This window comes from Gadus macrocephalus, chromosome 1 (genome assembly GCF_031168955.1).
Source record: "Gadus macrocephalus chromosome 1, ASM3116895v1".
NCBI classification, from domain to species: Eukaryota; Metazoa; Chordata; class Actinopteri; order Gadiformes; family Gadidae; genus Gadus; species Gadus macrocephalus.
In genome coordinates, this window is record NC_082382.1 from 1,814,008 (window position 1) to 1,886,096 (window position 72,089).

Consider the following 72,089-nt stretch of genomic DNA (forward strand, 5'->3'; position numbering starts at 1 on the left):
ACGTTCAACCGCCACTCTGTAGCACAATCTTTAACATTCAAAATAACACAGCCATCGACCCATGATATTACATACTCCAAGCCGTATTCGCCAACGTGGGTGAATGAATCCCCGGCACTCCGGTCTCTCAAGCCTAAAACAGGCCTCGTTCTTTTGAGTGGAGCATTAAGCAGTACCGCATCTCCACAACTATTGACATAGTTAGACACAGGCGTACTAAAGTCGGACATACCATCAGGCATCTGGTTTTCAATGTCCTCATTGCTCGACACAGAGTCGTCCATGGCGGGAGAAGACAGTGGTGACGGGGTACGAGGGTCCCTATACAACCAAATAGCACTATCTGATCGGTGGGTTTCTTCTGATGAGCAGTCCATGTTGAATGAAAAGAACACTGCAGACAACTTGATGAATGAGGGGACCCTACAGCAACCGTCGCCCCCTTTTTAAACTATGTTTATGACCCGTCATAAAAACATAAACAGGAAGTGCCCCTGTGAATAGGGACACCCCCCTACACCCCCACCCCCTCCCCAACAGGAAGTGCCCCTGTGAATAGGGATACCCCCCTCCACCCCCACCCACTCCCCAACCGGAAGTGAGTTCTGATAGGAATGGACCCCAAGGGCACATAGTATACACTACTCACACACACCTCAAACGCACACACCTCATCGAGAGGAGGATACAGCTTAAGACTGTATCACACAGGGACTCATCTTCTTCTGAAGCAGACCTTCCACGGAGGCGAAGCTCTGGACGAACCATCAGCGCTGATTAGGGACTTAGACATATTCGATCTCTCACGCTTTATGACTCTGTATAACCGTTGCCACTTTACTTAATAAATCCAAGGTCCTCGTGCCGACAGACTTTATTACCTCTCCGTCTCATTTCATCTGGTCCAGTAACTAGACAGACCGTTTTTCCCCTCAATTTGGTGACCCCGACGTGATCTTTCGTTTAATTGAACCGCAACTGGGAAACGAGAGACGGAGAGCGGCACGACCTCGGGACCCCGGAGCACCGGACCGATTCCTGCAGTCTCACCTCGCGATCGCCCAACAAAAGGTAGGCAGAACCTGTTGATAAAATCCAAACTCTGCATAGTTATATAGGAACCACATTAGGAGGTGAGACTGTGAGAGCGGTTCGCTACGGGATATCTCGTGGGGACGAATAGGACTGCATCCCAGCATTTCCCCATAAACCCGATTGACCCTGAACGCGTGACACATCGAATATCGGCTCGTTGCATGGTGAAGGAATACCCACGAGACCATAGGGCCTATAAGAATCGGGCATAGTGATACAAGACTACCGATGGCCAAGTAATGGAGGTGTAATAAATACACCTATGTCTTAAGGGGGTTAGAGTCCCTCGGGTGGGGTTAGAGTCCCCACCTATGTCTTAAGGGGGTTAGAGTCCCTCGGGTGGGGTTAGAGTCCCCACCTATGTCTTAAGGGGGTTAGAGTCCCTCGGGTGGGGTTAGAGTCCCCACCTATGTCTTAAAGGGGGTTAGAGTCCCTCGGGGGGGGGGGGGGGGGTTAGAGTCCCCTTCTTTGTTTGTGTATTAAATAATTCTATGTGGTAAGAAGGTTAGAGTCCTTTATCAGGGTTAGAGTCCCTTTGCAGAGGAAACGGTATGCCTGGGGCATGAGTGACACACAGAGAGAATAAGATAAACTAGGCTCGTTGCGTGGTGAAAGAACACCCTCGAGGCCTAAGGCTCGCCGCCCTTGATAAGTGAATCTGAGGTGCCCGAAGAAGCACAACGATTTCTTGGCCATATATTCATTGCATATGCGGGGACTGACGGACAGACACCTGAACTGATGCAGACTAGGGATAGCAGAGACCTCCCACCCCCACCTTCACGACCAGAGAGACAGTGTGTGTGTGCGTCTGCGGGAGACAGAATGAAAAGTCTGTCGATATGTTTCTGTGTGTGCGTCTGCGGGAGACAGAATGAAAAGTCTGTCGATATGTTTCTGTGTGTGCGTCTGCGAGAGACAGAACGAGAGGTCTGTTGATATGTTTCTGTGTGTGCGTTTAGAGGAGACAGAGTGAGAAAGGCTGTGTGCGTCTCTGTGCGGGTGTACGCAAGAGGTGATGTTTCTGTGTGTGCGTTAGGAGGAGACAGAATGAGAAAGGTCTGTTTAGGTGTGTGTGTGTGTGTGTGTGTTTGTGTGAGAGGGAGAGAGAGAGATAGCAAGGAGAGATAGCAAGGAGAGCTAAAGTCGGAGGACGATCGAGAGGGACCATTTTCCCTCTAGACAGTTGGAGGTAGAGATAGAGTGCGTGTTTTTCTAACAATGAACGGTTGTTTCAGGACCACGAGAAGGGACTCTGTATGGTTTTCAGGCCCAGAGTGTAATCCCCTTTCCCATATGTGTAGTCCTCCCATTTGAGGTCCCCGTCCACCATATTTGAAGTCCTCTACTCCACCTCATGTTGTAGTTCCCCTCCCTAGAATTGTATGGAAGTTAGAACCTGTGAGGGTGTTTTGGTTCGGCCTGACGAGGCCTGTACCAATTTCGGTGGTCAGCTTCGTAGTTTTGTGTATATAGAAATTTGAAAAGGGGGAGCAGTATTAAGTTATATATAATAAAGTGAAAAGTTATTTGTGAATGAAGGGACAGAAGGATCTTTTTGTGTGTGAGAGATAGTTATTAGGCCTTGTTCCATGATGGAGAGTTGAGGATGTTGCATTCCAGGCTTATCTGTTAACGGTCCTAGCTGCTGCTTGACCCTAAGGGGAGTGAGGAAGGGTGAGAGAGAGAGAACACATTCCCCCCCCCATTTGTCGAGCTACACCATTCAGGCAGTACAGAGAGACACACTAACACACAGTACAGAGAAAGGAAATAGAGTGTGTTCAACTGAAAGCGTGTGGTGGCCATACGCCATAAAATACCACATATCCAAGGAATGCAGGTAGAGCTCTGTTGAGTTTTCAGGCTTTGATAAATTTGTAGTTCCCTGTCTGCCATGTTTGAAGTTCCTTGTAGTCTCTGTCCATAGGTTTCACCTGAACAACCCCTCTGCTGGCCGAGAAAAGGAACTACCCATGGTTTCTCTCACACCCAGCCCCCAGAGCACGCTCGCTTTCGAGGCGTTATGGCCGCACCCAACGAGGGAGGGAGACACGCAGAGAGAGAGAGAAGCCACATTCCACCCTTATCTGTTGTCTTGCACCAAACAGCACCCCGTACTGAGGAGGGAGAGAGAGCGTGTTCTCCTGAAGGAGGGAGAGAGTCACAGGGAGACACGCAGTGGATATTCACATTATGGCTAATTTGTTTTTCTTTAAGTTTAGTTTTAGTTTTGTTTTTTATTCAGGATGATGAACATCCTGACACAGTTATCATTCAGGATGATGAACATCAAAGTTCATGAGGAGGTTATAAGGACAATAACGTTGATACTTTAATAGGACAACAGTGATGATAATCTAATGCAATTGGACTAAAGAAGGTGTTGCTATTAACAAAGTGATTCATATTATTTTCACACAGGAAAGAATAATTGAATAAATATGGATATGATAAAGAAGGAGAATAATAATAAAATAAAATAAAGTAATCTTGATAAACTGTACAAGTAGGACTACACCTATTAAAATATGGGGTGTATCTCTTTGGTCAAGGATGACAGGTGTTTTAGAACCAGCTGCTGTAATATCGCAAGCCGCCCAGCAGGGCGCACTTCAAAACCAATATCCACAATTGGCATTTTCTCTCCCAGTACAACAGCCTCAGAGCCAACTGTCACCAACTCCACCTGTTACACATGTACACATCCATAATTATGGGAACTCCACAAATAAAAATAGACAGAATCAGGGGCCCCGAGGACAGTTTAGAAACAATCAACAACCAGGATCCCAAGGACAACGCAGAGGTCCTTTAATATGTTTTGGGTGCAACCAGGAAGGACATACTAAGAGAAATTGTTTTACTAACCCTTTTCCATCCCAGCAAACACAGGGTAACAGCGACCAGGGACAGGCAGGTCCCTTTATGGGTCAGGGATACTAGGGGTGCCCAGAGAATCCACAGGGGGAGGGTCAGCTTGTAGCAATCACAAAACAAGCTGATGAGGAACCAATACTGCAGGTTCTGATAAATTATAGAGGCACGCCAATGATGGCCCACACTGGAGCCACTTACACTCGCGTAGGTCCAAATTATGCCTCTCACCTCACCCTGGCAGGAAAATTCACCAAAACTTTAGGATTCTCGGAACACACGCAGTTAATACCTATGACAGCTCCAAGTCATAGGTATAGCTCCATTCTTATTTTAAGTTGTATATGTGAGTGAGTGAGTGAGCGAGTGAGTGAGAAAGAGTTACATTGAGTTGAGTTAGAGGGGTCAGATGAAGTGATTTGTGAAGAGTGAGACAGAGAAGAGGAAGAGTGTGTGGATTGGCAATGAGAAGTGGCGATGAGATTGGAGAAGGCTTTCCGGTTAGAATTTTCTTTGGGAGAATGATATCTTTCGATGGCCTTTTTAAGATTAATAAATCTAGTTTTGGAGAGTGTCCAAAAAACGAATAAACCAGAAAGGAAAGGAAAGGATTACTGAAAGTGAAAATGGTTATGGAGATTTGTGAAAGCAAAGGAAGTAGATAAAGAGAGGTAAAGAGAGTTAGAGAGAAGGAACGTAAAAAAAAAAAAAAAAACCCGCAGGTGGGGGCTGGACAGAGAGACAACAGAGAGAAAGAGATTGAATTTGCATTGTGCCTAATAGATTATTTGTGCGTTTGGATGTACTCTGTAATTGGTTCCTGTATGTAACCCATGTCCACTGTTTTAGAAAAAACCTAGAACCACCGCTGGGATTGGTGATTCTATGGCTCTTGGAGACTCTGCATCGTGTCGGAACACCATGTGGTATAGATCATTACATCTTGGTACACAGAGCACTGGTGAGACAACGGGTTGGATCAGAGAGAGAAGGTGTTTGGAGAAGGGAGAGGAATGTAAAGAAAGCAAAAAGGGCGGACGCGGACCGACGCAGAGGTAATAAATCAGCGGAGAGGAGGCTGGGGGTCGGTTTAGCTCAGTAAGTAGAGGGTGTCTTGTAACCGCAAGGTTGTTAGTTCGATCCCCAGCTCCTCCTAGCTGAGTGTTGATGTGTCCCTGAGTAAGTTACATGGTGATCACAGGATTTAGGAATAATTATCTAGACTCCAAAACATGAGCAATTAGCGTTAAAAATTGTCTGCACACCACACTCCACAGGAGTCAATGGGTTCAATGGCGCCAGGGTAAAGTGACTCATCAAAGGAGGAGCAGACCCAACCCATGGACTCTGCGTGGATAGGTGGATGTTATTTTGGTGCTTGGACCTGACGAGGTCTAGGTGCCAAGATAACAACACAAATAAAATATTTCCTTTAGAAATTATGTTAAGTAATAGATACATTTATTAAAAGTGATCTTATAATTTAGAAAAAACAATCGGCAATACTTAAAAATTAGACCGAATAAGTATGATAAAACGTTATCCAAATTTCTAATTTAGGTTATCCACAATGACATGTCATTCAAAATAAATAAGTAAAATAAAATAAGAAAGGATGCGTATGTGAGCCTGTTCTCGTGTGTGTGTCAGGGCTGCCGAGGTAGGGGAGAATCCTCTCCTACTCCGAGTGATGGAGTACACAAGGGGATACACAAGCACACTTCAGATAAAACAATATGGTTAATTAGTAAATAGAAACAATGTATCAATTCAGTGTTGAAATAAACTAGTTAAGATCAACATAGAGGGTTTAGGTTTGGTATAGTAGTGAATCAGAATATGGAGAACATTAAATGCAAGCAATAGGTAGAATAAAAGGTTTAATTAGGTCGTCCAATTTGAATAGATAGTGAAGGGCAATCGGGTAGGATTATGAGGAGAATTGTGATTTTGAGTAACGGTTAAGACAAAAGTGAGTCGCCCAATATTGAAAATGCAAGTTTTAATATTGTGATTTTTGTTTTCTTTCACATCTCCCTAGTAAAGGACAGTAGGTGGGTTGACGCCACATCTGCTGGGAAGGGGTCCTACATGCTATGTTGTCAATTTGGATTCGGAAGTAGTGGGTTTACCTTTCAAATGCCACTACTGCTGCTGCAACACTTTAATAACTTTAACTCTGATAAATTACCTTTTGTCTTATAGTCCCCCTGATGTGTATCCATTACGCACGCTTGGCTGCATAGGGCAGATGGGGCTGAAGACTCTGTCTCCATCCCTCCACTTTGCGATCTATACCACCATATAGGTGGGGATTGATTGTATCCCAGGTATGGCATCCTGCAGCGAGCCAGTATGGAAGGCTGGTTAGCCAACGACGGGTAAGATCCCACCTTGACACCCGGGACGACCTAAGGCAGGCACAGTCACGATTACTTGGCAGAGTCGCTGTGGGCACTGGCTCACTTGATCATGAAGTGACGAGCTGCAACAATCATAGGAAGTGCCGGGTGGGGTGGAGGGTGGAGGAGGAACAGGAGTCAGATATGTCAGCTGTGGCAGCAGAGGTGGTCTTGGAACGGGGCATGTCGCGTTTTATTTTATTTTACCTTTGTGGTATAGAAGGCCACTAACGCATGTAAGTTTTTTCGGTTTAGTGCATGACTTTGGAACAGCGTGGTTTCAGGCGGCTGATGGTAAACTCACCCATATTGGGCTTTGGTTTTGGACATACTGGTTTAGATTTCCCTTCCCAAAAGATTGGTTTCAGTTTGCTGATGCTTAAGGTTAGACGTTTCGACGTTGGTTGCACCAACGGCGTTCTTAGATTTGCTTATCATTTAATGCGCATGGTTTTGACCATTGCCCAAGAGGGGAGGTATTGAGGAGAATTAAAAAAAAAAAATATATACATATATATATATATATATATTAAGAAAACAACGTTTTATTTATTTATTTTTTTCACCATACTTGCAAACAATGATTGACATCCAGCTAAATGAGTGTGAAATATAAAACAAAACAGAACAGTGTTCAACAGATGGGCAGAAGCAGTCCCATCAAAAGACCAAAGTGCGGCTACAGTAATAAAGTTTCGGACTAGAGAAGTCATGACTAGGTTTGGAATTCCGTCAGAAATAAGCTCAGACAAAACGTTTATTCGGAGAACACTCAAACAAGTGATTCAACATTTGCATGTCAAATAAAGACTAGATTACGCCCCAATCCTCAACCACAAGGTATGGTGGAAAGAGTGAATGGGACGCTCAAGACAAAAATTAACAACATTTGTCCAAGCACTAAATTGAATTGATGCACTACCACTGGCACTAATGAGTTATCGCATGAAAACTAACAGAACGACACATCTAACCCTGCATGAAATGCTTAAGGGTCGACCCATGCATTCACCTAACATTCAAGGGTCCCAAAAGGGACTTCCATTAGAGTAATTAGAAATAGAATTAAGGAAAATATGTTTGAACATCTAACTGTTGTACATAAGTTTGTAATTCCAGCAAGAGAAACACAAAGTTCCAGGGCCAGAGGAAGAGCCAGATGCAGACACACCCGGAGCCGACCAACTACCCAAGGATGATGCAATCAGATTTCGGCCGGGTTACAGTCCCTCAGATTAGAGTTGGCAGAGAGCTCCGGCATTAATGACCCCTTCACAGGATGGATGGAGAGCCCAATGAGCGATGGGCGCTACAGGTGCAGCAGGTGCCATCCAAGCTTACCTGGGGATCGAGTATACACCGGAGAGTTTGGACGAGGGACCACCAGAGGGGCCCGACCTGATCCGGCTGGAGAACATGGTGGGCTGCCCCATTCCCGTCCCCGCCAACGGCACCACCCCCCTCCCACCTGATGCACCCACGTCGCCCTGACCAGGGATCTGCGTTCCGGTACCAGGGGCTGCGGCCCGTTCCCTTAAGGCTTGAGGGCGCCCCTGGCTGTATTCGCTTCTGTACGCTTCACTGTTTTTAGCCACTCCCATATCTATGCCCGCGTCTACGCGACCGACGCCGGGAACGCAAATGTTGTTGTTTATATCGCTGTCCCACTAGATGGAGCTCGGGGATACACACGGGCGAGATTCCAGGGGCCTTGATTGCCCGTTTATCAGATGAGGTCCTGAGCGCAGTTGAATAAAAGGGTCTAATGCTCAGGTGGCGCCTTGCGTCCACCTGCCTGTGATGACGCTCAGGACTATTCCGTGGTTTCAGTTGTTCCCGTGCCCCGGGCCTACCCTGAATACCCCATGCGTGTGATTGCTTATTGTTACACGACCAGTTAACTCCTCCTCACATCCTTAGTGTGCGGTCATCTAGGGATGGGTTGAGGGGGATTGCCATTCGTTGTTTACCTCATATCTTTCTGATATTATTATTATTATTTAGGGACACGTTTCAGGGTTGCATTTCTTTCCTGTGGTTGTTATTGTGTAGTGTTTGTGTGATTGTTGCATTTTTGTTTATATCGTTATTGTTTACTGTTAGTTTTATTGTTGCATTTTGTTGTTGTCGTTATGGTTTGGTGTTGGTTTTGTTGTGTATCATCTGCTGCCAGTATTGTTGGTATTGTCTGCTCGCGATGTAAGGCCGGGGTGGATGCCACCCCCTAGGTGGGGTGTGTATGGCATACCCATGTCTGACGCATGGGTAGCGTTTCTCCCACGTGGTTCCCCATACACCCGGTCCAGCGAGTTGTTTTAGTCCCATGCTCATGGTTGTTTGTTTTTATGATCATTTTGCCTTCTTTCTGTTATTTCTAATGGTGTTATAATGGTAGTCCCGCGCTGGAGTCCTATCCCTCGTACCCCTAATGAGTAAAAGTCGTCTTGCGACGACTTGAGGGGGATATGTTGGGAAAAATAACCTGATGAGCACATCACATGGCAGGCACATTAATATATAGTCGACTCTTGCTCTAAACCCAACGAACACATAACACAAACATGATAATATAGTCAGGTCAAGGCCAGAGCCGAAGGCCCCATTTCCCAGGCAAATGGTAGACACTCAGACAATGCACCAGTCATCCTCAAGAATGGGAGAGCCACATTAAATCATCACACAGGAGACACTTCGGGGGGGGCACTCCCCCGTTTTAATTTATCACACAGGAGACATTTTGAGAGCTCTCCCCCGTTAGGAGGAACACAAGAAGATCCAGGGCCTGGGAGCCAAGGTCCAGCAAAAACACACAGAACCACACACACCTCAAACGCACACACCTCATCGAGAGGAGGATACAGCTTAAGACTGTATCACACAGGGACTCATCTTCTTCTGAAGCAGACCTTCCACGGAGGCGAAGCTCTGGACGAACCATCAGCGCTGATTAGGGACTTTGACATATTCGATCTCTCACGCTTTATGACTCTGTATAACCGTTGCCACTTTACTTAATAAATCCAAGGTCCTCGTGCCGACAGACTTTATTACCTCTCCGTCTCATTTCATCTGGTCCAGTAACTAGACAGACCGTTTTTCCCCTCACTACCCCTTTGGATCCATCTGTGTAGAGGAGAAGAGGGTTGTTTCAATCTTTACCCGTCTCCAGTCTACAAAAGCTCCTGGACCAGACAGGCTGAAGGGAAGGATATTGAAGGAGTGTGCAACCCAGCTGGGTGGTGTGATGACACAACTCCTTGGGCTTTTTCTGGATGCCAGCTTTGTTCCTAGGGCATGGAAGGAGACTACCATCATTCCTGTTCCTAAAAAGACTCATGCCAAAGCCCTGAACGATTTCCGACCTGTGGCACTCACCTCTATCCTCTGCAAATGTATGGAGAGTTGTTGCAGAGGAACTCACCACCATGGTTGGAGAAAGTCCGGATCTGTTGCAGTTTTCCTACAAACCAAGACGGAGTGTGGAGGATGCCAGTCTAGGTCTCCTGGACAATGTGACAATGCACCTTGACTCCCAACAGTCCTTTGTCAGGATTCTATTCATGGATTTTTCATCAGCCTTCAATGCAGTAAATATCAACACACTTCCACATCGCCTTCAGCAGCTACAAGTCAACCCAACACTGACACTCTGGATTAAGGCGTTCTTAATGAACAGACCCCAGCATGTGAGAGTGCATGGTGTAACATCTACCAACACCATTTTAAATACAGGAGTCCCACAGTGATCTGTCTTGTTACCAATTATCTTATACACAAATGAGATCACCTGCATGATCAATAAACTAAAACTATTTAAATATGCTGATGACATGGCGTTGGTGGCCCACCTGACAGACGAGCACACCCTGTCCACTTAAGGAGAGCTCACTGCAACTAAACATTGTCATGGCAATTTCTCTATCAGATATTGCGTCTAAGCAGATGAGATATTTAGATGCAAAAAGCACACAATACTTGCAGGCAATTGCTGGTTATATATATTTGTAATAAAAGTATGAACAAAGATACATCACAACATGCATCAACAAACAACATAACAGGCATACAATACAATAATCTGAGGCCTCAGATGGGAGCTTCTCTTTGCTTGTTACTTCATACTCAAGGTACGCTGGGGAGAAGTCCCCGGAGTGTTTGAATCAATGAGTTCTTATTCACTTCGGTTGGCTTCTAGAGGGGGTGTGTCCCCCAATAAACCAAAAAGCCTTTGTGTACCAGATGGTTATCTTTACAACTGAAGCTGCCCTGGATGCCATTGGAGGGGGTAGCGGCCGTGCCATCTAACCCTCTGGCTTCGTTGACGCTAGCCAGGGGGTCGACGAACAGGCCCATACATCAAAGGATTGCATGGAAGATGATTTACAACACACGAAAAGATAGGAACAGGCAGGCAATAAAACGAATCACACGACCCTAGAAGGTTCACACTTTAGATGACCCATAAGGAGAGGAGAAGGCAGGCAATATATGCATCACACAAAATAGTAACCAAACTTAAGTTCATAGATAGACCAAAAACGTAACAACATGTAGATTTTCCATCACAACATCAGCAAGACCAAAGAACTGTGTTGATAGGTGCTGGGCACCCGAAACCCCACATCCACTCTCCACACCTTTAAGACTGGAGGGGCAAGTGGTTGAACAGGTTAAACATTTCAAGTTCCTTGGCACCCAGATTGACCACCGCCTGTCCTTCACCCAGCATGCAGATGTCAGAAAGGACATTTTATTCACGGTTTATCCGATCTAATCTGTCATCTCCTTCAACATTACATCTAGGTACAGCTTCCTAACAAGCAGATGCAAGGGAAAACTGGCTAGGATAATTAAGCAGGCAAGCAAGATAACCATCATCCAAAAAAACAGCTTTCAGACCTGCACACTAAGGCAGTGGAGAGGAAGACCAATCCCTCCCATTCCCTCCCGTCCCCTCTCCTGGATCCGTCCCGTCCCCTCTCCTGGATCCCTCCCGTCCCCTCTCCTGGATCCCTCCCGTCCCCTCTCCTGGATCCCTCCCGTCCCCTCTCCTGGATCCCTCCCGTCCCCTCTCCTGGATCCCTACCGTCCCCTCTCCTAGATCCCTCCCGTCCCCTCCCACCTCCTCCACGGCTGCTTTGAGCTGCTTCCGTCCGGCAGTAGATACGGAGTGCCTCTTGCCAAAACATCTCTATACAAAATCCTTCATACCCAAGGCAATACACACACACACACAACATTCTTCGTACACAAGCACCACATACACACAATTACTGTGCGTTCACACAAAACGCGACGGGGCGACAGGATCCCATACAAAGTGAACGTATAGACGCGTATCGGGCGAAGTTTTCGCGAGAGAAAACCGGCGACAAGTTTTGATTTGTCGTGCGACACTTTCGCCGTGCACAGGCGAGCGCGTTCACGAGGATTTGTGGGGCGACAAATTCGCTCGAGTTGAAATATTTAAACTTTGACGCGAATTTCGCGTGATGACAGCCAAACAGCGTTCAACAACGTGGCCACTGAGTCACATGTGTAACGTAACAGCCAATCAGCGTTCAACCGTCAAACTCAGTGAAGTGCAGTCCGGGGTGAACTGCAACATGGAGGAGAAAGTGAATGTTGCCGTTTGCGACTCCCGGAGCTCTATATATAATATAATACTATATAATATAATATTTGTATATATAATATCACGGCCAAAAGCTCTGTGCGCCTCCGGATGGCCATAGCGCGGAGAGCTCTCATAGGGATTGGGCTTCTCGGGGTTTGTTTACCGGCGTTGTTATGTTTCCGGTCTTGTGTGTGTTCCAACGGTTTATTAGGTAGGCCCATCTAATAAATCTCTGTCTATTCAATACTTCATTCACTGCCTCTTCCGTGGTCATTACAATATTATGAATATACTGCGTCGGGTCCTCCGACGTCTCTCCCTCTTCCACAAAAGGTAAAGACATGCAATGCGACAGATTATGATTTGTGGCACGACAAAACTTCGGCGATAACGCGAACGGGCGACAAATGTAGCGTTTGGTGTGAACGCACCGTTGGGGAGAACAGATTGCCTTCAATCAAAGACAATTTTCTAATATGGCAACATGGACAAATAAAGCTTTTTGAACTTTAATATTTTTATAGATAAACGTTTGTGAAGGTGTATGCTGAAGCCTTATTTTACCTACACTTTACAAAACCAATAATAAATATATCAATAGTTGTAACGTGAGCGTTTGACTGAACCCAAGTGCACAGACTGACGACGAGCGTGGAACAGTGTCAATAGTTTATTCGGATACAGGATCGGCAGGCAGGATAGTCAGACAGGCAGGGATCAGGAACCGGCAGAATAGTCGGACAGGCGGGGATCAGGAACCGGCAGAATAGTCAGACAGGCGGATATCAGGAACCGGCAGAATAGTCAGACAGGCGGATATCAGGAACCGGCAGAAGAGTCAGACAGGCGGATATCAGGAACCGGGAGAATAGTCAGACAGGCGGGGATCAGGAACCGGCAGAAGAGTCAGACAGGCAGGGATCAGAGAACAGGCAGGATCGGTGGTAGGTCAGGATTTGAATCGCGGGAAAGCACTGTGAAACACAAGAGACAATCTGGCAGGGAATGTTTGGGAGGAAAGGACTGATATAGGGGAAACACAGGTGAGGGTGGTTGGGTTAATTGGGAGTGATCAGGGTGGCAGGCAGGTGAATGAGAAAACCAGGGGCGGATCATGACAATAGTGTGAAATGGGTTTTTCCGTTTGAGTCAGTTGGTGTACAGGTGTGCAATGAAGAATAGTGCAATGGCTATAATAATAGTGTATACAGTGTTATAGAGCATGGCATAGTTAATAGAGCATTCCCATTCAAATAAGTGCAGAAAAGTGCGGAAATTTACCGCAAGGATATTTATGCCACAAATGTAAATACAACTTTAAAAATACTTTTGAAAACTACAGTGCTTGCTAAATGTTTTAAGTTTGTTTTCCGCAAGAATATCAACAGTGACCTGCCGATACACTGGCTAAGGAAATGTGTTCTATAGTTTATTTTATTTTTTATGAAATTATTATAGAAAATAGAGAAAATATTTCTCTATTTCCCTTACTTTTTCCTCTCTTTATAAATTGTCCTCTCTTTTCCCTTTTCTGTCCCTTGGGCCCATTTTAATCCAGTGGTATTTCGGATCACGGATTGGATCAATTCTTGGAAATGGGTTTTCAAAGCAAAAGAGGGATTCCAAACTAAAATCTGATCATGTAATCCGATTTTACATTTGATCAGATCAAACCTGCCCTTTGAGTTTTTCAAAACTTTGAACTCGGTTTGGGATCTATTTGATCAAAAAAACAACAGGATTATCCTGATCCCATCGGAAGGGTGCAATCAGTTGGAAAATTTGGCAGATGGATCACAGTGATCCAATCGAATGTTCCCTTATAAGGTGTTCGGGTCTGTGGGACCGGTTTTCAGTTTTTAGCTTAATAAAAGTGATGCAAATAATTATTTTTGTGAACTAAGAATCATTGGCTTTGGCTCATTTTCTGTGAGGAACATAAATGAGAAAAAAAAATTCAATGACCCCCCCCCTGTATACCCCCCCTTCACATTTATATGACACACAGGGTGTTCGGGTCCAGTGGACCCGGAGCTAGTTTAAGTGTGGAAAACTTAGGTTCTGTGCACCCTCATTTTCCCTTCCTCCTCTGTGTGTGTGTGTGTGTGTGTGTGTGTGTGTGTGTGTGTGTGGGTGTGTGTGTGTGTGTGTGTGTGTGAGAGAGAGAGAAGGAGAGAGTAAAGCAGGTGAATGGGCCTTTGGTGTGAGCACCCACAGTGTGCACCCACTGTTCCCGCACAAGGTTGAAATTGGAGCACCCAACACTATCTACACCCATATTCCCACACATTTCACCCTCTGTCTTGCGGGAACCAAGCTTGGGGACCTTACACTATAAAAAAGCTCTGTCGGCGTGGTTCCATACCACGACTGATCAAGATGGCAAAGCGATTCTCTGTTCAGACTGCCTTACAGTTGATATTTGAAGAGACAGAGGGTTTTGATGGTGATGCAGAGGAAATAGTTTCAGAAAGTGACGATAACATTTCTGAAAATTCAGAGTCTGACACTGAGTTTGAAGAGGAGGATGAGCATCAGCCATCTCCGAAACGTAAAAGAGCCTCAGGACTAGCCCTTCAGCAGCCAGGCCAAGCCTTCGAGCAGCCAGCCCCAGGACCATCCCGTGAGCAGCCAGGACCAGCCCGCGAGCAGCCAGCCCCAGGACCATCCCATGAGCAGCCAGGACCAGCCCGCGAGCAGCCAGCCCCAGGACCAGCCCGCAAGCAGCCAGCCCCAGGAACAACCCGCAAGCAGCCAGCCCAAGGACCAGCCCGCAAGCAGCCAGCCCCAGGACCAGCCCGCGAGCAGCCCGATGTAGGACCAGCCCGTCAGCCAAAAATAAACACTGTGAAGTGTGTGGAGCCATGATGGACAGAAAAACACAATATACATGCAACCAGTGCAAAAAATACACATGCGATACACACACAGTGAGACTCTGCCCCTCATGTGTGGTATAGTCTGATATACCTATAATGGCCGTGTTCAAAGGCTTTAATGTGTTGTTCAGACAGATGTTATTGAGTATGTTTCAATTTCTAATGATGTTGATTATTTCCCGGTTATGCCTGTTTTATGATGCATTTCCTTATTTTGTTACATTTTAATACAAAAATAAACAAAAACGAGTGGCACCTCTATTCATAAATGTGATTTAACAAAGGTAAAGGGAACAAATTTAACATATGTGTTGTTTATATTACTTGCAATTGGGATGAAGTAACCATCTGGTGAGTATTTAAAAAAATAAGTTTGATTATGTTGAATTAAAAGGCAATGGGTCCACCAGACCCAGCAGCACCTCCTGTGTAACAAAAAAACCGAACACCCTATGAGGGTTAAAAACTGGCAGAAAATGGCAGCAAAACATTGGCTTTCCAAATCCCCAAATCATCATATATATATATTTTTAAACTGGACATTGTAATCGAGCCTTGGGGGCGAGAGCTTGGGATGACGTAGGCGACGTCAAGTGTTGACGTCGTATTGCTGTGGAGCAGAGGAATAATTTATTTATAAACTGACGCAAGGGCGCTAAATCTAAAATATTTTTTTGACTAAAATGTGAAAATGGAAATTTAATCAATAGCTCACCAAGGACAAGGTTAAAATATATTTATTCTTTTAAATGAAATGCGTATCGGGTTGTATACGCTTGATTTTGACTCGTTAGCATAGTTCTTGTGTTGTGCTAACCTCCAAGCTAGCGCTAGTGATGGATATTAGTTTGATTTAAAGAGTTCCATTCGATACCGCTCGGTTACGGTAACGTGCCCTTCTTTTCATTGTGAGTTCTCCATTGTCGGGGCATATCAATGCTAATTCATTTGGAAGGATTACTTTCGAAACCAGACTAAACGGGGAAATTTGGGGTTTGCCTGATGATGCTAAGCTAGTTGCAGGATGACCGACGCACCGCCCAGCTAACAACATTAGCACCGATCACAACAGGTCTGCTAGGCCGCGGTTCGCTGACCTCTTTCTGCCCGGTTCTCGGCTGTGGGTTTGTTAGGTTATGGCGCCCCGTTTGCAGCTGGAGAAGGCTGCCTGGCGGTGGGTGGAGACCGTGAAGCCGGAGGACATCGGCCGGGAACACGTAGAGTTATCTTATCGTGTGAATGTGCCCGCCTGCAGAAGAGGGACGTGCAGGTATGTGGTGGACCCGGGAACTCGCATCCCTCCTACCCCGCATCACTCTCTGCTGTGGTGGAATACAAATGTGCAATATTTGCTTAAAAAAAGAGCTTGTAGTTTTCTCGTAGAGCAGTTTATTATGAGCTACTTCTGTGACAAGCTTCACACGTTTTCAATGTATGCATTTTGATAGCAGTGGAAAAGTGAATAACCGGTTTTCATTGGGGCAGGAGGAATTGTAAAGGTAACCCTAATTGCCTTGTGGGTATCGGAGAACAGGCCTGGTTGGGAGAGATCGATGAAAATGCTTTCCACAACATCGATGACCCTAATTCAGAGCGTCGAGACAAGGTATTTTTCAAATTGTATGGTGCTTCACTCCTGTTCTCTTTCTCAGGTTCCTCATCACAGAGGCCTATTGCAAAACTCATATGTGAACAATTGATTCCACAGAACACATTTGTGGGCCTGACAAACCTTGGAGCAACTTGTTATGTTAACACATTCCTGCAAGTATGGTTCCACAACCTAGAGCTGCGCAGGAGCCTCTACCTGTGCCAAAACCCTCGCGCCCAGGACCACAACATCCAACTAGGTAATGTCATCTGCTGATCATTGGCCGTCTATGGTATGGTACACGCCAACATTTTTCTTTTTAGAAGGATATACTTATGCCTCGTACTTTTAAAGACTACCAGAGACTGAGAGTTATGACTAATTAAATCTGAATTTGTTCTGTGTAAGGAAAGAATATGCGTCTTTCTATCTCCAATGTCCATTGCCAAACCTTTAGTCATTCTTGAGCAATATGCCGTCCCATACTAGTTTCTTATTGACCGGTCAGAATTTACTGTTGGTTAATTTGTTTTAGAAATATTGAACACCTCCTGTCAAAAACCAACAAAGCATATGCCTTCACAGTGACCTGCTGTTTATCGTCGTGATTCCTTTTTCTCAATTCAATTGAGGATTGAAACTGAAACTTTTGTCAAACTAAAAGTGAATCTATTTAAATGATCAATCTGTAAAATATCAAGATCGAAAACTTGTTTTTGTATTTATAAAATATTAATGCAAATTGGTGCATTGTCTTTTCCTCTATCCACATTTCAGATTACGAACCTGAGTCCATTTGCGAACATCTCCAATATCTATTTGCACTACTGCAAAACAGCAACCGAAGATACATTGACCCATCGGGGCTGGTGAAAGCACTGGGGCTGGATACGGGGCAACAACAGGTATGACTCAACCCAAACATCTGCTGACAATATATATAACCTAGATGGAAGAAAAAAACAAATACAATTCCAAGGCAGTATTCATAAAACCTAATTTCACTTACATTTTTGTTAGCAGAATCATGTTCAATTAAATAAAAAATTATTCATAATGTCAAAATACCTGTCAGAAGTCAAGTCATATCCATTCAATTCAGTTTTTAACAAGCATTCACACTAAAACACACTGACCAGATAATATACTGGTACAAAGGCATTTAAAATGGGATTTGTGTTACACTCTTCATGTAAACAATATGTAAATTGCGCTGTATTGGACACAATATTTTATGCATATAATTGAATGGAATTGGCCTACAATTGAGCTGTGCAAACACTTTTTCTTAGAGCTTTTCCTAAACATTAAAGCATATCGATGTTTAACTGATCATCAAACAATAACCATGTCAAAACCTTCAAGATTAATTAACAACAATCCTGATGGTAGAAAGCAAAACATTTACGCATCTTGAAACGTATCTACCTTTATTTATTATTTATTTATTTAAAAGGAACAATGCAAATATGTTGACATTTTTAGTTTACACTCAAAATTTAAATGTGCCAGAGTTAGCAAAAAAGCTAATTTTCACTTTACCCAATTTTGTGTTCCTACCCTTGTTCTGCATCCTAGGATGCCCAGGAGTTCTCCAAACTGTTCCTGTCCCTGTTGGAAGATACCTTATCCAAACAGAAGAGCACCACTCTCCAGAACATCATTCAGCGCCAGTTCTGCGGCCAGTTCTCCTATGTTACTGTGTAAGATATTAACTCCTAAGACCCTGACTCCAAGACTCCTGACTCATTGTTTGCATGTTAGCTTACGTGGTTATTATGTGTTTGTCGCCGGTGAAGTTCACCGGGACTGTCTAAAGACATTAAGACCTCATGAAGATATTCTAGTGGTGATTAAGTATGTGGCTTTTGGCTTCTTCAAAGAATGCAAACCTTTAAAAAATATCACGTTGGGGCGCTAGTAGACAAACTTCTTTTACTCTTATTATTTTAAATCACACAAAGTCTATATTCAATTACATTTTATGTCAAAAAATATGTTTCTCTGCACAGTTGTAACCAGTGTGGCCGAGCATCACCCCTTCCGTCCAGATTCTACGAGCTGGAGCTCAACATCCAAGGCCACAAGAACCTCAATGAGTGTATCACAGAGTTCCTCAAGGTACCCCTTGCGCAGTTGATCTGAACCTACAAATCATTCACGTTCTACTGTATGCCTCTGTTTAGAAAAGGGGGTGGTGGTGATCATTCAGCTCCCGTCGCTGGCGACTGTTGCTAAGGCATATTTCGACCGACCAATTTTAGGGGCCGATACCGATATTGGGGGGGGGGGGGGGGGGGGGGCGATATATATCGCCCCCCCTAGGCGATATATATCGCCTAGGGCTGGGCGATATGGACCAAAACTCATATCTCGATATTTTCTGTTCGAATGGCGATATACGATATTATAACGATATTTTGAACAAAAAAGGTAAAGTGTGTAGTTTTAACTCCGCGCCACTATCAACCATTTATTTAGTGTTTTCTTTTTTTTTTGCTCAATGAAGCACAGCTGTGCTTTAACAACAGATAGCCTATGTAAGGGATAATGTAAAGAACGCCGGTCATTATCAGGAAAATAAGCCCAGACAGGGCTAACAGGACACCGACTTGAAGGGGCTTATTTTCAATAATGACAGACGACGTTCTATACATTATCCCGCTTATTACACGGCTACTTGCCTAAACGAAAAAATAACTTCATGCTGTGTCTTTTTACAATTTATTTGTAACCAGCATTCGTAGTGTTGATCAGCAGAGAAATAGTCTGCCAAAGACGTTGACGTCGCATAGCAACCGAAGACGCTGGAGTTGACAAGTTACCAGACTATTTGCGGAGTGATACCAAAGACGTCATCGGAGAAAAAAAATCCTGTTTTCCTTGACAGCCTCTTCTATAATATGAATGATTTTAGCTTGTGTGTGCCCGTGCCCGCGATAAATCACACACACAAGCTAAAATCATTCAAATTAATGTGCTTTATTTTTTATCTTGCACTATTGGAGCACGTACTCCTTTCTTGCGCTCCGCCTCTGACTACGAGATGGTTAGTGTTACAACTTTCTGCTGTCGGCTCCCAGACACGTTCCCTCCAGGGCCGATGATCTCTCAGGGGCAACACACCCTTCACTTTGACCGGCAGTGGGTCTGCTTATAGGTCGGAATGAAGCAACCGATTCTTGCCGGGTGCTTTATTCTTTTACACACATCCGGACTCGATCATTACTTCACTAAACTTACATGCACGCTACCGCTCGCTCATCCACTACACACACACACACACACACACACACACACACACACACACACACACACACACACACACACACACACACACACACACACACACACACACACACACACACACACACACACACACACACACACACACACACAGAGAGAGAGTGATATGCGCACCAGATACTTTCTCGTGCGCACCAGATACTTTCTCGTGCTCACGAGAAACGTTTTGTTGTGATGCGAAACGTCCGTGGGTGGGAGAACGCTACGTACGGGGGGGGGGGCGGGATTGAGCAGCTGAACATGGTTTGTAGGCTCAGAGAGCAGCAGTCAGCTTTATAAAATAGCGCTCGCAAGGCAACATCAAAATAATATATAATATACCGGTATGGCGATATTGTCTCAACTACATATCGCTTTTCAAAAATATACCGGTATAATTTTAAAACCGGTATATCGCCCAGCCCTAATATCGCCCAATATTCAAAAACTCGGGTATATCAGCAGTTATTTGACATATTTATATGTATATTAGAGCTGTCCATTTTAATCCCGTAAAATAAAATCATAGACCTATACTAATCGCTATCTGTTTACTTTGAAGATTAAGGACCAATAAAAGACATAAATAAGATTTGAAAAGCTTTCAAAGTTTATTTACAACACTGCTTACATGGTTTGTTGCCAAAATATAAAATCGATTGTGCGGCGAATTGCATTCCGTATCCGACACCCCGACGGAGAACTGCGAATGCTCGAGGGGTCTCCATAGTTAGTTACGGAATCGGAGTAGTATACTTTGGCTACCCGGTCTGGGGGGGATTCCGACTTCCAAGTTTTAAAGTCTGCATTGCAATGCAAGCCTTTACATTCGCCATATTAATGCTATGTATGCCACATTTACGAACCGCAGTCCACCTCTGTAACCACCCAAAAGTGCCTGTACCGTGACGGTTAGGTACAAATGCGTCTTTCGTTACACCCCTAGTGTACACCCCTGTGGTGGAGCTATGACAACACTGTGTTCGCACAGGAGATCAACAGGCAAGAAGGTTTCCCCAAACCAAACAGAAGAAAAACCTTTGGTAGAACCCAATACGAGCCACAGATTGCTCGATCTTTATCGCTTGATATACACCGTAAACACGTGATTGATGATCGGCTGATCAACTTGAAATTTGCCGATTGCAGGAGCCAATCATGTGACTCAAACTATTGTGCACAAGACCTGCCGTCATTAGGGCCAGTCACTGAGACGGTAAAGTTATCCTGCTTTAACATAATTCATCTAGGCTCACAATAAAGGTATGCTTCACTTACCAGTGTTGGGCCAGTTACTCAAAAAAAGTTACTGATTACTAGTTACTTCTGTAAATTGTAATGAGATTATTTTACTAGTTACTGCATTTGAAAAGTAACTTCACTACTTATTACTTTACTTTCCCATTTCTCAATTTACTGTAGATACATGGATAAACATCATAGCCCTATCATCACTTAGTGTTTATTGTATGAATCTATACAAATTAGCCTATAAAACTATATGCAAGGCAACTTTATTTATATATAACTTTTCGTACACAAGGCAGACTCAAAGTGCTTCACATATAAACTTTGTCATACAATAAAATTAATTAATAGAAAAAATGAAAGATGAAAGAATGATATCCCTGTCTGCACAAAGAAATGCCTCATTGTAAAATCCACAAACAACAGGATAAAGTAGGCTATGTTGAGGTCAATCAGCAGCAACACACAAGTTTCAAAACACAGGCTTTGGCTAACGTGAGAACAAAAATTAAGTAGTCAATGAAAAATATAAAAAAGGTCACTTTATCCCATACAATTAAAACAGAAATGCACTTAAGCGGCGGTGACACATGCTGTTACTTTATGTGGTCCAAAGGCTGAATGAACCTGATCTATTTCGCAAGCTATGACATCGTAAGTGTGTCTTCCTCTCACCCTCTTGCAGGCAAGAGCAGCCTTTTCAAGTAATGCTGTCTATCCAGTGCACCGTCATTCCTAACTAACTTTTGTTATTGGCGGACCAAATGTCCGCGGTGGTGGACACATGATCCAGGGAAGACTCGAAAATTATTTTGAGCTTTGATTCCATGTCGGTATAACACTTGTTCAGCAGTTAATGGGAAAATGTCTTCCTGTCGGATGTTGGCTTGCGAGTCGCGGGTATTTTATCTAGTATTTTTCTAAATCTGGGCGATTCAATAGTCGACAGGGGAAGCATGTCTTCTACAATGAACCCTGCCACCGGCCGGTCTTTCTGGGTCACCTGCTTCAGCTTTCCAACACTTGAACACTCCTTCGCACAAGCAGCTACGTCACTCAAATCGATCGCTATGGCAACGTGCCGAGGCAAGCTGGCACTGCAGACACAGAGGCGGCACGCATGCACGCACCACAACAGATCAGAACTTTACACGCAGGCAAACACGGCTTTGGTAACGCAGGAAAGCGCGTTACTATAGTCTAGTAAAGTAGTGTAGTTAATTACTGATATTTAAAATGTAATGCGTTACTTTACTTCGTTACCCAAAAAAGTAATATAGTTTCTGTAGCACGTTACTTTGTAACGTGTTTCCCCCAACACTGTCACTTACCATAGGAAAGGCTCAGGGTGCCTTCTCCCACCTCTGTCCCATCTGGCGATCAAAAATCTTTTGGCCTAATAAGGTCTCCAACAATGACCTGTACAAAAAAACGGGAAGCTGGAGCATCACCAAGGAGATTTCGCACAGACACCTGAGATGGCTAGGACATGTGTTGAGGATGGAGCAGGGCCGCATCACAAAGGTCGCCTTAAGATGGACACCACCAGGCAAATGAAAACCTGGGAGGCCAAAAACCACCTGGCGCAGAACTGTGACACAAGAGCTGAAACAGATGAACCTGTCATGGGAAGAGGCCCAACATGCTGCCAGGGACCGAGTGGAATGGAGAGTGCTCATTGAAGCCTTATGTCCCATAGGGGACGAAGAGTAGTAGTAGTAGTCGTAGTAACTTACCATAGAAATGGCTTTTTGTTGGTCTCGGTTATAGGATGCAATTACCAGCCTGCATATCACTGGGCTTCATTCTACCTGGTTTCCCTTGCTTATTTCCTCCACACAAAATTTGACTTGTGATATATATTATTTTTCTTTTTGAAGCGACATTCAAATAAAACATGTTATTTAATCAAGTGAACCGTTTCAGAAATTAAAATCTTGACGTCAACTAAATGTCCACTTCGCAATAGTACCATTCTTTTCTTATGTTAAATGGTGGCGTAGCTCCACTATAGCATTACTTTAGGAGAGTTCTGGAGTGGGGCGTGTAAGTTGTACGCATCATAAATCAGGGGTCCGTGCATCTTTTTCATTATTTTACTTCAATCAAATGACCTTAACCCTACCCGTTGAACGGTTTCGCCGAAATTCATGTCGTAGGGCAAAGTCAAACCGGTGTACTTGCTACACCAACCACACTGTCCGGCCCTGATCTATTGTCGCCCTGCCGAGCTACTTGGACAAACATGTGACATCGGGAAGAAGCATTAAAATCAGGAAGCTGTGTGCCTGCCTTGCAGGAAGAGAAGCTGGACGGAGATAACCGCTACTTCTGCGAGAGCTGCCAGAACAAGCAGTGTGCCACGAGGCGCATCAAGCTGCACAGCCTGCCGCGCACCCTCAACCTGCAGCTGATGCGCTTCGTCTTCGACAGGTCAGTCCCCTAGAACAGCGGTTCACTGTTATTCCCTCCAACACATTAACCCATACACCCTATTTGTAGTTGAGAAAAGGGAAACATTTTGTGAATTGTTCTGAAAGTTTAATATTGGTGTATTCCATTCGTACAATTTGCCTTTGTTGCCACCTTGTTCGTAATATGCAACTAAACCACTGTAAATTAAGCACTGTAATTAAACTGTCTTTGCACTACTTTTATGTTTATTTAAGTCTCGGTTAATTTTTCTTGTGTTTCTCATATAAATTATTATATATTATTGAATTTAAAAAAGAGCCCGAGATTCGAGAATTTCATTGCTTTTGCTTTATTTGTCTAGATTGCCTCTTAATAAGGAATCTAGACGTTATTTGCTTTTGCTTTATTTGTTGTGAATAAGATCCATAAACCTTCTTCAAAAACAGCCACATCCTTAGTTTAAAATGATGCATCTTAAAATGATGCATTAAAATTGACTACCGGTCCGTCAAATGCTTTTATGAATATGCTGGTCCTTGGAACCAAAAGGTTTGGGAACCCCTGCCCTAGAAGACCTACTGAGGCACGTTTAGAAAGCTGCTACAAACACGGGACATTTCACGGGGGAAAGGGAAGAGTTCAACTGTGTCGGAAGCTCTTACTTGTGGCATTTATTTTTTCTCTTCCATGTCTCTTCAAGGACAACGGGCCACAAGAAGAAGCTCAACACCTTCATCAGTTTCCCTGAGCAGCTGGACATGGGGCCGTTCCTGGAGACCCCGCAAGGTAGCAGCACAGCAGGCCATGTTGTTGCTTACTTAAATAAGACCGTCATTTCGAGAAAATAGGTGTCATGTCACATACTCTTTGTACGTCTAATTGCCTCTTAATAAGGAATCTAGACGTCATAACACACACTGAAGGCAAGAGGGTACAGTATGGTGATGGGTGAATGACACTGCGTCCGGGCAGTGGTGGGCATCGATGGCCCAGAGAGCTTTAAGCTCCTAGGAAATCTATAGAATGATGCCACAGTGTGTTCAGTTTCATCTGCAGCATCGCCCATTGTACCATTCAGACAAAACAACAATATTAGCTTGTTTTGTGGGTTGTTATGTTGCCGTGGGTCGTAACCATAGGTACCTCCCCCTCCTTCCTAGATCTCTCAGCCCTAAATGCATTGGCAACTCTTTATAATGCATGTAGTCATCATTTATAAGCCTTTAGTTAACGATGAACCATTCTTTAACCAAACTATAGTATAAATTTAGATAGGATTAATGAGCCACTGGGCAGCCTACCAGCTGGGAGGCTGATCTGTCCATCATACATCTGATTGGAAAAACAGGCCCATTTAAAATGTCAACTATTAGTCCTCTACCAGTTTATAATAAGGTTTGGAATTGATTAGTTCCTCGTTAACTGAAAGCTATTTAAATCAGAGTTTGATTAATCATTAGTTCATCATCAAGGTCCAATATCTAAACTTTCCTGATCTAAATAACTACAAACAACTAGCCACCAAGCTATTTATTCCTTTCCCCAAACATAGGCTTTACTTGGGCAGGTCGATTATTATTGTTCTGTTATTGTAGCGTTTCCCATCAATTTGAATTTTCGGTCGGAGGGATGCAAGGAACATCCTAAAACTCTAATCGATTACACGTCTTTATCTCAACGAGAAATCTCTCGCAAAGCAGTCTGACACTGGGGCTAGTCATCTCACCTGTGTTTCCAGTCGTCTGTCACCATGTAACACGTGTGTCCTGCCCTCCCTCACCCCAGACCAGCAGTGTGTGTACGAGCTGAGTGCTGTGCTGATCCACCGGGGCGTGAGCGCCTACTCGGGCCACTACATCGCCCATGTGAAGGACGCCCGCACCAGCGACTGGTACAAGTTCAACGACGAGGAGATCGAGAAGATGGAGGGCAAGAAGCTGCAGCTGGGCATTGAGGAGGACATCGGTAAATAGCTGCTAAACTCAACTGAACACAAACAGGCGCCACACTAGTGATTGTAGTTGCTGTTGTTTGTTTTGCCCTACTTCATGGACCCCTGCTCTAAACTCATCAGAGAACCCCTAGACGGCGCTTCCCTCGTGGGCAAGGATGTCACAAAGAGTTGGTGTGTTGAGAGAATAAATGATACGTGTCCCATTGGATTCCCTGGCTGTGTAATGAATTACCGGGCATTATTTTCACAAACAGCAAGTGTCTTGTTGGCTCTTGGGTCCAGAGAACCAGGTCCAAGGGGCGTTGAGACATGAGGTGGTACTCATGTAAAGAACAGGTCCAAGGGGCGTTGAGACATGAGGTGGTACTCGTGTAAAGAACAGGTCCAAGGGGCGTTGAGACATGAGGTGGTACTCGTGTAAAGAACAGGTCCAAGGGGCGTTGAGACATGAGGTGGTACTCATGTAAAGAACAGGTCCAAGGGGCGTTGAGACATGAGGTGGTACTCATGTAAAGAACAGGTCCAAGGGGCGTTGAGACATGAGGTGGTACTCGTGTAAAGAACAGGTCCAAGGGGCGTTGAGACATGAGGTGGTACTCATGTAAAGAACAGGTCCAAGGGGCGTTGAGACATGAGGTGGTACTCATGTAAAGAACAGGTCCAAGGGGCGTTGTGAATAGGAGTTGGTATTCATTTGAAGATCCAGGTCCTTAACGTGAACTTTATGGTTGTCATTGTTCCTTGCTAGCGGAGACGGTGAAATCCCAAACAAGGAAGCCCAAATGCAGCAAAGGCTACCACTGCTCCAGGAACGCCTACATGCTGGTGTACAAGGTCCAAGAGGAGGAGAGCACGGACCCCACCGCAAACGACGTTCAAGTGCCTGGTGGGTAGTAGGCCTGCAGCGGATTCGAATTGTATCCGAATCCGTTCGGTTCGTTTACCACAGTTCGGAGCATTCTGGAGATCCGCGGATTTCGGTTTCATGAAGGCATTGCCTTATGTAGCGTATTTTGCCTACTGTAGCCTACGTCCGATACAAAAGGGTGTTTAGGACCCAGCGGAATGCATTCTCTCCAGTGCTGCCCGAGCCAATGAGACTTTTCCCGCCCCTCCCTTCAGCCTGTCAGCGTATCCCTTACATGTTACACTCAGTGCACCATGTTTTCAAATGCATTTAGGGGAACATTTATTGCACAAAAAAGCCTTGCAAGTTGTCTGATTGCAGTCAATTAACACATTGCAAATAGCCTGTGGGTCTCATTCATTTTTGTGTTTCTCCCCCAAACCCTCCGTCAAAAAAAAGTCTGCCTTTTTACTATCACGGACATGATCCTAATCCGAACCGTATCCGAAACCGATGCCCAAAACGGTTATCTGAACCGAACCGTGGACACACTGATCCGTTTCACCACTAGTGGGTAGTATCACTTCTAGTACCTCGGGTTGAATTACCGGAGCAGCTACGTCAAATACTACCAAATATATTTGAAAGGCAAATTTATTTGGTAAAAAAAAAAGTACAATGAAAGCTAACAATAGAAAAACATTGCCATGAATAAATGAAATGAAATGGAGTGCCAAAACAGGCACCGGATATGCACTGCATATAAGAAATGGCTCTCCCTCAACACAAAATTATAAAAGCAGGGCTCAACGCCGTTGAGCCCATATTGTTAAAATATGTATGCACTGGCATAGTTCTTATTTTCCATTTGTCCTACCTAGTTTGGTCTTATCTTAAACTTCATGGACCTGGTTTGGCGTCTCCCCAGGCTTTCTACAGCGGCTGGTGGACCAGGACAACCACAAGTTTGAGGAGTGGTGTACGGAGATGGCGGAAATGCGGAGGCAGAGCGTGGACAAGGGCAAAGCCAAGCACGAGGAGGTCAAGGAGCTCTATGAGCTTCTGCCTGTGCAAGACGGTGAGCTACCCCCCACCCAGCCCGACGGGGTAGCCTGGGTGGGGGGGGCACCCAGCCCGACGGGGTAGCCTGGGTGGGGGGGGCACCCAGCCTGAAGGGGTAGCCTGGCTGGGGGGGGGCCTGCGAGGACATGGGGCCTGTGCTCGCAGGCCTCCTATCCTCGGGGCCCCCTATCCTCGGGGCCCCCAGTCCTCGGGGCCCCCTGTCCTTGCAGGCCCCCTGTACTCGGGGTCCCCGGGGGCCCTGTCCTTACGGACTCTGTCCTCACAGGCCCCATGTCCTCGGGGCCTCCTCTCCTCAGGGCCTCCTGTCCTAGGGGCCCCCTGTCCCTGGGGCCTCCCAGTCCTCGGGGCCCTCTGTCCTCAGGGCCTCCTGTCCTCGGGGGGCCCCCTGTGATAGGGTCCTCAGGGCTTCCTGTGATGGGGGCCCCAGTCCTCAGGGCCCCCTGTCCTTGGTTTTCTGTGTGACCCCAGATGGAAGGCCCATGGCTGTTATACTCTTTCAGCACTATGGAATGCCTCTCGTCCAATCAGTTGACATGGTCGGATCCCACTGTTAGTATTCATGTATGTAACCCCATTTGATTAAAGTCTGTTTTGGTCATATAACTATAGTTCAGGGTCAATATGCCAACTAGTAAACAATGGTTTATATAGCAAGAATGTGACCAAATATCTATAATTAAAGAGTTACTGCACCGTAAAATCAAACTATGGTAATGGTCACTTTAGCTCATTGATATTTCTCATGCCACACATACAATGAAGAGTGATCACACGCAGCCGTATCGGCTGATCCACCTCCATCCCAGTGTTCACTGCTGTCGTGGTGGTGCTAGTGTTCTGGTTAAGTCCCCTGCTGGGGGAAACGTCTTTGAGTGGCAGTAGAGAGGAATGACCCTTCCCCTTCCACCTCGTAGGCCAGCCGTACGAGTTTGTCCCCCTGGAGTGGCTGAAGAAGTGGCTGGACGACTCCACTGCCACCAAAGAGATGGACAACTCCCTCTTTCTGTGCTCGCACGGCAAGCTGCACCCGGACAAGGTGGGGGAGGCCAAGCGTGTGTCCATGGCTGCTGCCCACATCCTGTACCAGCGCTACGGGGGCGGGCCCCGGCTGGACGGTAAGCGGTCCCTTCTCATGTCCCCCATGAGTGGTTAACTGCACCCAGGAGATCACATGGAGACCCGGCAGGACATGGTCCTTAATGTTTACCCCCTTAAGGAAGTTATGGAGTCATGACCTGTAGAACGACATGCTAAATTCTTTGGGTGGCATGGGGGATGTTGCCCTCCATGCCACCCAATGGAGTGGCATGTGGCTCAGGAGGTAGAGCGGGTTTGCAACCGGAAGGTTGCTAGTTCAATCCACGGCTCCTCCTTGAGCAAGACGCATCACCCTAACTGATTCCGACAAGCTGGCTGTCGCCTTACATGGCTGTCTCCGCCGTCGGTGTCTGAATGAGTGCATGAAGAGGTGAATGTTTGGCAATATTGTAAATATTGGTTAGAAAAGCGCTAAATAAATGCAGTCCATTTGTCATTTACTATTTAACCCTGCATATAGTTTCAAGCTTCACTACACTGATGCTACTCTCCAGAGAAATGTAGCAAGCTGAGCTACAGCAACCATGGCAACAATAGTTTACTACATCAAAGAGATGCATTTTCACATTGAACCAAGCATCCATTGACTGTGTGCAGGGTCGTCCCTGTGCAGGGAGTGTGTGAGCCAGCGCTGCAGGGTTCTACGACTGAAGAACCAGCTCAATGAGGACTACAGAGAGGTCACCAACCTGGTGAAACGCACACTTGGGTGAAGAGGCTCATCTGGTTTCCTTTTGCATATGTCAGATTTTTGTGGTGTTTAATATTTAGAAATTCAGAACAGATTCTTCTTATTTTCCCAAATTGTTGAACATGCAACACTCTTAATATTATTTTACAGCTAGTGACCTGATGTGCTTTGTGTAGCGTTTTGTCTGATGTTTGTAACTTTAGTGTGTGTGTGTGTTTGGGGTGGGGGTGTGAGCAGCAGCGGTGAGGAGGGCTACTGGGTTGGCAAGTCATCTCTGCGCAGCTGGAGACAGCTGGCCATGGAGCAGCTGGAGGAAGATGAGCAGGAAACCATGCATGGCAGTGGACAGACCAACGGACAGGCAGCACACAGCCGGATTAATAAAGGTAGGTCTTCGGAGTTCAAGGTTAGGTAAATGTGCTTTAGAAAATGAAATCCAATAGAATCAGCTTGGATCAGCGGCCTTGGTTTTCCAAGATGGCGACAAAATCAATCTTGCAAGGCTTTCAAGTGAAGCGCTTGTGGGAGAACAACTGACCAATCAGAGTCCTATGAGTAACCATGTGATCCATGTGATGGATAGGTAGTTCATTCATTCACCAGGTGTATTTTTCAAAGCAGCATCAGATTCCTGGTTCACACGTAGCCTTAAAAATCTTTACAAAGGGTTGTGAGATCCTGATGCAAAGTTAATTGTTTTCTCCACCAGAAAAGGGTGGAGGGGTTGTATGAGATGTACACAAGCGTTGCATTGCACGCTGCATTGAATCTAGTTTGACGAGCCATTGGTTCTCGTCTAGAAAGAATATTCTTGAGACAAGGAGCAAACCATTGCTTCAGTGCAGAGCTGAAGCTCTGTATGCTTGTGCATTTTCAAGTGAGGGTTTATCACAAACTTCCCTTATGTATAAACAGGCTGAGAGGGTTGTCAGTACATTGTGCCCTTTCTGTGAACAGTTTTGAAGTCTAGATACAATCCAGATTAAAAACAGATTAGTATATTCTAGATCTGTCTGGCCTAAAGAAGGCCATTGTGGCCATGATCAAAATCCCTCGTTTAGATGTTTGGGGTTTTGGTTTCATTTTAGAGTACGGCCCCCATCTTCCAGAAGACTCAGAGGAAGCCATGAAGACCTTTAATGAAGACATCCTCTGCACACACGGTACACGCACACTCACTCACATAATTGAGAGATGACCTACAGAAGCTGCTGTAATGTTTTAGTATGAGCAGCAGGGGGTGAGTGAGCCTGTGGTGCTGTTGTCCCGCAGGGGGTCTGAGTATCCTGGAGACGGAGAGGAGACTTGTGCCCTCGGCGGTGTGGATCAAGGTCCGGGCCTATTTCCCCAAAGCCCCAGAGTTCACCCAACGCCAACTGCCCTGTGGCCAGTGCCTGGTGAGAGGACCAGACCCAGTTCCCCAGAGAGCTGGAGTCTATTGAGAGTTAATCACTTTGCAAGCATGTGTGTACACTATGCCCAAAAAAGGGAGTAACGGTATTTGGTTAATCATGATTTTTAGCTAATCACAATTTGTCAAAAAGCACTTTTTAGCAAAGGTCTGCTGATTCCCACTTCCAAGCAGCCGACTATGGTAAAAATAATTAAAAGCTTGGAAACGGGAAACGTTCCCGACACTGGCTGCACTGTAACACCCGGCCAACCGCCTTGTCTGGCCCAGACCCTGGAGCAGGAGGAGAAGGATAACGAGGCTGTCAGCAAGATGATGGCCCAAGACCAGAAGAACCAGCTGCTGAACCTCTTCCAGGAGAAGAACCGGCCTCTGCTCACCAAGTGGCCTCAGGTATGGAGGGCCTCGCTGCTCCCTTTCCCAGCCAACAGCAGCGGCTACATGTGACGTGTTGACCTCATGCCAAACCTGATTTACACTTCATTGGGTCCTTATGCCCGCGCCTTTTCCCTCCTACGACAGCACATAAGAACCCTTGTCTACAGTGGTAAACAACCGTGTTTCCTTCCTCGAGCACATCTGAAGGGGAGCAGAAAAACCACATGTTGGGTCACATGGTGGTCAGACTGTTGTTTCATAAACACTGACCGACTGTTTGAGGATCCTGTTGTTTCATTAACACTGACAGACTGTTTCAGGATCCTCGGTACCATGTAAAGGTCAGACCTTGTCAAAGGGTCAAACACCTTTTCAATGGGGAAGTCGTCCCTAGCATCCCACATAATGGTTAAATGTGTTGTGCCAATCTCCAGTTGTCTGTTGGGATGAGCTGCTGTTTAGACCCTTTGATTAAAACACTGTGTTCTTGTCATTCCAGGGCACAGATACTCTCTTCATAGTGCCAATGTTTTTTGTGGACGAGTGGAAGAAATTCATCAGGTACGCGTTTGTCTGATTTTGAAAGCTGGAAAAGGGTGTTTTTGTGGTGTGGACGCGCAGCATGTGGACGATATTGAACATGGTGTTAGAGCATTGTGTGAAAACCTGCAAGCGACAGCTCTGTGCTGTTCAGTAGAAACCACACAGAAACCCATCCATCAAATCAAAGAGGAACCAGAGAAACTATCATCACCTTAATGTCTCTCGCCCCCATGGTGCTGCATGTCATTCTGGAAATTTGACACCAGCCGGTTGTTTGTTTGGAGAAAACATCAAAATCAGGAAGTAGAACTGTTTGGATAGAGAGAGGCCTTTTTAAGATGTGAGGTACAGGTCTGGCTTATGAATTGGACTACTGTGGCCTCATACGCTGGCTCTCATCTGCCCCGCCCCACACCCATACAGGAGGCCCACCAAGTCATCCCCAGTGTCCAGTGTGGGCAACAGCCTACTCCTCTGTCCCCACGGCGGCTTCATGTTCACCTACGAGTCCCTGATCAACGGGGACTTTCAACAGTGAGTACCCCTGACCCTGATCTACCAATATGGTCTCCGAGCCCAACCGTATTGGATGTTCACATGCCACACGTTGGAGCCGCTCTGGCTGAGGCCAGAACGGCTTGCTCCATGAAGATGTGTCGAGTGTCAATCATTGTTGAATGAGTCGTGCCGACCTGAAATATTTTGTGGATGTATTTAAGTATGAATGCGTGTGTCTGTGATCACCATGTGGACAACGGCATCGTCTCAAGTGGTGATGTTCTTCCTGCACAGTGTAGCTTTGCTCTGGCCTAGCGAATGGGAGGTCATCAGCAAACTGTTCATAGTGGACCAGGCGATCTCCCTCCACTGTTCTGGCCCGGAGACGGCGACGGGCACCACACCGCAGTACACCACACAGCCGGGTAAATACAGTGTTGGATATATCGGACCAATCCAAATCAATATGTCAAAAGAGGTCATTCTCCCAGTTTGGTTGGTGTTGGCAGACCCATCTGAAGTACAATGCGTGTTGACCTTTTAAATCACTTCTATGTGAGGTAGTTGACTGGTTTATTAAACGGGGGACATGCAAAACACAACCTTTTGGCTAGAGTGGACAGGCTTCCCAGACAAGTTAAGTGGGTTTGTGTTGTGTTCCCAGAGCTCTGCTGGGAGTGTCGAGAGGGCTTCATCTTCCAGCAGCAGAGGGACCTGAGGGAGTACACACAGGCCACCATCTACGTCCGCAAGGTGATCGAGGACAAGGCGGTAAATGGGTTTCCTACAACTCTCAATGCGTGGCCCAGCATTCACAATGAATCACAGTGAGCTGTTTGTGATAGATGGGCAAAAAGATGAATTCCCCGTACCAATCAGAAGAGAAGCCCTGATTGGTCAGCAAAAAAAAGCTAAATTGTCTCTTATAGCACATGCAGTCAACTAGAACCAGATATTTTGATACCTGGGAATCCCAGAAATAGTTTACATATTTTATTTAATTTATTCAGTGTTCAACGTAAAGCCACGTTAGATCTGTTAACAGTTTTTCACCTATTCATTCTGATTATAAATAATTGTAAATTATAAACCACAATTAACCTTCTAGTATCTTCAGGGTTCTGTCCTAAGGAGAAAACTCTTAAAACTGTAAACTGGGCATTATTATGATTATTTCATATAAATGATAGATTAGCACCTACTGAAACAGTCTTTTGTGTGTGTGTGTGTGTGTGTGTGTGTGTGTGTGTGTGTGTGTGTGTGTGTGTGTGTGTGTGTGTGTGTGTGTGTGTGTGTGTGTGTGTGTGTGTGTGTGTGTGTGTGTGTGTGTGTGTGTGTGTTCACCCTGCAGGTCGTAAAGGAGGCCGCTCCCGAGCTCAACGCCAGCAGTTCAGAGGCGGAGCCAGAGGAGGAGAAGGAGGAGCTCCCCAAGGCCGACGGAGAGGGAGAGAGTGACTTCAGCCAGGTAACCACGCCCTAACCTGCATCGTCTCACCCGTGGCTCGTCAAACCCATACCACCTGCCCGCGACTCCACCTGACCCCTGACCTGTAGCCGCTCCCTTCCCACAGAGTGAGGACGGAGCGAAGCGAGCCAAGATGAGTGACGGCAGCGCCGCCACGCTCAGCACGGGGGCCATGATCATGGGGCGCTCGGGGAGCATCCGGAGGAGCACGCGGCACAGGAAGCTCCGGGGAGAGAAGGCCCTCATCGTCTCAGCCAGCCAGACCCTCAAGGAGCTCAAAATACAGGTGCTGCCCGCTAGGGCACCAGGAAGTTGGTTCACAATATGTGCCCGCCTGAAAAGGTGTACTTGATGTATAATCCTCTACATTTTGTCGACCTCTTGCCTGAATCCCCCTGTTTCGGAGTTTGTACAATGACGGCTCCGGACTGGATGTCCCACTCGGGTCTCAATGTAAACCAGAACTGTGTTTGACATCATCACCAGCTTAAGCTCACAACATGCTCTGGGTTTTGCAGATCATGCACGCGTTCTCTGTGGCACCGTTTGACCAGAATCTCTCCATTGAGGGAAAGGGTCTCACTGACGATTCAGCCTCTCTGGGCAGCCTGGGAGTCATCCCCGAGAGCATCGTCTGTCTCAAGGTAGCTCCTCGTGGAGGGGCCTGCAGGATCAACTCACTGGCTTTGATAAGAACTGCTCACCAGGCTTTTATACTTACTGTTTTTTGATTTTATTGTTGTTAAAAATCCCCTTTAATGTTGAATAGGGCTTTGACTTTTACCCAAAAATCCCAAAAATTACCCAAAAAAGATTCAAAGTTTGTTTGTTTATTAATATTAATATTCAAATATATTCGAATATTTATTAATAATATTTTGACCATTAAATGCCTTCAGTAAGACCTGGATTGGGCTTTGCGAGGTTTGTTTACCGCCGTTGCTATGGTTACCGGTCTTGCGTGTTCCAACGGTTTATTAGGTTTCTAATAAATCGCTGTTTAATCAATACTTAATTCGCCTCTTCCGTGGTCATTACAATATTATGAATACACTGCGTCGGGTTCTCCGACGTCTCTCCCTCTTGACCTGCCCATAACAGGTTCGAATATTAAGGGCTGCCAAATATTCGTTCGAATTTTTATTTATTTTTTGATATTCTAATTATATTTGAATAACGAAGTTCGGAGTCAAAGCCCTAATGTTGAAGGGTATGAGGTTGAATTGATGTTAAATCTCTCACTGTCTGGGCTTCTTCCTCTGTGCAGGCTGATGAGCCCATAGCAGATTATGCAGCCATGGATGATGTTTATCAGGGTGAGGGATGCTTTGGCTGCAGCTCAGAAGTATCAATTTGAGAATGAATTAAAAAATAATGCTATTGTTCTCTAATACTTTTATTCACTCTTTTTCAGTGGGGATGCCTGAAGAAGGATTTAAAGGTAAACCATTCTTGGTTACAAACCTGAAAAAAAATAGAGTATTTCTTACTTTACAGTATGTATGAATGTTGCATGTTAAAGCCTCCTTGGGTATTGGTTTTCTAATGAATAACCCCTTCATCCCGTTTTCCATCTGCTCAGTGGGCAGACCGATGATACAGCTAGCTCAAGCACCTGATAGCATTAAGGATGGGATGAATAAGCAGCCCTCCTATCCATGCTCAAATGGAAAAGGCCTTATCACTATGAATATAACTTTTCTATTGTTAGGAACCATACTACCATACATACATGCAACCATATTACTATGCACTACTATCTTAGCAATGCATGTGAAATTCGACTATCAAATTTATACATAATTTTTTCTAATTTTCAAACCTTGGAGGGGCAGGGGTTGCAGGTTCTGTGAAGAGGATGTGAGAGACGGGCCGTTGCAGCGCCTCTAACCTGTGCCCGTGTGGTGTTTGTGTTGGTCTGTACAGGCACTGGGCTGCTGGGCCACTGAGGGGAACCGACGCTTTGCTCCAAGCAGAAATTGAACGAAAATCAAAAAGCTTGAACTTGTCAAGTGTCCATACACAAGTGCTTTAATTTGTTCTAACGATTATTTTTTTTAAGTTTAGGTAGGTTCTTGTATATAAATATATACATGCATACATATATATATGTATGCATGTATATATTTATATATAAACTGTGACTGTGTTGCAAACCCACTGTTTTTCTGTATATTCAAAAAGATTGCTGGCTTTTGATATTTAAAGAACCTATAACATTTTTATTTAAAGACCGTGTTAGGTTTTCAAGGACTTTGTGATAGTGGTTTTTGACCTTATTAATAGAAACGGGTTGAAGAAGATAACATTTATCTTCTAGTCAGGAGCTTGGCGCCGTAGTTCTGTCTCTTTTGAGAATAGGTTGGTCTTAGACACCCGTTTTTTATTTTATTTTTATTGTAATATGACAAATGTAATTACAATATTATTTTAGATTTGTGCTATTGAATAAGCAAGTGCTCCAAGTGGCAGTTTCACTCCTGTTACTGCTGATTCTTCCAACCATGTTTAATAAAATGCACGAGTAACTGTTAAGTATTAGATATAAACCGCTTTCCATGTTTGAACATTTATTACCTCAACAAGTAAATTAGAAATATACTCATGTGGCATTTAAATCTAGCTGCACAGTGTGTTGATGTTGACTCCAGCGGGACGGTTCATGATTCACTTGGTCTTTGTCTAACTGAAGACATGGTTCATGCAGTGCTACACTGCTCTCAATTTCATATCCACAATAAAGATATTGTTTCCAAAACATGTCACAATTGTGTAATTCCAGTTGCTGTGTTCAATTCACGCCGTAGGACAGTGTGGAAGCAGATAACAGGCTGGGGATGAGTTCTTAACGGAAATAATTATTTACAAGATCATTTTGCCGTACTACATTGAAATGGTGTGAACAGCTATACCCTGTTCACACAGGTGAGGTCATTCATCAGTAATGAAAATCTAAAAAATATATAGATATAAAATATACAAATCTTATAGAAGCATTAAAAGCACTGTATTATTCACACAAAACCAAACAAGGTTTGTGTGAACGTCCATAAAATCTCAATTTAAAAAAGCGTCTACCCGTAGGTCATTGTCGTTTACGCATGCGCGTCTCATCTCGCCCGTGTATTTTTTTTTGTGATGACGCCATTTTCAAAAGACCGAAGCTTTATTGGGATCCTACGACTGTTCATCGATGAAGTTTAAATAAAGAATCGGAGCGTTTGAATTACAAGGTAAAATGGAGTGAGGACACATTTTATGGACGCGGTCATGTGTAAAACGTTCGTTTATTCTCCTAAAGTAGTTAATATTATTCAAGCGGTATCCGACCTCCTCCCCGGTAGCTACAGAAGCTAACTCAAAATGCAACCTTCCCCACAGTGGGGTTAGACAAGTTAAAACAAACTGGTTTGCACTAGACCATTCAACCAAAGGGGTTTCACTGCAGCATACGACGAGCAATAGCTGTACTGGTTGCCATCTACTCGTCGCATTTCTCCCAAGAGTAATAAACTAGTCATCAACCAGCCGACCATGATAAAGCTCCCTTTGTACCTCATCAACAACACCAGTTGAGGTTGGGATGAAATGAGCAGCCCTCCTAGCCGTGCTCAAATGGATAAGGCCTCATCACTATGAATTAAACTTTGCTACTGATGAGAACCATAACACTACACTGCTATCTTAGCAATGCATGGGAAATTTGACTATCAAATTTTGACATAATTTTTCTATATTATTTACGGCACTACTTTTCAAACCTTGGAGGGTTATGGGTTGCAGGTTCTGTTAATAGGATATGAATGAAATGACGATGAAGCGCCTAGCCAGTCCCAATGAATGCTGACATGGATCTATGTTCATAAAACCGTAGAATAAAACATTGTTGTCTCTTCAACAGGCATGGACCTGACGAATTACAGCAAGCAGCTCATGCAGCAGCTGTGGGCCCTGAGGACGGAGGGCAAGTTCTGTGACTGTACCATATTAGTGGGCGACACGCCTCACACCGCGCACAAGCTGGTCCTGGGAGCCACCAGTATGCTCTTCAGGTACATCCCCCCACCACACGTCTCTGTTGATTGTTTGTAATGCGATCAATGCTCTGCATTCATTGAGGTGTATTAATCCCCCTTGGTATTGTGAATGGTGATATGAAACACGCTCACACAGATCATGACCCGGTTGTAATATTGACTGTTGAAAGCAAATGATCACCTGATTGCATGTGCTTACTACGACCCGATTTAAGATGTGTTTTATTAGACCACTTGAATTGCGTTGAGTGCTCTATGCTTTGCGCCCGATCAGATCTCTGCTGGAAGGCTCTGACACCATCTCTATCGACACGGCGGTGGTGTCGTCGCAGGAATTCGCCTGCCTGCTGGACCTGGCTTACACGGGCAAGCTGCCCACTGGAAAGCACAACGTCAGCCGCGTCATCGCCTCGGCAGACAGCTTGCAGATGTACGATGTGGCCGTGCGCTGCAAGAACATCCTCAGTAGGCTGGTCGGGGCCCAGCCCAGGCCTGCTGCAGCTGCTGCTGCTGTCACCACCACCCAGACAGAGGCTCAGACCCAGAACCAGGCTGAACCTCAGACCCAGACTGAACCTCAGAACCAGAACCTGGCTGAACCTCAGAACCAGAACCAGGCTGAACCTCAGACCCAGAACCAGGCTGAACCTCAGACCCAGGCTGAACCTCAGACCCAGAACCAGGCTGAACCTCAGACCCAGACTGAGCCTCAGACCCAGAACCAGGCTGAACCTCAGACCCAGACTGAGCCTCAGCAAGAGGTCCAGGCTGAACCTCAGACCCAGACTGAACCTCAGGTCCAGATCCAGGCTGAGCCTCAGACCCAGGCCCAGGCTGAACCTCAGGTCCAGACTGAACCTCAGGTCCAGATCCAGGCTGAGCCTCAGACCCAGGCCCAGGCTGAGGTCCAGGTCCAGGTCCAGGCCGAGAGGGGAATGCCACCCGCAGCACACCCAGCATCTCCAGCTGAAGACCAGGTGCAGGAGGAGGCTGTGAAAGCCAGGCTGGAGGGCAGAGAGGAAGTAGAGGAGTCTCCTGGCCATAGGAGGCTTGCTGGGTCAAAGAGGCCGGGAAGTGTGGAAGCGCCAAGCCCTAAGATCCCTCGTATGGAAGTCCTGGGGTCCAACGGTGGGTTCCTCAAGCTCACGTGAAGGCTCAAATGATGGCCCCACTGGATGACGGGCTAGGCAGTACTCATCAACTGCTTTTTCCTTGTTCTAAATCATTTGTACCCACGGCCCAACTCACCAGTTTGGTTAATATGACATGAAAGGGTGATATCAAGCTATTTCGTTTGAAATTCCCAATGATTATTCAGATGCATTATTATCACAATGATCATGGTGAAATCTAATTCATAGGTTTATTTATTAATGAATATATATGGCTTTAATATAGAACGACTGATGCTGTGTTTCTTTTGGTTTTCAATGATAATCAATGAACCCTCTGACTCCATTGAACCAGACCAGGACGACTGCGTACCCCGGCCGCTTCTCCGTCAGCTGAAGGAGTCGTCAGAGGTGGTGCCTCCTCCCTGGACGGCCGGCGCTCTGCTGGAGCGCTCCGGGGCGCTGCTGGAGCTGCTGGGGGGTGTGGCCTCCCTCGCAGAGCTCCTCCCCCGGGCAGCGGCCAGCTGCCTGGAGGATCAGGAGAGAGAGGTGAAGGGGCATGTCCACGCTGTACGCAGTCAGCCGGTCTAACTAGGTCATTCACATGTTGGTAGGGGTGGTGCTCGGGATAACCTGACGCGCAGGTAAGACGTCCAACCATTTCTTTCAACTGAATGAAAGGGTTGGACGGTTAATTCCAAGCCTGCGGCAGACGTAACTACCAGATTATTATTATGTTTGGCAGAGCATTTCCTTAGTGTTTACTGTCGGGATATAAAGAAAGAAAATATTATTCTAAAATAAGTTCCCTTACCTACCTTTTGAGGCATTCATTTTCTATTATAATTATTTGATTGCATTGCTGTTGAGTTTGACCACAATGCTTTCAGTCCATTGTATTGCTTTAATAATTCCCTCAACCTAGTGAATAATGTATTTTCATACAAGCATCCATCACCTCCATGAAAGGTTCCAGACGGCTCTGATGTCCCGCTTCGCTTGAACTTTACAAAGCTCAACTCTATCCCCTGTTGATGCCGACCTCCTGAAGTATCCAATCAAACTGACCCTGTCTGTCCGCTACCCCATCCACCGCGTTGGGACCGGTCCGTGCAGCCTCAGGCCCTGCTGGAGGCTGACAGGGTGCCTGGCGCCTCTGTTCTGGAGGCTGACAGGGTGCCTGGCGCCTCTGTTCTGGAGGCTGACAGGGTGCCTGGCGCCTCTGTTCTGGAGGCTGACAGGATGCCTGGCGCCTCTGTTCTGGAGGCTGACAGGGTGCCTGACGCCTCTGTTCTGCAGGTGGTGCTGGGGTGCTGCTCGGGGGGGGCCACGCCCACCACCGCCGCCCTGCTGGTGGCCCGGCTGAGGGAGGGGCTGATGAGCGAGGCCGGGACGCTGGCGCTGCTCGCCGCCCTTCAAGAGGAGTCTCCGGCCCCATGGGGGGCCGGCCTGCTGGCCCTTCTGGAGGAGGTGGAGCCCGCCGCAGGTACGTCCTCAGAGAGCTCGGTGGGCGGGGGGCTTCCTCAGGTACGTTCTCAGAGAGCTCGGTGCGCGGGGGGCTTCCTCAGGTACGTCCTCAGAAAGCTCGGTGGGCGGGGGGCTTCCTCAGGTACGTTCTCAGAGAGCTCGGTGCGCGGGGGGCTTCCTCAGGTACGTCCTCAGAGAGCTCGGTGCGCGGGGGGCTTCCTCAGGTACGTCCTCAGAGAGCTCGGTGCGCGGGGGGCTTCCTCAGGTACGTCCTCAGAGAGCTTGTGCGCGGGGGGCTTCCTCAGGAACCTGCACTCAGCGAGGTGGTCAGATTCAAATGACATGTCGTAGAGACGAGGAGTAGGCCCAAATCTCTGCAGTGAAATGGGCATGGCTGCCGGAGCATTGTGGGAGATTGTTCCGCGATTTAAAGATGGTGCGATGTATTTTATTTTATTTCCGTAATCGGAATTTGAACCAAAACAAAACCGAAGCGATTATAAAACAGGAGTCGGCAAAGACTTCTTCGGCCTGCCCACTTTAGGCTGCGTGGCAGACAGTAAATAACGACAGTGCAGCACGTATTTTCCAGAGCTGCAGCGCATCCTTAGACACACCAACCCCGCATGACCCAGAGCGCCGACCCACCTGCACCCCCATATCCCTGCGACAGCAGACCCTGTAGAACCGTCTCAAGGTCCGTCTCAAGTTTACTGCCGTCCTTACAAAATCCCCCCCTAGCTCAGCCCAGAAGCCTCTTTTTAAGTGTACTATGCACTACCCACACTGTGTGCTGTGTTTAACCCAATTCCTATGGTGTGAGAAGGAACTTCCTCTTTGAGGACCAGATGGTACCATCCAACTAAATATGTAGCATGGAGTTAGAGGCATTGAGCTGAATGCACCGTGTCAATCCAAGTAAAGTCAAGAAACATGAACAGACCTTAATCCAAGTGAGCCTCTCAAAGGGCTTCATCGGCCCATGCTACACAGCTCCCCCTGGAGCACCAATCGGACGTCACCCACGTGCTACTCGGAGACCGCGTTTTGTCTGTTTTAGACAAAAAGCGTCTCTGAGTAGCGCAGGGATCCTTTTTGACGGCGAGGACCTGTGTGTGTGTGTGTGTGTGTGTCCGCAGAGATGTGGCGTCCTCACATAGCTCAGCACCTTATTGGAGCCTTACTCTGGGCCAAAATCAGAAACCCTATTTTCAGTTTGGCTGCGGTACTGCACAGTCGCCAATATAATTAAAAAATGTTTGTGTTAATGTAAATCCACTGAACATCACTTTAGTTGCCATCACATCGCAAAGCAGTTCACATTATCGGCGAACATCTCGTCGAAATCTGTGTACAACATAAACAATTATTCCTTCTGAATTACGTTAGCAAGTGGAGCCGTGCGCCGCTCCTCGGACGCGTTCCCCTCAGCCTCAAAGTCCCCTGGTCCACCTCGTCATCACAGTCCAGGGGCCTCTGGTTTGTCTCCGTCCTCCAGGGTCCACCACTGAAGACCAGGACCAGGAGGCAGGAAGCGATGGCACCAACGAAGAGGTAGACAAAGAGGCAGACTATGAAGAAGAGGAAGACGAGGACGGGAGCGTTAAGGAGGAGGTGAAGTGTGAGGCCACCGCCTCAGGGCCGGACCCTGATGGCCCCGCCCCGCCACAGCCCTATTCCTGCCGCTGGTGCAAGAAGGGGTTCGCCTTCAAGTGCCGGCTCCGGGCTCACCTCAAGTGCTGCGCCCTGTCGCAGGAGCCCAAGCACCAGTGCCCCCAGTGCCCCCAGCGGCTGCCCACCGTGCGGGCCCTGCAGCGCCACCGCGGAGAAGCCCACCCCAACGCCCCGCAGGCCAAGAAGAAGGTGGCCTGTGACCTGTGCGGCCGCACCTTCGCCCACCCCTCTGGTAGGACACTGTTTAACTCGGTTTGATTCAGTTCACCTCTGTTTAACTCTGTTTAACTCTGTTTAACTCTATTTGATTCAGTCCACCTCTGTTTAACTCTGTTTGATTCAGGTTACCTCTGTTTAACTCTGTTTGATTCAGGTTACCTCTGTTTAACTCTGTTTGATTCAGTTTACCTCTGTTTAACTCTGTTTGATCAGTTCACCTCTGTTTACCTCTGTTTAACTCTGTTTGATTCAGTTCACCTCTGTTTAACTCTGTTTACCTCTGTTTGATTCAGTTCCCCTCTGTTTACCTCTGTTTAACTCTGTTTGAGTCTGTTTACCTCCGTTTAACACTGTTTAACTCTGTTTAACTCTGTTTACCTCTGTTTAACTCTGTTTGACTGTTTAACTCTGTTTGAGTCTGTTTACCTCCGTTTAACACTGTTTACCTCTGGTTAAAACTGTTTAACACTGTTTAACTCTGTTTGACTCTGTTTAACACTGTTTAATTCTGTTAAAGGACAATTCCGGTATTTTGAACATTGAGCCCCCTTTCTGGTTTGTTTAGGATGAAATAGAGTGGGTGACACCGAAATTTGAATTATCTCGGGTATTTGGCTCATTTTGAATCGCTCCTGCCTGCTTCACAATGGTTGTCTGTGTGCATACACAAACCTGTCAACCCAGCAACCCTAAACGTTTGTTTTCAAAAATGGGCAAGTAACATTAGTGGCAGTGGCATTCGTGAAGTTTAAAAAAAAAAATATTATATGGCTTCTGTCGTGTTTTATTGCACATTTATCGCCAGTTGATTTCAGTTGGAAGACTCATTACTGCACGTTGATATTACTCCGCCGAACCGGAAAGGTGGGCTGTTTACGTTGGTTTGAAGTCTTGTACCGTGAGCACCTCGGATTAGGGAAAATCACATAGAAAATCACTGAAAATGGATATGAAAGGTGGCTTCTGGAGGACGCACTCGATTTTGAGTTAGACGGCAGAGGTTATCGTTTTGAACCAGAATTCACCCAAGAGGAGCTACGTGAGATGGAGGCTAGGGCTACGGAGGTGCCTGAAGCTCCGGCTGAAGCGGTCCCCAGGATCACGGGAAATTGGTGGTGTGCCTGTGGGAAGTGCAGGCAGATGCCGACGGAACTCGAAAGTAGGTGGGACCTTGTGCGGAAGTTTATATGCGGTTGTGAGGTATCTGAAGGAATAGTTCCAATTAGCAACTAACACGGATGGAAACCATATATTGCGCCGATATTTTTTTTTTAAACTTCACGAATGCCACTAACCACTCGGTTACTTGCACATTTTTGAAAACGAATGTTTAGGGTTGCTGGGTTGACAGGTTTGTGTATGCACACAGACAACCATTGTGAAGCAGGCAGGAGCGATTCAAAATGAGCCAAATACCCGAGAAAGGACTAATAGTTCAAATTTCGGTGTCACCCACTCTATTTCATCCTAAACAAACCAGAAAGGGGGCTCAATGTTCAAAATACCGGAATTGTCCTTTAAAGATATATAAATATATATATATATTTAGATGTCCTGTCTGGGATGAATAACGCTTGTGTTGTGACTTCTCAGCACCCGATACCTTCTTGCGCTGTTCCACTGTTCACAGTTTCACCCCCCCCTCCAGGCATGATCTACCACAAGCGCACGGAGCACTTTGAAGAGAAGCCTTTTGCGTGTGACGAGTGTGGGACCAAGTTTGCTGCCAACTCGTCCCTGAAGAACCACATGCGGCTGCACACGGGCGAGAAGCCCTATCACTGCAGGCACTGCGACATGAGCTTCAGCGTGGCCGCCGCCCTGGCCTACCACACCAAGAAGAAGCACTCCGAGGGTACCACACACACACACGCATGCACAAGCGCATATGCACAGATGCATACACACACTTGCATAAACACGCACGCACACATACGAACATGCACACACACACGAACATGCACACGCACAACTCCAAGAGCTTTAGCAGGGCCTCATACCTGTCCTCCCCCCCCCCCCCCCACACACACACACGCATACATACTTTCATTTTCACTAAATCCTCACTAAAAGTATCCTATTGTCACACATAGTATGTTGAAGGATGTCCGTATTCATTTGTATGTGTGTGTGTGCGTGTGTGTGTGTTTTCCAGGCAAGATGTATGCTTGCCAGTACTGCGAGGCCCTGTTCGCCCAGTCCATCGAGCTGACCCGTCATGTGCGCACACACACGGGTGACCGGCCCTATGTGTGTCGCGAGTGTGGCAAAGGTTACAGCCAGGCGAGCGGGCTTACCGTCCACCTCCAGACCTACCACAGTGAGTACACACACACACACTTCACAGACACACCTCTGGTTCCACCTTTAGACCCGCCACAGTGAGTACACACTAGAGCCCGACCGATATATCGGCAGGCCGATATTATCGGCCGATATTAGGCATTTTTCAAACTATTCGGTATCAGCATTATAATGGCCGATAAATGAATATTAAAAAAAAAAAAAAAAAAAAAGAGAGTGAATGACGGAGATCGACGGAGATCATCGGTGTTCATAGCTGTGTTCGAAATCATTCCCTATCACGGATATAGTGCACTATGTAGGGGGCTCGCCATTTTGCAGTGGTGTTCGAATTCTCAGTGGTTAATTTCATGCACTAAAATTTGAGTGTACATACGATGTTCCCTACTTGTTACTCCGTATACCACAATGCAATTCGGTAGTGTTCTTCCGGAGGAGAAGAAGAAGCTGAATAACCGCGAAAACGAATACATTTAATGATGGAGTCTCCGGCTTTCGTTTAGAGATGTCAACAATTTAATTGGGAGTTAACATAGAAAATGTAATATTCAAAATTAATAAAAAAAACTTGATCAAGGAAATGTTGCATTCAACATCAATACAAGCTCCAGCTTTCCTCGGGATTGCCCGGTTTGTTTACATGATGTGGGAGCATCTGTCTGCGTCACACAAATACCCGGCGCATTTACTGACGCAAATGACGCTTAGAAATGTTCAGCGTAGTGTCCGAATTCTCGTTTGTTCGTTCCCTATATAGTGCACTATATCATAAACACTATATAGGGAATAGTGAGGGAGTGAACAGGGAATGATTTCCAACACAGCTCATGTGTGCAAGTGTGTTCATGGTAAGTTGGCAACTGTCACAACACATACATTGCTTGAATAACAATTAAAAGAACATCCCCATCAATTCTCTAAAGTCGATAAGCATGACTTAATTCATGACTACCATGTCCAGTTTTGCTGTTGTTAGTTGAGAGTGAAAAGGATTTAAAGGATAACTACAAATAACCAATGTTAGGGAAATCTGTTTGTTTTGTTGCACGTTTCTGGATTTTTTTTTTTTTATATATATCGGCCGATATATCGGCATATCGGATTTTTTAATCACAAAATATTCTAATCGGTATCGGCCTTAAAAATCCTATATCGGTCGGGCTCTAGTACACACACACACACACACACACACACACACCCTCACAGACACACCACTGGGTCCACCTCCAGACCTACCACAGTGAGTCCACACACAGACACACACCTCGCTCACGCATCGCAGCACGTACACACACTGCAGATCGCACACACACACACATTTGGCAGGCATGCACCCACGCACGATTCACTCACTGCGGCAGCCCCAGAGGAAAGTGTAGCAATCAACAGAGCACTCAAAACATTTAGATCTGTCATCAACTGGAAGGCTTTTCTTAAGGGAGAAACTGTTTAGTGAAGAGACACAGTGGTTTAATGTGAGTGTTTTGGACAAAGTTCAGAGCTGCGTGTCATGGCCTCACCAGACATCCAGGAGCCCCACGACTGCCAGAAGTGCCGTCTGAGCTTCTCGTCAGTGGAGGAGCACAGGAAGCACCTCCAGGACAGCCACCCGCGTGATTTCCACAAGTGCCCCGTCTGCCACAAGGTGTTCCACAGCGCCGCCCTGCTGGAGAAACACAAGGCCATGCACTCTGGGATGAAGCCCTACAGCTGCGACCTCTGCCAGAAGTCCTACCAGGTAGGGTTCCCAGGCGCTCAGGGAAGCAGGGAACAACCGTACCTCCACACTACACACGCCACTGATGCAGATCAAATGTTTGGGGCGGGAGTGGCTGGTAACCAGAAGGTTGTGAATTCGATCCCGGGCTCCTCCTAGAATGTCGAGATGTCCCTGTGCGAGACGCCTCACCCTCACTGCTCTGATGAGGTCGCATTGCATGGCTGACACCACCGGCGGTGTGAACGTGTGAATGAAGGGTTGTAAGTCGCTTTGGATAAAAGCAGAATCCCCCTAAATGTAAAAAAGTATGTTCTTGGAAAATATTGATAATGCAAAAGAAAATCTTTCTTTCTCTATATATATTTCCAAAAATATATAAGTTAACAACATTATGTGATGTCATGTCACAAGGTAGTTCAGTGGAAGTTAAGATTGGTTTATCAAATAATCCATCATACATCTGTAACCATCATTGAATTGGCTCTCATAGGGTCCGTTTGGTGGCACCTATGGTGATAACATGACAGCAATACCATAGATCCCAACATTCTGATGTTCATAACACTAGAAAAGGCTTTTATCAGTGGGCCATTGGCTCCTGTTCCCTACCTCAGCCATCCTCCAGATGGCCACTTTAAGGACTAACTTCGTTTATCACATGGCGGCTAGCACGGGAAAACCTGGGTCTGATCGGTTAGCAACACCTTCCTGTTCGTCTTCTTGGTTCTCCAGCAACTGTCGGGCCTGTGGTACCACAACAGGACCAACCACCCGGAGGTGTACGCCAGCCAGACCAGCAAGTCCCTCAAGTGCCTGGTTCAGTGCGACATCTGCTTCAAGTTCTTCCCCAACGCCAGCAGCCTGAGCAGCCACCAGGCGCTGGAGCACGCCGGTAAGCCCTGCTGCGCCCCTGCATCAGACACGGCCCCCATCAGACAAGCCCTCCATCAGACAAGCTCCCCATCAGACACACCCCCCGCATCAGACATGACCCCCATCAGACACGCCCCCGCATCAGACACGCCCCCGCATCAGTCACGCCCCCTCATCAGTCACGCCCCCTCATCAGTCACGCCCCCTCATCAGACACGCCCCCTCACCAGACACACCCCCTCATCAGACACGCCCCCCACCAGACACCCCCCCCTCATAAGACACGCCCCCCATCAGACACACCCCGTACAGACACGCCCCCCATCAGACACACCCCGTACAGACACGCCCCCCATCAGACACACCCCGTACAGACATGCCCCCCATCAGACACAACCCCTCATCTGACACACCCCTTCATCAGAAACGCCCCCTCATCAGACGCACCGTACAGACACACCCCGGAAAGACACGCCCCTCATCAGACACGCTCCCCGCATCAGACACAATTTTAATATTGGTCCTGTCTTGAGCATTTGGCTAATTTCGAATCGCCCCTGCCTGCTTCACAATGGCTGGCTATGGGCATTCATGAGCACCCCTAAACGTTTGTTTTAAGAAATGTGAAGCTCATCGAGTGGTTAGTGGTGTTCGTTGATGTTCCTCATCAAGTATCGCAGCGAAGTACAGTTTCTGTCATGTTTTATTTGGCATTTTGTAAATCGGCATTTTGTAAATGAAACGGAGACCGGAAACGGAAAGGGGGGAGTGGTTGTAGTGTTTTCACTCGGTTCTCCGTATCAACAGTAGGGCTGGAACCGAGCGAAAAGACTACAACCACTCCCCCTTTCCATTTCCGTTTCCGGTCCGGTTTCCGTTTCATTTACATAATGCCGATTTACAAAATGCCAAATAAAACCTGACAGGAACTGTATTTCGCTACGAATCTTGATGAGGAACATCAACGAACACCACTGTGTTTGTGAATGCCGATAGCCAGCCATTGTGAAGCAGGCCGGGGCGATTCGAAATTAGACTAATGCTGGAGAGAGGACCAATATTCTAAATTTCGGTGTTGACCACTCTATTTCATCCTAGACAAACCAGAAAGGGGGCTCAATGTTCAAAATACCGGAATTGTCCTTTAAGTTGGCTGTTTTTAGCCGATTTTACCAAAACGCTATAAACTTGGAACGATGGGGGCATGTGTTATGGTAAAAACTAAATCACCATTTTAAACCACTTTAAAGGCTAGAAGTAGCCCGACACTATTTTGGTAGTATAAGGGTCTTAAAATATAAAACGAGGCATTGATAACTTTGTAAGTGTACAGATTGTTTATTAAAAATGACATTTTATACACGCAATACCATCAGTAGTTTACCTGTCGACGCCATCTTGTCTTTAAGACTCGATAAGTCGATTGGCGAACACAGAGCTTGCGTGTTGAATCAGAATCAGAAAACGTTATTGATCCCCGGGGGGAAATTGTTTCGTTCCAGCTGCTCCGTACAAATAGAAATTACAAGCATAGAAGATACGATTATAAAATTCACGGATGTCACAAGCTCTGTGTTCGCCAATCTACCTAAGAATGTGTCGGGCTACTTCTAGCCTTTTAAGTGGTTTAAAATAGCGATTTCGTTTTTACCTTAACACATGCCCCCATCGTTCCAAGTTTATAGCGTTTTGGTAGGATCGGCTAAAAACAGCCAACTTAAGAATGCGTCTACACGTGCTTTTTTGCTACCAAAAGAAAATCCCAGCTCGTTATCTCTCTGGGATATGTTTCTCCTTTAAGGAAAAATAGTTTGGTGAAGAGACAAACAGTGGTTTAATGTGAGTGTTTTGATCAAGGTTTGGTCTATGGTCCTAACCCTACAAGAGCTAGCCTCTGAGATCGTTACCTAGCCAAGAACAAATGACTGTGTTACGAGAATGAAACCAAATTTCTTCCCTTTGACTTAAAATTGGCCCTGACAACATTATGGAAAGGATCCGTACAGAGGAAAAATGTGTTACTTTACTTCACCTGATCCAGTCTGTTTCTCATTGTGTCTCATTCTAGGAAAAGTCTCTTTTTTATTTGAAAGTATAAAAGGTTAGGGACCGCTGTTTTAGATAACACAAGCTACGCTTTCTGTAGTCCAACACAACCCACTGTGCTCTCTCCAGCTCACGTTTCCACAGTCGTCCTCAGTCGATGAGAAACAGGCCGTGGCCGAGCCGACGATCAAGAATGGGGTTGTAACCTGAGGGGATCTGTGTGCGCTGCGGGCCTCCCCATCCCTGTGTACCAATGCTCATCCCTCCCCACCTCCCTGTCAGCAGACTCTGAGGGGGCGGCGGTGGTGCGCTGTCCCTACTGCCCCGCCCTGCTGGGGGGCGAGGAGGGGCTCCAGGAGCACTGCACCAGCCAGCACTTCAGCCCCGGGGGCACGGCCTTCAGCTGCTCCCTGTGCCCGCTGCTCTGCCCCAGCCAGCAACAGCTGCAGGACCACTACCTGGCCTGCCACGTGGAGGCGCTGGTGGAGCAGGCAGGCCGAGGGGCCACCGTTGGAGGAGGAGGAGAGGAGGAGGTAGCAGAGGAAGAGGAGGAGGCCTTTATCTCGGACAGCGCGGTGAGAGATCTCTTTGCGGGGTTGGATCGGCTCCTGGCTCCCACAGAGGCTGTTCTGTGTATTCTGTGTTTGGTTGTTTGCACACATGTTGACACTAGTTTGATGTCCAGCCTGTGATCCGGTTAGGATGGCCTCCTGCCACTAACGTTCTCCAGGGCCACTTTCACCCTGATCCCTCATTATGTGCCCTCTGACCATCGCTGTTCTCTCTGTAAACGACAAGACCAACAATCATTATGGCTCCACGACTACACTAGCCAGATTAACCATTGTGGGCTCTATGGAAAGATAATACTTATATTTTGAATATAGATCTGTTTGTCTTGTAACACTACACTAAACATCCTAAAATATTGTGTCTTTCTGTATTTTATAACATTTTCTGCATGCTTTCCTTGCGCTAGAGAGGATTGTCTGCATGCAAGGATAGTTTGAATGGTGTAATAGGAAGGAGGGATTTCTTGGCTCTTGTTTGGTGCCAAACATGATTGTGTCAGTGTTACGCATTATTATGTAATGTTCTGTTATCAGATACAACTGTGGACAAATGATGCATCAATTTCTTTAAGACCCCTTTGAAGCCCCTTGTAGTAGCCGTTTGGTCATCTGGACAGAGTTGATCTGGACATTCAGATACGGATGTACCCGACCGTTAGACTGAAGGGCAAACTGCGACGAGGGCTGGAGTGTTGCCACGTGTCATCACTCGTTCCAAAACGTTGTCTTCCTCTCCCTCCAGCAGGAGATCCCGACAGAGCCTCTTCTGGACGGAGCGGAGTCGGTTCTCTCCCTGGACCCATCGCAGCTGGCCGGCTCTCAGCAGGTGTTCGTGGCCCTGGGAGGCGGGGCCGGGGCAGAGCTGTCAGCAGACATGGTGGCCGTCAACATGGACGACCTGCTCAACGGCACTGTCACCTTCATCTGTGAAGACAAACCGTGAGGTCGGCCACTCAGGACCCACCCCTTAAGATTACTGCGCCTCCACCTCTCAGGACCCTGAGGGGTGCAGGGATGACAGGTCAAAGGTGGGCTGGTGTGACCTAACACCCAAGTCGAAGCTCAGGGATGGCAGCAAACAGGTCCCAGAAATGGAAACCGCATTCCGGGCCTAGACCAGAATCTGTATTTCTCTTTCTTACCAGAAACTGTGCTGTTCATTTAATTGGTGGCCATTGAGGTTGATACGTTTAGATTGTTTCTACCAAATTAAAAGGAATTCAAGTTAAAAGAAAAACTCTGGGGATACCATGTTCAGCAAAGAATGAAGATAGGTCATTTCTGTCCTGGAGAGAATGCATGTAAAAAGAGTATAAAGTGGGTCAGATCACATTATGCAAATGACACAATTGTGTGATGTGGATATTGAACACCTGCTCTGCTGGTAACATCATCCGTCTGTACCAGACAATGAACTGCAGTGATCAACCACCCTGTGTCTGGGTGTCGGAGGAGCCCAGCGTCGCCCCCTAGAGGGCGTGGGGCAACATAACCACCTGCAGGCCAAGGTCACCACCTCAGGTTCTGACCAAAAGGGTGGAATGGGCCTCTACAGAAGAATGGATCTGACAACAGCTCAGGCACAAAATATAAAGACCTTGTTTATTGCGGAATGCTTGATTAAATACAATAGTCCTTTTCTCACAATGTTGAAAGTGCGTACCTTTGAACATAGAACTGCCAAACTCGTATTTACCAATGAGCCAGGAAGAAAGCTGCTGTCTCCTTTATTTCTCGACATTTATCAAAACATCCATAGCGAAATACAAGCAAATAAAATTACTCGACCAAGCATGACCAACACCACGAAACATCTAGAAGATTATATCTTGAGTGTCTGTGAATCATGCTGAGAATAATAAGAGAGTCCAACAAAATAAAATACTGTTCTTAATAATATACTATTTTTAGCAATCAGGTTAAAATATGTTAATTAGGAACATTAGAAATTACTTCTGTAAAGTCATGCAGCATAACATCAGCTCATTCACCTTGTGGATGAGAGTGATCCACCCTCTACTGTAAGGTTACATATTACAAGTACCATAAAGAGTACAGACCATACCGGGTTGGGGCTATTACTGGAAGAGTGCTACTGTAAGGTTACATAAAAGTACCATAAAAGGTTACAGTTTAAACCGGATAAGGCCACTGGTTATATATGATAATATACAATATACATTGAAAGACCAAGATGTGCACCAAATTGGTTAAAATTGCGAAGGTTTGAAGTTAGGGTGGATTTATATCGCAGATAACATTATCATACTCAATCGCTCCTAGAGGGAGAATGAAACTTAGTAGCAACAACAAAAGGACATCTTAACATACTTTTTGTAGACCAATCAAATGTATTATTACTTGATACATTTCGGTGGATATGATCTGTTTGTATCATGTTATTAGGTCTGAACAAGTCTTGCTCAAGGAGAAGTCTCGCACTGAAACGTTGATGCGGGACATTCCCCTAAGACAATCTCCTTCAACCATTGGTCAGCCAGTCAGGGGCGAAAACAAGTAGGCTACTTTAGGAGGAAGTACGATGGCGTGAGGCCATTGCCCCAAAGATATCCATTAATTACGGCTGCAGCGTTCTCGCTAGTTTGTGACCAATAAAAAAGATTGGCTTGTATTAGTCCCGTAGACACAACATGGTGGGAAAATAAAGTCCAGGTTTAAGAACCCTGAAGTCCTCCTTTAAGACCAGAAGGCTGAAGCTTCAACCCAGGTTTGGTATTGATCAGTCAATTAGGATTTAAAGGATTTCGACTTTAAAGGTTTTTCAAAAAATGTAAGATAGTGCTGTAATCCATTTGGATGGTACGTGCATTTGCAAGTCGTAAATTCCAAATCAGTGTTATTGTTGGCTAGCCTCTTTAGCAAACCAGCTCAAAAACAAACAACACAACTTTACCCTGTATTGCACGCACAGCAAAACCGTGCAATGCATAAATGAGTGACCGGCATGAGTTGATTTAAATAATATGCTACTTATTTGCACTTAACAATTGTAGCGCAAATTACATTTTATAGTGGATTTGATTTATTTGTAACCTGTAAAAACATTGCTTGCTCACTACGTAGTACATACTGTATATCTACAGCAGCCATGATGTCGGAATATTAGCCTACCTGTGGGAGGGAGGGGTCAGATTCATGGGAGTCGCGGAATTGGCTAGCGCCAGAATGGTGCTGCCACCATGTGGTGAAACGAGAAATTGCGACGGTGGCGGGCTAGCGGGCCATTAATAATACATTTTCGTAAGTGGGCCGCGGGCCATATAAAATATAACCCCGTGCCGAGATTGAACGGCGGGCCGGACTTTGGACATGCCTGCTGTAGGCTGAGGTTATGCTCAGTGGTGACCAGTTGGAAGAGCCAGCAACTACAGAAGCTGTAGGAAGTTCAGATAAAGGTAAAAGAGCTTTGGCAAACGAAACTCCCATTAAGTGACTGCCAAAAAGAGAAACTAAGTTGCCCAGTTATCTTCCAGTTAAACTAAGAAAAAGAGACTCATTAATAAGGTGGTCTAAATATTGACACCTAATAAAAAATAAAAAAAAATCTTCTTGAATCTGCTTAAGGAGGGAGGGATGTGATAACGTGCGAAGTGTAAGTAAAACGTTAAACAGTTGGTCCACTTGGTGGCAGCACCCCTCTTGTTACGGTTGAGTTCACCTATAGACAAGCACAGAACAAGTTCAGTTAGTGATGTGCCGATGGATTTCATGATTATTGGGTGTCAAGCAACTACGTTGCGAGACAACCTATTGTTTTTGTATGAGTTCTTATTATTAGGGGTCCAAGCCAACAGGTTGGATCCCTATTGTTTTTGTAATGATTTTTTTTATTTTTAGGGGTCCAAGCCAACAGGTTGGATCCCTATTGTTTTTGTAAGGATTATTAGGGGTCCAAGCCAACAGGTTGGATCCCTATTGTTTTTGTAAGGATTTTTCTTCCTATTATTATTATTTCCCCCTAGAAGTGGTACCACAGCCCAAACCGTAAATGGTGCCGACACGCCAATTGCATGACTAGATCCAGGTCCCTGAACACTACGCAGACGACAAAATCCAGACACGCCGGCCACTAGGTGGCGCTATACCAAGGAATACGCGTTTGGGGCTATAACTCCCACACCGAACCTCCCAGAGTCCAAAAACTTGTACACACAGATGCACTGGAGTCTGCTGCATCTTTTGGCTTAGGCCACGCCCATTTGCGTCTATGAATATTTTTCGCTAAATCGCGAAAACCGCAAAACTGTATTTTCGCTACTCCTCCCACATTTCTTGACCAATCAACACCAAACTTTGCCCACGGCATCGTCAGACGCACACGCAAAGAAATCATAGACAGTTTTTTGATCCGACCTTCGACGACGAAACGGTAGAGTTTTGAATATTTGTTTATTAGCTAAATTAGACGTGGAAAATTAAAAATCCAAAAAAATCCAAAATTAGACATCGGATCGAGTCCAAATTCTACACACATGTCGGTGCTTACCTTAATGACGTTCGATAAAAATGGCGGAAAATTTCGCCATTAGGGGGCGCAATAAACGAGGAAATTGTATATCTTCTACAAAATTTCGCCGCAAAAACGCTACACTGACCTCTCGCTACTCCTACCATAGTCAAATCCTTTGTATCCACAGGTTCAGGGTAGCATTTTGAACACATGCTTCGCGTTGTGCCGGCGAAATGCACATTTCTTGTCGCGTTGTGCCGGCGAAATGCACACTTCTTGTTAGGGGTCCAAGCCAACAGGTTGGATCCCTATTGTTTTTGTAAGGATTATTATTCCTATTATTCTTACCTCCCTAAAAGTGGGCCCACACCCCAAACCGTAAATGGTGCCGACATGCGAATTGCATGACTAGATCCAGATCTCTTCGGACTACGCAGACGACAAAATCCAGACACGCCGGCCACTAGGTGGCGCTATACCAAGGAATACGCGTTTGGGGCTATAACTCCCACACCGAACCTCCCTCAGTCAAAAACTTGTACCCACATATTCACTGGAGTCTGCTGCATCTTTTGGCCTAGGCCACGCCCATTTGCGTCTATAATTTTTTTTCACAAAATCGCGAAAACCGCAAAACTGTATTTTCGCTACTCCTCCCACATTTCTTGACCAATTGACACAAAACTTTGCACACTGCATCTTCAGACGCACACGCAAAGAAATCATAGACAGTTTTTTGATCCGACCTTCGACGACGAAACGGTAGAGTTTTGAATATTAGTTTATTAGCTAAATTAGACGTGGAAAATCAAAAATCCAAAGAAATCCAAAATTAGACATCGGATCGAGTCCAAATTTTACAGACATGTTGGTGCTAACCATAATGACGTTAGATAAAAATTTTGAACAATGTCGCCATTAGGGGGCGCAATAAACGAGGAAATTGGATATATTCTAATTGGCCAAAGGAATGTTCTTCAAACTATGAGGGAACCATCAAGGGGCAAACCCGAGTCTATAAACAAATTATGGCCAAGAATTATTAATGTGGGCGGGAGTTATTTGGCAAAGGAAAATTGTCTTTGGAAAATTTCGCCACAAGGGGGCGCAAATAAACGACGAAATAATATATCTCCTAATTGGCCAATGGAATGTTCTGAAAACGCGTTTTGGGCTATAACTCCCACACCGAAGCTCCCACAGTCAAAACCTTTATATCCACAGATTCACTGGAGTCAGCTGCATCTTTTGGCATACGCCGTTTCTCCATTTCGAACACATGCTTCGCGTTGTGCCGGCGAAATGCACACTTCTTGGACCCCTGCATAACTGCTTGCAGTTCTAGTTAGGGGTCCAAGCCAACAGGTTGGATCCCTATTGTTTTTGTAAGGATTATTATTCTTCCCGCGGTGAAAGTGGGACTACAGCCCAAACCGTAAATGGTGCACACGCGCAAATTACATGACTAGATCCAGAATCGGCACCGCTACTCAGATAACAAAATCCAGACACGCCGGTCCCTAGGTGGCGCTATACCAAGGAATACGCGTTTGGGGCTATAACTCCCACACCGAACCTCCCAGAGTCCAAAAACTTGTACACACAGATGCACTGGAGTCTGCTGCAGCTTTTGGCCTAGGCCACGCCCATTTGCGTCGATGAATATTTTTCGCTAAATCGCGAAAACCGCAAAACTGTATTTTCGCTACTCCTCCCACATTTCTTGACCAATCAACACAAAACTTTGCACACGGTATCTTCAGACGCACACGCAAAGAAATCATAGACAGTTTCTTGATCCGACCTTCGACAACGAAACGGTAGAGTTTTGAATATTTGTTTATCAGCTAAATTAGACGTGGAAAATCCAAAATCCAAAGAAATCCAAAATTAGACATCGGATCGAGTCCAAATTTTACACACATGTTGGTGCTAACCATAATGACGTTAGATAAAAATTTTGGAAAATGTCGCCATTAGGGGGCGCAATAAACGAGGAAATTGTATATCTTCTAATTGGCCAAAGGAATGTTCTTCAAACTATGAGAGAACCATCAAGGGGCAAACCCGAGTCTATATGAAAATTATGGCCAAGAATTATTAATGTGGGCGGGAGTTATTTGGAAAAGGAATATTGTCTTTGCAAAATTTCGCCACAAGAGGGCGCAAAAAAACGACGAAATAATACATCTCCTAATTGGCCAATGGAATGTTCTAAAAACGCGTTTTGGGCTATAACTCCCACACCGAACCTCCCACAGTCAAAACCTTTATATCCACAGATTCACTGGAGTCAGCTGCATCTTTTGGCATGTTTCTCAATTTCGAACACATGCTTCGCGTTGTGCCGGCGAAATGCACACTTCTTGGACCCCTGCATAATTAGGGGTCCAAGCCAACAGGTTGGATCCCTATTGTTTTTGTAAGGATTGTTTTTATACTACCTCCCCCTGAAAGTGGAACCACAGCCCAAACCGTAAATGGTGCACACGCGCCAATTGCATGACTAGATCCAGAATCGGCACCGCTACTCAGACGACAAAATCCAGACACGCCGGTCCCTAGGTGGCGCTATACCAAGGAATACGCGTTTGGGGCTATAACTCCCACACCGAACCTCCCAGAGTCCTAAGACTTGTACACACAGATGCACTGGAGTCTTCTGCATCTTTTGGCCTAGGCCACGCCCATTTGCGTCTATGAATATTTTTCGCTAAATCGCGAAAAACGCAAAACTGTTTTTTCCCTACTCCTCCCACATTTCTTGACCAATCAACACCAAACTTTGCACACGACATCGTCAGACGCACACAAAAAATAAAATTCGAACACTTTTTTGATCCGACCTTCGACGACGAAACGGTAGCGTTTGGAATATTGGTATATTAGCTAAATTAGACGTGGAAAATCCAAAATCCCAAAAAATAAAAATCTGACATCGGATCGAGTCCAAATTGTACACACATGTTGGTGCTAACCTTAATGTCGTTCGATAAAAAAATCGGAAAATTTCGCCATTAGGGGGTGCAATAAACGAGAAAATCTTATATCTTCTACAAAATTTTGCCGCGAAAACGCTACACTGACTTCTCGCTACTCCTACCACAGTCAAATCCTTTGTATCCACAGGTTCAGGGTAGCGTTTTCAACACATGCTTCGCGTTGTGCCGGCGAAATGCACATTTCTTGTCGCGTTGTGCCGGCGAAATGCACACTTCTTGGACCCCTGCATAACTGCTTGCAGTTCTAGTTAGGGGTCCAAGCCAACAGGTTGGATCCCTATTGTTTTTGTAAGGATTATTATTTTTATACTTCCTACCAAGAAAGTGGTACCACAGCCCAAACCGTAAATGGTGCCGACACGCGAATTGCATGACTAGATCCAGGTACGTGAAGACTATGCAGACGACAAAATCCAGACCTGCCGGTCACTAGGTGGCGCTATACCAAGAAATACGCGTTTGGGGCTATAACTCCCACACCGAACCTCCCACATTCAAAAACTTGTACCCACATATTCACTGGAGTCTGCTGCATCTTTTGGCATAGGCCACGCCCATTTGCGTCTATAACATTTTTTCGCAAAATCGCGAAAACCGCAAAACTGTTTTATCCCTACTCCTCCCGCATTTCTTGACCAATTGACACAAAACTTTGCACACGGCATCTTCAGACGCACACGCAGAGAAATCAAGGGACACTTTTTTGATCCGACCTTCGACGACGAAACGGTAGCATTTTCAATATTGGTTTATTAGCTACGTTTTACGTCGAAAATCATAAATCCAAAAAATACAAAAATTAGAGATCGGATCAAGTCCAAATTTTAGACACATGTCGGTGTTACCCTTAATGGCGTTCAATAAAGAATTCGGAATATTTCGCAATTAGGGGGCGCAATAAACGAGGAAATTGTATATCTTCTAATTGGCCAAAAGAATGTTCTTCAAACTATAACGGAACCATCAAGGGGCAAACCCGAGTCTATATAAAAAATATGGCCAAGAATTATTAATGTGGGCGGGAGTTATTTGGCAAAGGAAAATTGTCTTTGGAAAATTTCGCCACAAGGGGGCGCAAATAAACGACGAAATAATATATCTCCTAACTGGCCAATGGAATGTTCTGAAAACACGTTTTGGGCTATAACTCCCACAACGAACCTCCCACAGTCAAAACCTTTATATCCACAGATTCACTGGAGTCAGTTGCATCTTTTGGCATAGGCCAAGCCGATTTGTTTTGAACACATGCTTCGCGTTGTGCCGGCGAAATGCACATTTCTTGGACCCCTGCATAACTGCTTGCAGTTCTAGTTAGGGGTCCAAGCCAACAGGTTGGATCCCTATTGTTTTTGTAAGGATTGTTTTTAGGGGTCCAAGCCAACAGGTTGGATCCCTATTGTTTTTGTAAGGATTTTTCTTATTATTATTCTTACCTCCTTAAAAGTGGGCCCACACCCCAAACCGTAAATGGTGCCGACACGCGAATTGCATGACTAGATCCAGATCTCTTCGGACTACGCAGACGACAAAATCCAGACACGCCGAACACTAGGTGGCGCTATACCAAGGGAAAACGCGTTTGGGGCTATAACTCCCACACCGAACCTCCCACATGCAAAAACTTGTACCCACATATTCACTGGAGTCTGCTGCATCTTTTGGCATAGGCCACGCCCATTTGCGTCCATAATTATTTTTCGCAAAATCGCGAAAACCGCAAAACTGTATTTTCGCTACTCCTCCCGCATTTCTTGACCAATCAACACCAAACTTTGCACACGACATCTTAAGACGCACACGAAAATAAATACTCAAACTCTTTTTTGATCCAACCTTCGACGACGAAACGGTAGCGTTTTGAATATTTGTTTATTAGCTATGTTTTACGTCGAAACGCAAAAATTAACAAAATAGCAAAATTAGACATCGGATCATGTCCAACTTTTAGACGCATGTCGGTGATACCCTTAAGGTCGTTCGATAAAAAAATCGGAAAATCTCGCCATAAGGGGGCGCAATAAACGAGGAAATTGTATATCTTCTAATTGGCCTAAGGAATGTTCTTCAAACTCGAGGGAAACCATCAAGGGGCAATCCCGAGTCTATATAGAAAATATGGCCAAGAATTATTAATGTGGGCTGGAGTTATTTGGAAAAGGAAAATTGTCTTCGGAAATTTCGCCACAAGGCGGCGCCAAAAAACGACGACATTGTATGTCTCCTAATTTGCCAATGGAATGTTCTGAAAACGCGTTTTGGGCTATAACTCCCACACCGAACCTCCCACAGTCAAAACCTTTATATCCACAGATTCACTGGAGTCAGCTGCAACTTTTGGCACACGCCGTGCCCATTTGTTTTGAACACATGCTTCGCGTTGTGCCGGCGAAATGCACACTTCTTGGACCCCTGCATAACTGCTTGCAGTTCTAGTTATACTACCTCCCCCTGAAAGTGGAACCACAGCCCAAACCGTAAATGGTGCACACGCGCCAATTGCATGACTAGATCCAGAATCGGCACCGCTACTCAGACGACAAAATCCAGACACGCCGGTCCCTAGGTGGCGCTATACCAAGGAATACGCGTTTGGGGCTATAACTCCCACACCGAACCTCCCAGAGTCCTAAGACTTGTACACACAGATGCACTGGAGTCTTCTGCATCTTTTGGCCTAGGCCACGCCCATTTGCGTCTATGAATATTTTTCGCTAAATCGCGAAAAACGCAAAACTGTTTTTTCCCTACTCCTCCCACATTTCTTGACCAATCAACACCAAACTTTGCACACGACATCGTCAGACGCACACAAAAAATAAAATTCGAACACTTTTTTGATCCGACCTTCGACGACGAAACGGTAGCGTTTGGAATATTGGTATATTAGCTAAATTAGACGTGGAAAATCCAAAATCCCAAAAAATAAAAATCTGACATCGGATCGAGTCCAAATTGTACACACATGTTGGTGCTAACCTTAATGTCGTTCGATAAAAAAATCGGAAAATTTCGCCATTAGGGGGTGCAATAAACGAGAAAATCTTATATCTTCTACAAAATTTTGCCGCGAAAACGCTACACTGACTTCTCGCTACTCCTACCACAGTCAAATCCTTTGTATCCACAGGTTCAGGGTAGCGTTTTCAACACATGCTTCGCGTTGTGCCGGCGAAATGCACATTTCTTGTCGCGTTGTGCCGGCGAAATGCACACTTCTTGGACCCCTGCATAACTGCTTGCAGTTCTAGTTATTCTTACCCCCCTAAAAGTGGGCCCACACCCCAAACCGTAAATGGTGCAGACACGCCAATTGCATGACTAGATCCAGATCCGTGGGGACTACGCAGACGACAAAATCCAGACATGCCGGCCACTAGGTGGCGCTATACCAAGGAATACGCGTTTGGGGCTATAACTCCCACACCGAACCTCCCAGAGTCCTAAAACTTGTACACACAGATGCACTGGAGTCTTCTGCATCTTTTGGCCTAGGCCACGCCCATTTGCGTCAATGAATTTCTTTCGCTAAATCGCGAAAACCGCAAAACTGTATTTTCGCTACTCCTCCCACATTTCTTGACCAATCAACACCAAACTTTGCACACGGCATCTTCAGACGCACACGCAATGAAATCATAGACAGTTTTTTGATCCGACCTTCGACGACGAAACGGTAGAGTTTTGAATATTTGTTTATTAGCTAAATTAGACGTGGAAAATTAAAAATTAAAAAATATCCAAAATTAGACATCGGATCGAGTCCAAATTCTACACACATGTTGGTGCTAACCTTATTGACGTTTGATAAAAAATTCGGAAAATTTCGCCATTAGGGGGCGCAATAAACGAGGAAATTGTATATCTTCTACAAAATTTCGCCGCGAAAACGCTACACTGACTTCTCGCTACTCCTACCACAGTCAAATCCTTTGTATCCACAGGTTCAGGGTAGCGTTTTGAACACATGCTTCGCGTTGTGCCGGCGAAATGCACATTTCTTGTCGCGTTGTGCCGGCGAAATGCACACTTCTTGGACCCCTGCATAACTGCTTGCAGTTCTAGTTTTTATACTACCTCCCCCTGAAAGTGGAACCACAGCCCAAACCGTAAATGGTGCACACGCGCCAATTGCATGACTAGATCCAGAATCGGCACCGCTACTCAGACGACAAAATCCAGACACGCCGGTCCCTAGGTGGCGCTATACCAAGGAATACGCGTTTGGGGCTATAACTCCCACACCGAACCTCCCAGAGTCCTAAGACTTGTACACACAGATGCACTGGAGTCTTCTGCATCTTTTGGCCTAGGCCACGCCCATTTGCGTCTATGAATATTTTTCGCTAAATCGCGAAAACCGCAAAACTGTCTTTTCCCTACTCCTCCCACATTTCTTGACCAATCAACACCAAACTTTGCACACGACATCGTCAGACGCACACAAAAAATAAAATTCGAACACTTTTTTGATCCGACCTTCGACGACGAAACGGTAGCGTTTTGAATATTGGCATATTAGCTAAATTAGACGTGGAAAATCAAAAATCCCAAAAAATCCAAAAGTAGACATCGGATCGAGTCCAAATTGTACACACATGTCGGTGCTAACCTTAATGTCGTTCGATAAAAATTTCGGAAAATTTCGCCATTAGGGGGCGCAATAAACGAGGAAATTGTATATCTTCTACAAAAATTTGCCGCGAAAACGCTACACTGACTTCTCGCTACTCCTACCACAGTCAAATCCTTTGTATCCATAGGTTCAGGGTAGCGTTTTGAACACATGCTTCGCGTTGTGCCGGCGAAATGCACATTTCTTGTCGCGTTGTGCCGGCGAAATGCACACTTCTTGGACCCCTGCATAACTGCTTGCAGTTCTAGTTATTATTATTCCCAGGTAGAAGTGGTACCACAGCCCAAACCGTAAATGTTGCACATACGCCAATTGCATGACTAGTTCCAGATCCGTGAGGACTACGTAGACGACAAAATCCAGACATGCCGGCCACTAGGTGGCGCTATAACAAGAAAATCACGTTTGGGGCTATAACTCCCACACCGAACCTCCCAGAGTCCAAAAACTTGTACACACAGATGCACTGGAGTCTGCTGCATCTTTTGGCCTAGGCCACGCCCATTTGCGTCTATGAATATTTTTCGCTAAATCGCGAAAACCGCAAAACAGTTTTTTCCCTACTCCTCCCACATTTCTCGCCCAATCAACACCAAACTTTGCACACGACATCTTCAGACACACACGAAAAGGAATCGTATACACTTTTTTGATCCGACCTTCGACGACGAAACGGTAGCGTTTTGAATATTGGCATATTAGCTAAATTAGACGTGGAAAATCAAAAATCCCAAAAAATCCAAAAGTAGACATCGGATCGAGTCCAAATTGTACACACATGTCGGTGCTAACCTTAATGTCGTTCGATAAAAATTTCGGAAAATTTCGCCATTAGGGGGCGCAATAAACGAGGAAATTGTATATCTTCTACAAAAATTTGCCGCGAAAACGCTACACTGACTTCTCGCTACTCCTACCACAGTCAAATCCTTTGTATCCATAGGTTCAGGGTAGCGTTTTGAACACATGCTTCGCGTTGTGCCGGCGAAATGCACATTTCTTGTCGCGTTGTGCCGGCGAAATGCACACTTCTTGGACCCCTGCATAACTGCTTGCAGTTCTAGTTATTATTATTCCCAGGTAGAAGTGGTACCACAGCCCAAACCGTAAATGTTGCACATACGCCAATTGCATGACTAGTTCCAGATCCGTGAGGACTACGTAGACGACAAAATCCAGACATGCCGGCCACTAGGTGGCGCTATAACAAGAAAATCACGTTTGGGGCTATAACTCCCACACCGAACCTCCCAGAGTCCAAAAACTTGTACACACAGATGCACTGGAGTCTGCTGCATCTTTTGGCCTAGGCCACGCCCATTTGCGTCTATGAATATTTTTCGCTAAATCGCGAAAACCGCAAAACAGTTTTTTCCCTACTCCTCCCACATTTCTCGCCCAATCAACACCAAACTTTGCACACGACATCTTCAGACACACACGAAAAGGAATCGTATACAGTTTTTTGATCCGACCTTCGACGACGAAACGGTAGCGTTTTGAATATTGGTTTATGAGCTAAATTAGACGTGGAAAATCAAAAATCCAAAGAAATCCAAAATTAGACATCGGAACGAGTCCAAATTGTACACACATGTTGTAGATAACCTTAATGTCGTACGATAAAAAAATCGGAAAATTTCGCCATTAGGGGGCGCAATAAACGAGGAAATTGTATTTCTTCTACAAAATCTCGCCGCGAAAACGCTACACTGACTTCTCGCTACTCCTACCACAGTCAAATCCTTTGTATCCACAGGTTCAGGGTAGCGTTTTCAACACATGCTTCGCGTTGTGCCGGCGAAATGCACATTTCTTGTCGCGTTGTGCCGGCGAAATGCACACTTCTTGGACCCCTGCATAACTGCTTGCAGTTCTAGTTAGGGGTCCAAGCCAACAGGTTGGATCCCTATTGTTTTTGTAAGGATTATTATTATTATTCTTCCCGCCATAGAAGTGGTACCACAGCCCAAACCTTAAATGGTGCGAACACGCCAATAGCATCACTAGATCCAGGTCGGGCACCGCTACTCAGATAACTAAATCCATACACGCCGGTCACTAGGTGGCGCTATACCAAGGGAAAACGCGTTTGGGGCTATAACTCCCACACCGAACCTCCCACAGTCAAAAACTTGTACCCACATATCCACTGGAGTCTGCTGCATCTTTTGGCATAGGCCACGCCCATTTGCGTCAATAATATTTTTTCGCAAAATCGCGAAAACCGCAAAACTGTCTTTTCCCTACTCCTCCCACATTTCTTGACCAATTGACACAAAACTTTGCACACGACATCTTCAGACGCACACGAACAGAAATCACGCAAAACTTTTTGATCCGACCTTCGACGACGAAACGATAGCATTTTGAATATTTGTTTATTAGCTACGTTTTAAGTCGAAAATCTAAAATCCAGAAAAAAAAGATATTAGACATCGGATCGAGTCCAAATCTTAAACACATGTTAGCGTTACCCTTAATGGCGTTCGAAAAAAAAATCGGAAAATTATGCCCTAAGGGGGCGCAATAAACGAGGAAATTGTATATCATCTAATTGGCCAAAGGAATGTTCTTCAAACTCAAGGGAAACCATCAAGGGGTAATCCCGAGTCTATATAAAAAATATGGCCAAGAATTATTAATGTGGGCGGGAGTTATTTGGCAAAGGAAAATTGTCTTGGGAAAATTTCGCCACAAGGCGGCGCCAAAAAACGAAGACATTGTATGTCTCCTAATTTGCCAATGGAATGTTCTGAAAACGCGTTTTGGGCTATAACTCCCACACCGAACCTCCCACAGTCAAAACCTTTATATCCACAGATTCACTGGAGTCAGCTGCATCTTTTGGCACACGCCGTGCCCATTTGTTTTGCACACATGCTTCGCGTTGTGCCGGCGAAATGCACACTTCTTGTTAGGGGTCCAAGCCAACAGGTTGGATCCCTATTGTTTTTGTAAGGATTTTTAGGGGTCCAAGCCAACAGGTTGGATCCCTATTGTTTTTGTAAGGATTTTTAGGGGTCCAAGCCAACAGGTTGGATCCCTATTGTTTTTGTAAGGATTTTTCTTATTATTATACTATACGCCTTAGAAGTGGGCCCACAGCCCAAACCGTAAATGGTGCCGACACGCCAATTGCATGACTAGATCCAGGTCCGGCACCGCTACTCAGATAACAAAATCCAGACATGCCGGCCACTAGGTGGCGCTATACCAAGGAGAAAAACGTTTGGGGCTATAGCTCCCACACCGAACCTCCCACAGTCAAAGACTTGTACCCACATATTCACTGGAGTCTGCTGCATCTTTTGGCATAGGCCACGCCCATTTGCGTCTATGAATATTTTTCGCTAAATCGCGAAAACCGCAAAACTGTTTTTTCCCTACTCCTCCCACATTTCTTGACCAATCAACACCAACCTTTGCACACGACATCGTCAGACGCACACAAATAATAAAATTCGGACATTTTTTTGATCCGACCTTCGACGACGAAACGGTAGCGTTTGGAATATTGGTATATTAGCTAAATTAGACGTGGAAAATCCAAAATCCAAAAAAATAAAAAATCAGACATCGGATCGAGTCCAAATTGTACACACATGTCGGTGCTAACCTTAATGTCGTTCGATAAAAAAATCGTACATTTTCGCCACGAGAAAAATTCTCTTCGGAAAATTTCGCCACAAGGCGGCGCCAAAAAACGACGACATTGTATGTCTCCTAATTTGCCAATGGAATGTTCTGAAAACGCGTTTGGGGCTATAACTCCCACACCGAACCTCCCACAGTCAAAACCTTTATATCCACAGATTCACTGGAGTCAGCTGCAACTTTTGGCACACGCCGTGCCCATTTGTTTTGCACACATGCTTCGCGTTGTGCCGGCGAAATGCACACTTCTTGGACCCCTGCATAACTGCTTGCAGTTCTAGTTAGGGGTCCAAGCCAACAGGTTGGATCCCTATTGTTTTTGTAAGGATTCTTCTTATACTTCCCGCGGTGAAAGTGGGACTACAGCCCAAACCGTAAATGGTGCACACTCGCCAATTACATGACTAGATCCAGAATCGGCACCGCTACTCAGATAACAAAATCCAGACATGCCGGTCCCTAGGTGGCGCTATACCAAGGAATACGCGTTTGGGGCTATAACTCCCACACCGAACCTCCCACAGTCCAAAGACTTGTACACACAGATGCACTGGAGTCTGCTGCATCTTTTGGCCTAGGCCACGCCCATTTGCGTCTATGAATATTTTTCGCCAAATCGCGAAAACCGCAAAACTGTTTTTTCGCTACTCCTCACACATTTCTTGACCGATCGACACAAAACTTTGCACACGGTATCTTCAGACGCACACGCAAAGAAATCATAGACAGTTTTTTGATCCGACCTTCGAAGACAAAACGGTAGAGTTTTGAATATTTGTTTATTAGCTAAATTAGACGTGGAAAATTAAAAATTAAAAAAAATCCCAAATTAGACCGGATCGAGTCCAAATTCTACACACATGTTGGTGCTAACCTTAATGACGTTCGATAAAAAATCCGGAAAATTTCGCCATTAGGGGGCGCAATAAACAAGGAAATTGTATATCTTCTACAAAATTTTGCCGCGAAAACGCTACACTGACTTCTCGCTACTCCTACCACAGTCAAATCCTTTGTATCCACAGGTTCAGGGTAGCGTTTTGAACACATGCTTCGCGTTGTGCCGGCGAAATGCACATTTCTTGTCGCGTTGTGCCGGCGAAATGCACACTTCTTGTTAGGGGTCCAAGCCAACAGGTTGGATCCCTATTGTTTTTGTAAGGATTTTTATTAGGGGTCCAAGCCAACAGGTTGGATCCCTATTGTTTTTGTAAGGATTATTATTCTTCCCGCGGTGAAAGTGGGACTACAGCCCAAACCGTAAATGGTGCACACGCGCCAATTACATGACTAGATCCAGAATCGGCACCGCTACTCAGATAACCAAATCCAGACATGCCGGCCACTAGGTGGCGCTATACCAAGGAATACGCGTTTGGGGCTATAACTCCAACACCGAACCTCCCAGAGTCCAAAACCTTGTACACACAGATGCACTGGAGTCTGCTGCAGCTTTTGGTCTAGGCCACGCCCATTTGCGTCTATGAATATTTTTCGCTAAATCGCAAAAACCGCAAAACTGTTTTTTCCCTACTCCTCCCACATTTCTTGACCAATCAACACCAAACTTTGCACACGACATCGTCAGACGCACACGCAAAGAAATCTTAGACACTTTTTTGATCCGACCTTCGACGACAAAACGGTAGCGTTTTGAATATTGGTTTATTAGCTAAATTAGACGTGAAAAATAATAATAAAAACTAGAACTGCAAGCAGTTATGCAGGGGTCCAAGAAGTGTGCATTTCGCCGGCACAACGCGAAGCATGTGTTCAAAACAAATGTGCGTGGCCTATGCCAAAAGATGCAACTGACTCCAGTGAATCTGTGGATAGAAAGGTTTTTACTGTGGGAGCTTCGGTGTGGGAGTTATAGCCCAAAACGCGTTTTCAGAACATTCCATTGGCCAATTAGGAGATATACAATGTCGTCGTTTTCTGGCGCCGCCTTGTGGTGAAATTTTCCGAAGAGAATTTTCCTCGTGGCGAAAATTTACGATTTTTTTATCGAACGACATTTAGGTTAGCACCGACATGTGTGTAACATTTGGACTTGATCCGATGTCTAATTCTGGATTTTTGTGGATTTTCGATTTTCCACGTCTAGTTTTGCTCATGAACCAATACTCAAAACGCTACCGTTTCGTCGTCGAAGGTCGGATCAAAAAAGTGTTCGAATTTATTTTTTTGTGTTCGTCTGAAGATGCCGTGTGCAAAGTTTGGTGTCAATTGGTCAAGAAATGTGGGAGGAGTAGCGAAAAAACAATTTTGCGGTTTTCGCGATTTTGCGAAAAAAATGTATAGACGCAAATGGGCGTGGCCTAGGCCAAAAGATGCAGCAGACTCCAGTGAATATGTGGGTACAAGTTTTTGACTGTGGGAGGTTCGGTGTGGGAGTTATAGCCCCAAACGCGTATTCCTTGGTATAGCGCCACCTAGTGACCGGAGTGTCCGGATTTTGTCGTCTGCGTAGTCCGAAGAGATCTGGATCTAGTCATGCAATTGGCGTGTCTGCACCATTTACGGTTTGGGCTGTGGGCACACTTTTAGGGAGGTAAGTATAATAGGAACTAGAACTGCAAGCAGTTATGCAGGGGTCCAAGAAGTGTGCATTTCGCCGGCACAACGCGAAGCATGTGTTCAAAACAAATGGGCACGGCGTGTGCCAAAAGTTGCAGCTGACTCCAGTGAATCTGTGGATATAAAGGTTTTGACTGTGGGAGGTTCGGTGTGGGAGTTATAGCCCAAAACGCGTTTTCAGAACATTCCATTGGCAAATTAGGAGACATACAATGTCGTCGTTTTTTGGCGCCGCCTTGTGGCGAAATTTCCGAAGACAATTTTCCTTTTCCAAATAACTCCAGCCCACATTAATAATTCTTGGCCATATTTTCTATATAGACTCGGGATTGCCCCTTGATGGTTTCCCTCGAGTTTGAAGAACATTCCTTAGGCCAATTAGAAGATATACAATTTCCTCATTTATTGCGCCCCCTTATGGCGAGATTTTCCGATTTTTTTATCGAACGACCTTAAGGGTATCACCGACATGCGTCTAAAAGTTGGACATGATCCGATGTCTAATTTTGCTATTTTGTTAATTTTTGCGTTTCGACGTAAAACATAGCTAATAAACAAATATTCAAAACGCTACCGTTTCGTCGTCGAAGGTTGGATCAAAAAAGAGTTTGAGTATTTATTTTCGTGTGCGTCTTAAGATGTCGTGTGCAAAGTTTGGTGTTGATTGGTCAAGAAATGCGGGAGGAGTAGCGAAAATACAGTTTTGCGGTTTTCGCGATTTTGCGAAAAATAATTATAGACGCAAATGGGCGTGGCCTATGCCAAAAGATGCAGCAGACTCCAGTGAATATGTGGGTACAAGTTTTTGCATGTGGGAGGTTCGGTGTGGGAGTTATAGCCCCAAACGCGTTTTCCCTTGGTATAGCGCCACCTAGTGTTCGGCGTGTCTGGATTTTGTCGTCTGCGTAGTCCGAAGAGATCTGGATCTAGTCATGCAATTCGCGTGTCGGCACCATTTACGGTTTGGGGTGTGGGCCCACTTTTAAGGAGGTAAGAATAATAATAAGAAAAATCCTTACAAAAACAATAGGGATCCAACCTGTTGGCTTGGACCCCTAAAAAATCTAAAATTAGACATCGGATCGAGTCCAAATTTTACACACATGTCGGTGCTAACCTTAACAGCGTTTGCTAAAGAAATCGGAAAATTACGCCCTAAGGGGGCGCAATAAACGAGGAAATTGTATATCTTCTAATTGGCCAAAGCAATGTTCTTCAAACTATGAGGAAACCACCAAGGGGCAAACCCGAGTCTATATAAGAAATATGGCCAAGAATTATTAATGTGGGCGGGAGTTATTTGGAAAAGGAAAATTGTCTTCGGAAAATTTCGCCACAAGGCGGCGCCAAAAAACTACGACATTGTATGTCTCCTAATTTGCCAATGGAATGTTCTGAAAACGCGTTTTGGGCTATAACTCCCACACCGAACCTCCCACAGTCAAAACCTTTATATCCACAGATTCACTGGAGTCAGCTGCATCTTTTGTCACACGCCGTGTTTTGAACACATGCTTCGCGTTGTGCCGGCGAAATACACACTTCTTGGACCCCTGCATAACTGCTTGCAGTTCTAGTTCTTATTAGGGGTCCAAGCCAACAGGTTGGAACCCTATTGTTTTTGTAGTGTTTATTATACTTACCTCCTTGAAAGTGGTACCACAGCCCATACCGTAAATGGTGCACACACGCCAATTGCATGACTAGATCCAGATCCGTGTAGACTACGCAGACGACAAAATCCAGACATGCCGGCCACTAGGTGGCGCTATAACTAGAAAATCGCGTTTGGGGCTATAACTCCCACACCGAACCTCCCAGAGTCCAAAAACTTGTACACACAGATGCACTGGAGTCTGCTGCATCTTTTGGCCTAGGCCACGCCCATTTGCGTCTATGAATATTTTTCGCTAAATCGCGAAAACCGCAAAACTGTTTTTTCCCTACTCCTCCCACATTTCTTGACCAATTGACACAGAACTTTGCCCACGGCATCGTCAGACGCACACAAAAAATAAAATTCGAACACTTTTTTGATCCGACCTTCGACGACGAAACGGTAGCGTTTGGAATATTAGTATATTAGCTAAATTAGACGTGGAAAATCCAAAATCCAAAAAAATCTAAAAGTACACATCGGATCGAGTCCAAATTTTACACACATGTCGGTGCTAACCTTAATGTCGTTCCATAAAAAAATCGGAAAATTTCGCCATTAGGGGGCGCAATAAACGAGGAAATTGTATATCTTCTACAAAATTTCGCCGCGAAAACGCTACACTGACTTCTCGCTACTCCTACCACAGTCAAATCCTTTGTATCCACAGGTTCAGGGTAGAGTTTTGAACACATGCTTCGCGTTGTGCCGGCGAAATGCACATTTCTTGTCGCGTTGTGCCGGCGAAATGCACACTTCTTGGACCCCTGCATAACTGCTTGCAGTTCTAGTTATTATACTATACGCCTTAGAAGTGGGCCCACAGCCCAAACCGTAAATGGTGCCGACACGCCAATTGCATGACTAGATCCAGGTCCGGCACCGCTACTCAGATAACCAAATCCAGACATGCCGGCCACTAGGTGGCGCTATACCAAGGAGAAAAACGTTTGGGGCTATAACTCCCACACCGAACCTCCCACTGTCAAAAACTTGTACCCACATATTCACTGGAGTCTGCTGCATCTTTTGGCCTAGGCCACGCCCATTTGCGTCCATAATTTTTTTTCGCAAAATCGCGACAACCGCAAAACTGTTTTTTCGCTACTCCTCCCACATTTCTTGACCAATTGACACAAAACTTTGCACACGGCATCTTCAGACGCACATAAAAAAAGAAATTCTAACACTTTTTTTATCCGACCTTCGACGACGAAACGGTAGCGTTTTGAGTATTGGTTCATGAGCAAAATTAGACGTGGAAAATTGAAAATCCACAAAAATCCAGAATTAGACATCGGATCAAGTCCAAATTTTACACACATGTCGGTGCTAACCTAAATGTCGTTCGATAAAAAATTCGTACATTTTCGCCACGAGGAAAATTCTCTTCGGAAAATTTCACCACAAGGCGGCGCCAGAAAACGACGACATTGTATATCTCCTAATTGGCCAATGGAATGTTCTGAAAACGCGTTTTGGGCTATAACTCCCACACCGAAGCTCCCACAGTCAAAAACATTATATGCACAAATTCACTGGAGTCAGTTGCATCTTTTGGCATAGGCCACGCCCATTTGTTTTGAACACATGCTTCGCGTTGTGCCGGCGAAATGCACACTTCTTGTTCTTATTCTTACCTCCTTAAAAGTGGTACCACAGCCCAAACCGTAAAAGGTGCACACACGCCAATTGCATGACTACATCCAGGTCTGTTCGGACTACGCAGACGACAAAATCCAGACCTGCCGGGCACTAGGTGGCGCTATACCTAGGAAAACTTGTTTGGGGCTATAACTCCCACACCGAACCTCCCACAGTCAAAAACGATATACCCACAGATGCACTGGAGTCTGCTGCATCTTTTGGCCCAGGCCACGCCCATTTGCGTCGATGAATATTTTTCGCTAAATCGCGAAAACCGCAAAACTGTCTTTTCCCTACTCCTCCCACATTTCTTGACCAATTGACACAAAACTTTGCCCACGGCATCGTCAGACGCACACAAAAAATAAAATTCGAACACTTTTTTGATCCGACCTTCGACGACGAAACGGTAGCGTTTGGAATATTTGTTTATTAGCTACATTTTACGTCGAAACGCAAAAATTCAAAAAATACCAAAATTAGACATCGGATCGAGTCCAAATTCTACACACATGTTGGTGCTAACCTTACTGACGTTCGATAAAAATTTAGGAAAATTTCGCCATTAGGGGGCGCAATAAACGAGGAAATTGTATATCTTCGACAAAATCTCGCTGCGAAAACGCTACACTGACTTCTCGCTACTCCTACCACAGTCAAATCCTTTGTATCCACAGGTTCAGGGTAGCGTTTTGAACACATGCTTCGCGTTGTGCCGGCGAAATGCACATTTCTTGTCGCGTTGTGCCGGCGAAATAAACACTTCTTGTTTATTAGGGGTCCAAGCCAACAGGTTGGATCCCTATTGTTTTTGTAAGGATTTTTAGGGGTCCAAGCCAACAGGTTGGATCCCTATTGTTTTTGTAAGGATTTTTCCTATTATTATTATTCTTCACCCCGTACTTGTTGGACTACAGCCCAAACCGTAAATGGTGCACACGCGCCAATTGCATGACTAGATCCAGGTACGGCACCGCTACTCAGATAACAAAATCCAGACACGCCGGCCACTAGGTGGCGCTATACCAGGGAATACGC

General features: G+C 45.5%; 2 protein-coding genes across 12 annotated transcripts; both read left to right on the top strand.

Moving 5' to 3' along the window:
- Positions 1 to 15,443: 15,443 nt before the first annotated feature.
- usp48 (ubiquitin specific peptidase 48) lies at positions 15,444 to 36,135 on the top strand. 7 transcript variants are annotated; one of them, XM_060061834.1, is made up of 28 exons: positions 15,444 to 15,595; positions 16,004 to 16,140; positions 16,356 to 16,476; positions 16,579 to 16,720; positions 17,239 to 17,366; positions 18,040 to 18,164; positions 18,474 to 18,582; positions 23,294 to 23,427; positions 24,110 to 24,195; positions 25,195 to 25,374; positions 26,112 to 26,249; positions 27,139 to 27,288; positions 28,208 to 28,408; positions 28,989 to 29,100; positions 29,320 to 29,468; positions 30,171 to 30,245; positions 30,355 to 30,479; positions 30,764 to 30,886; positions 31,371 to 31,432; positions 31,838 to 31,948; positions 32,207 to 32,337; positions 32,577 to 32,683; positions 33,264 to 33,377; positions 33,484 to 33,663; positions 33,896 to 34,021; positions 34,645 to 34,693; positions 34,792 to 34,818; positions 35,304 to 36,135. In XM_060061834.1, exons 2-28 carry the CDS (start codon positions 16,007 to 16,009, stop codon positions 35,324 to 35,326), a joined length of 3,162 nt encoding a protein of 1,053 aa, XP_059917817.1. In that variant the 5' UTR covers positions 15,444 to 15,595; positions 16,004 to 16,006; the 3' UTR covers positions 35,327 to 36,135. The 7 variants fall into 7 exon arrangements, 6 of the variants coding, with proteins under 6 accessions (XP_059917817.1, XP_059917842.1, XP_059917832.1 ...); XM_060061859.1 differs by having other exon boundaries at positions 32,577 to 32,665; XM_060061849.1 differs by having other exon boundaries at positions 16,359 to 16,476.
- A 349-nt stretch (positions 36,136 to 36,484) lies between these two features.
- zbtb40 (zinc finger and BTB domain containing 40) lies at positions 36,485 to 51,056 on the top strand. 5 transcript variants are annotated; one of them, XM_060061895.1, is made up of 12 exons: positions 36,485 to 36,610; positions 37,279 to 37,429; positions 37,689 to 38,542; positions 38,882 to 39,075; positions 39,826 to 40,012; positions 41,492 to 41,899; positions 43,535 to 43,741; positions 44,042 to 44,206; positions 45,714 to 45,928; positions 46,643 to 46,802; positions 49,112 to 49,404; positions 50,144 to 51,056. In XM_060061895.1, exons 2-12 carry the CDS (start codon positions 37,281 to 37,283, stop codon positions 50,342 to 50,344), a joined length of 3,033 nt encoding a protein of 1,010 aa, XP_059917878.1. In that variant the 5' UTR covers positions 36,485 to 36,610; positions 37,279 to 37,280; the 3' UTR covers positions 50,345 to 51,056. The 5 variants fall into 5 exon arrangements, with proteins under 5 accessions (XP_059917878.1, XP_059917912.1, XP_059917904.1 ...); XM_060061929.1 differs by having other exon boundaries at positions 50,147 to 51,056; XM_060061921.1 differs by having other exon boundaries at positions 49,115 to 49,404.
- The last annotated feature ends 21,033 nt before the right edge of the window (positions 51,057 to 72,089 follow it).

Excerpts from the sequence above, each read along its gene's own strand:
- zbtb40 (XM_060061895.1), top strand. The coding sequence starts at position 37,281 with ATGGACCTGACGAATTACAGCAAGCAGCTCATGCAGCAGCTGTGGGCC. Across the intron at positions 43,742-44,041 it reads CAAGAAGAAGCACTCCGAGG|GCAAGATGTATGCTTGCCAG; the intron begins GTACCACACACA and ends TGTGTTTTCCAG. Across the intron at positions 45,929-46,642 it reads TCTGCCAGAAGTCCTACCAG|CAACTGTCGGGCCTGTGGTA; the intron begins GTAGGGTTCCCA and ends TTGGTTCTCCAG.
- usp48 (XM_060061834.1), top strand. The coding sequence starts at position 16,007 with ATGGCGCCCCGTTTGCAGCTGGAGAAGGCTGCCTGGCGGTGGGTGGAG. Across the intron at positions 17,367-18,039 it reads TGGATACGGGGCAACAACAG|GATGCCCAGGAGTTCTCCAA; the intron begins GTATGACTCAAC and ends TCTGCATCCTAG. Across the intron at positions 29,101-29,319 it reads CTGGTGAAACGCACACTTGG|CAGCGGTGAGGAGGGCTACT; the intron begins GTGAAGAGGCTC and ends GGGTGTGAGCAG.